General features: G+C 40.7%; 2 protein-coding genes across 2 annotated transcripts; one reads left to right on the top strand and one right to left on the bottom strand.

Moving 5' to 3' along the window:
• Window positions 1-2,829: 2,829 nt before the first annotated feature.
• Window positions 2,830-26,008, bottom strand: usp31 (ubiquitin specific peptidase 31). Its single transcript, XM_071920682.2, has 16 exons — window positions 25,484-26,008; window positions 24,859-24,993; window positions 23,287-23,381; window positions 23,100-23,192; window positions 18,248-18,383; window positions 13,124-13,271; window positions 12,830-13,010; window positions 11,694-11,805; window positions 11,079-11,173; window positions 10,301-10,378; window positions 9,015-9,144; window positions 8,383-8,502; window positions 7,490-7,715; window positions 7,171-7,329; window positions 6,659-6,811; window positions 2,830-4,328 (listed from the first exon to the last, which is right to left on the bottom strand). The coding sequence occupies exons 1-16, from the start codon at window positions 26,006-26,008 to the stop codon at window positions 2,830-2,832; spliced, it is 3,885 nt and encodes a 1,294-aa protein (XP_071776783.2).
• Window positions 26,009-45,764: 19,756 nt separating this feature from the next.
• On the top strand, window positions 45,765-71,483 carry baiap3 (BAI1 associated protein 3). The gene is made up of 33 exons (XM_071920683.2): window positions 45,765-45,898; window positions 52,548-52,635; window positions 53,790-53,873; window positions 54,069-54,176; window positions 55,006-55,065; window positions 56,334-56,400; window positions 56,736-56,949; window positions 57,192-57,236; window positions 57,823-57,900; window positions 59,217-59,322; window positions 59,488-59,595; window positions 59,694-59,786; window positions 60,773-60,876; window positions 60,977-61,094; window positions 61,261-61,385; window positions 62,914-63,004; window positions 63,130-63,186; window positions 63,311-63,408; window positions 63,525-63,576; window positions 63,830-63,981; window positions 66,115-66,238; window positions 66,507-66,647; window positions 66,851-66,946; window positions 67,239-67,454; window positions 68,380-68,448; window positions 68,543-68,622; window positions 68,856-68,964; window positions 69,546-69,617; window positions 69,741-69,824; window positions 70,201-70,321; window positions 70,415-70,538; window positions 70,982-71,187; window positions 71,380-71,483. The coding sequence occupies exons 1-33, from the start codon at window positions 45,765-45,767 to the stop codon at window positions 71,481-71,483; spliced, it is 3,528 nt and encodes a 1,175-aa protein (XP_071776784.1).
• The last annotated feature ends 606 nt before the right edge of the window (window positions 71,484-72,089 follow it).

Genomic DNA, 72,089 nt, shown 5'->3' with positions numbered 1-72,089 from the left:
GCCTTTATCATTCAACTACAAAACAAAAAAATGTCATGCAGTGTCTGACGGTTGTAAAAATTCAGTCTACAAATCATCCATTTTGGAATAATAACCATTCAAAGACTAACAGTACAACTGTACTACTATGATCGATTTAATGGCTCATTATTAGTATTCTGTTTTGGCCTGATAAAGAAAAAATGGCAAACTATTGTCTTCTCCAATGAGGTACCGCAGGTTATGATGCTACCAATAGGTTTCTAGTTCACTGAAGTGTGGTCACAGTTCTCAGCATTTAAAAATATGATAATTTAAGAATTATCAGTGCCAGAGGAGCATTGGCTATTTAACAGCACCAGGTGTAGTAATGGGGCAATTTCTTAGAATTCCCCTGGAAACATTGAGATGAATGTACCCTTTTACCATTTCAAGTCTAAGGCCCATGACACTACTTTCAGATATGTCTTGAAATCATGTACAGATAACACATTAAAAACTAGATCATTACATACATTGTTAAGTTATTGTATATCACTGTTCTGGGAAAAAAATCTACTATATATATACAAAGTGCTAACAATAAAACATTCCTACTCAGTGATGCATACAGTAGTAGACTAATATGTTGCCAAAGGCAATGATTTGTTTCCATGACAATATTGAAAGGCGCTTAAGATAATTTACATCTTGCTCATGGAAAGGAAAATACAGGTATATACTATATACTTTCTCTGTCTATATCTATACAGATACATCTACATCTATATATATATATATATTTAAAGGGTTTCATTCCAAAACACTACATATCCATTTTGAAAAAAAAAAAAAAAAAAAAAATTCTTGTTAATCAGCCTTTAATAAAATACATTTGATTCTATCCTAAAACTACTAGGATTTTGTAAACCAAGGTTTTAATATCACTGACAATTTGAACAGTATTCCATACTGTAGGTGCCACTGTCAAAATTATATTATATCTTGTTTTTAAAGTACGGGTATGATTAATAGATTTTAGTTAGCTTGAACTCTTAGGCCATCAACTGTTTTCTTAAAACATTTTACGCTTAAGTTTAGTCAGGGTTATAGTACAATAATTAAATTAACGTCTCTCAATTTCTGTATACTTGTACCCAATTCTAACTCTTTCTCATCCTCATGTTTTGGTCCAGGCCAAACCGCTTTCTCTGTATTTCACAGCCATTCCATTATCTCCATTGTGTGTCCACTTGGATCAGGAATGGGTTAAATTCAATCAATTCTGATTCCGCTCATCTTTTCAATTCCTTATTGATTCTAGATACCAGTGGGTATCATGATTATTTGTAAGACATGGAATTTCTCTAGGAAAAACAAAACAAAAAAAAAACTTTTATAATCGGTATATTGCAGGTAATATTTAGGCCAACGACGAGTAGACCTGCTCTCTTCTCGGTAATCTGTTAAAGAAACAGCTATTGACCATGAAGACACATATTTGTGATACTTATGTAGTTAAAGGTGACTAGGTTGATAGGCGAGTGCGCCTTTATAAAGCCTAGAGAAAGAAGTGGGCATACACCGTACAGCTGTGTATACTCTACTGAATACACTTCTGTGCCATGTCTTTTACTCCTTAGCTTTTGGCAAAAACGCACTCACTTATACAGCCCCTATTAACCAGTGCATGAGCTGTATAAAAACTAATGTTCCAAAAATAGACTGTGGGGTCTATTGATCAATGATCAATTCAATAAAGGTAATTAATCACTGAAAATTATTGCAAATGTTCAGACACACTTATTTCGGAATGAAACTCTTTTGTGCATGTGTGTATATATCCTTTATATCCACACAACACACACACGCACACACACACCCACACACACTCACTATCTACTGAGCCCCAGTATTTGTACAGTGACTTTTTTTGATGTTTTGGTTCTATACTCATATCACCGCAGACTTTGAAATGCTGATAGAATAGCAGTGAGGTTTAAGCACCAACAGCCAGCTTTCATTTTAGTGTAAAGTAAAAATGTTGTCTATACCAGTTAAAATTGTCACTCAAGAAGACATAGTATGGATTGTTAATATGTACAAGCTGAAAAAATGTCTTACCCCATAAAACTTTTGCAATGTCCATTTTTAGACATTGTTTTTGCTGCTGCATTGTTTAAGTTCTTTTTCCAGCATAATGCTTCGCAAGCAGACTACACACACTCAACATTATTTTGCAGCTTTGGCAAAGGTATAACGATCCCCCTGTTTGAAAGACAGGTAACTCGATTGCTAGATTCCAAGGAGGAATCCTGTCAGTTTCCCTGCTTTTTCAGAGCAAAGAGTGAGTATCATAAAGGCCTGCACCCTCAGTACACCCCTGCAGTCACAGAGGTTTTGTTGTACACCAGTACGCATGTAGCATGTTCATGTGTTTTCATGCGCGTGCCAGAAATCATCTAATGCTTAACTTTTTTACACTGTTCTCCCTTTGCTCATTAACACCAAAATCATACCTAGTGTTCAAAAGGGTCATTGGACACCATCTTGGAAAATTTTGACAAGACACTAAAAATGAGTATTTGAGTGTATACCAGCCAAAATGTTACGCACCCTAAAGTATGGGGATGATGTATGAAAATAGAGAACCATTTTCTTTTTACCTTTCATCCAATGTGGGTGAAAATACTCAAATTAAGTTGACCGCCTATATTCAAACCTCAAAGCCATTATATGAATCTAATGCCAGTGTACAAGGCCACCTCATCAAAAAATATGTCCCTTTTCAAATACGTTTGGTGCTCACCGCAACTTAGGCACAAAGAAAATAGCTGCATTACCTAAAATAATGGAACTACTATGGATATATCATTGAGGCCTCTGTGTTGTACGTGCAGGAGATTGCATGCTGGATGACAGCTTTCTGGAAGATGCCACCCTTTCAAGAGGCTTTTTCCCATTTGTGGGAGACTTAAGACTTACTTCAGAAGTGGAAGACTTGGACTTGCCTACATTTAGCAGAGTGCGACTAAGAGAGCTGGGGGGCTTGGAAGACACCTTTGTCTCAGAGTTTGTCTCACCTCCAAGAGCCTCTATGGATGCTGGCGAAGAGATAATGTTTCGAGTCTCTCCATTATCACCAGCATTGTCCTTTGCTTGTCCGTATTGCTTGCCTGTCCTCTCTGAGGCCTTCTTAGCCAGCATGGTGCTCTTTCCCAAATCAGCCGACCGGCGGCTTTCCCTTTGTCGCAGGGCACTCTTGAAGAAGGACAATCCCTTGTCCTCAGATTTGCTGCTACGCCGCAGGTCTTTAGAGGACACGCTCGGTGAGCGCAGGCTAGTGACAGAAGAACTGCTGCTGGAGCTCTTCACAGATCTCCTTTCAGGCCGGCTGCTTTCTCCACTCTTAGACAGGGAAGAGCGGGCTACCAAGCTGCCACGGGGATTGTCACCCAGGGGGCTCGTGTGCATAGAATCCCTACTGTAGCTCCTCTCTACCAGTCTCTTTCGGCTGCTTGTGCAGTTTTTCTCAGTGACAGTGGAATTCTTCTTTGCAGTGGGGGAGGGAGAAGCTGAGGACTGAGGTGTGGAGTGAATGCATTGCTTATGCTGTGGAGTTGCTTCTAGAGCCTGAGATGGCTCCTTCTTTTTAGAGGGAGTCCCACTGGGTGTAGAGCTGCTTTTCTTGGCATTAGCACTCTTTTCCTTAGTATTGCTTACCTTTGAGCCTTTCACTGGTGTACTGGAAGACATTTGAGAAATGGAGGTCTTGAGGGTTGAGGATGAGCACAGACGTTTTTTGGAGGTTCTCTCTTGTTCTGGTTTGCTGGAGGTCTTTGTGGAGCCTGTGCTTTCTGCCTTTGAGGCAAATCCTCCAATACTGCTCTTGCGTTTCTGTTCTTTGGAGGGAGTAGCTTGGGAGGGTAGTATGTTTTGGTCTAGAGCCGTTATCTGGTTGTTGTTTTCAGTTGGGTCATTTTTGGCGCTCTTCTTGTCCACTGGAGTGGGAGCCTTGCAGTAGACCATGTCCAGGAACCTTTTATTGTTGTCCTGGTCACTGAAGTTGCTCTCCATCATGGCCAGGGGAGTCCTGCTGCCAAAGTAGCGTTCATGTCTACTGTAGCTGCCAAAACAGGATGTGGAAACTTTGTCATCACAGGCCTCTCCTATCCTCTCTAGGGGAGGTGAGCATCGGGAGTCAAGGGAGAAACGCGAGGGGGAGTTGGATCTCATGTGAAGCTTGGCAGAGAGAGACCAAGAAGGCTTTATCCCAGTGTCGCTCAAGGCCAAAGGGCTAGCAATGGATGACCTGGAGGACAAGCTCTGACGCTGAATGCTCCTCACAAAAGGCCGGGCAGAGAATCCTCCTTGGAACAAGAAAAGATTTTTGGAAAAGTTTTAAATGAAAGCACTGAAGATAGGCTAAGCCCAAATCATGTCTCTGGATTAGATCTCTAGCACACAAGTGAGAAGACTCAAACAAGGCCAGACTGTTTGGCTGTCAACTTCGCTAGTATGAGTAAACCTTTGAGGACTAAAATTGCAAAGCAATATAGAGCCCAGCATATTGTGACATGAAAGCTAGCCATTTCTGTGACATCTACAAAACGCAACTAAACTTTGTCAAAGGAAAATATAAAAAATTGTTAGGTCACAAACATGGGGGGAAAAAAGCAAAACAGTAAAGCTAGGCATGTTAATTTTAGGTTATTTGGGCATGGTCATTTGGCTCCAGCCTAAAAATCATATTTTGGGAGTCCAAGGTTGTTCCTTTTTTCATCAGAAAATAAATCTTGAAGACAAAACTAACAATAAACTAATCCTAACTCTAGGGAGTAGGCTTGGGCCAATATTTGATATTACCAAATTTTGGATATTGCCCAAGCCTATAGGGAGACTACTATTTTAATATGTTCCTAAAAATAAACATGCTACTCAAACAATTACAAAGGGCAACCAAGTCATTCAAACAGGGATATGCCTTTCCAATTTATGCTTCTGAATTTCTTTCCTGTTATCTTAAATTAACGAAGCATGTGCACCTAGTTAAAAAATAAAATAAAATAAAATAAAATAAAAAAATAAAGTTACCATAGAGACTGCATGATGGCTCAGTCATAAATATTCCAATCATGCAATTATCCACGAATTATCACTTTGGGATCTACTTTTACTCAAACATAAATGTCAAGTGACAGAAAAAGTGTCTTATGAATAATTTACAAAGTTCATTGCCGCCAGAGAAAAATGGACTTGGAGACCACTGGCACAACAACACGGTCTGCGTCTGCGTACTAAACATGCTTTAGATTAGGGATTATTATTATAAACATATAGTTGCATTAAATGAATTAGTTGCAGCTTTGACTACATCAGTGTAGCACTATCAATGGTATACAGCTTTCTCAAGAGTTTCTGCTGTTCAAATGTGTGGCCAGCACAGAAATTCAGTAGGTGTAACAAACCATCTAAACTTTTAGCTTACATAAAAGCCTGCTGCTCATCATTTTGGCTGTTTTATTTGTCAGTGTTATATTATTGAGTAGTGCTAACTTTATGGCTCCCATTGACAGAAAAATAGTTGAAATGTACATCTAGCAAGTTCAACTTGTACTATTATCTTTATCTTATTATCTTTTAAAGCTGAGGGTAAATGGGCAATTCCAGAAGCCATTTCATTTTACTTAATACCTTGAGGACAAAGTAATACGTCTTGATGCAGCTCTAGAGGTTTATTTGAATTAGTCTAATGATGACACAATGAAGTGCTTAGGCCGCCTTTGTTTTGGCACTCAGGTAAACAATAGAGCATTGAAAAACAGGGTATAAATTAGATGGTCAGACTAAACAAACATATCTGTTATAAACCGGACTGTCATTCCATCATTTTGAGGTAGTATCCACATTCAAATATGTGGCAACTAGAGTTAAATACTGCCTTGCCTAGCCTACATTCCTTGGCGTTACTATGACCATGCATTCTGGAGGGATACGCAGAGCCTACATTTACATAAACCTCAAACAGTAGCCCAAGCCAGCCTCTTTTTTTCAATTTGGAATTACATGGCATGGATACCTTTCCATTCCAACAGAAATATTTTCACTGGAAGGCGTATTAAGCTCTCCGTACAAGGTTTCATGTTGCACATTTTAAGCTGCTGAACCAAAGTGAAACGCAAAATACGTCTCTAGGAAGCAGTTTCTTTTCGCTATTTAGTGCAAAATGTACCACAAAAGCTTTTTCAGTCTGTATGTGATGATTTGCCATGCGTATAACTTATTACATTGGTTTTGCTCCCAAACAATTATTATAACTTGAAATGAAAAAGTCAGTGCTCCACTGTAACTGGGGGGACGGACAGTATGAACAAGAATTGTTTCAGCATGGTTTAGATGTCAGAAAAAATGTCCAGAATCAAAAGCTGACTCTGAAATCTGTGCTTTTCCTAGCACTGACCTTTGACTTGAAATACAAAATACATGAGTCAGTAACATTGCTTTAGTATTGCAGTAGCTTGCTGTGTGTGTATTGAATATATGTACATGTGGCTGCACTACAAAAACTGCAATTTGACACCTGTAAAAAAAGTAGAGCATTGCTGGAATTTGTCCACTGTAGAGCAGTTTCAAGAGAAGAGGAAAGAGGCTAAATAAAGCTTACAAGGTAGAAGACAGCAGATATGAAAATGTCTCTCACCATCGTCTTCGCTACGTTCTGGTGTGAACTCCACTGACTCAGCCAGTGAAGCCAGAGAGGTGCGTCTTGAAGAGGCTCCAGAGGCCAAGCTAGCAGGCCTACTACCAGGCAACCTGTTGATCCAGTGGTCACACAGAGATGAACTGGTGGAACCTGTGTCAATCAGAGACAATAGATCTTAAAGTCTCCTTGAAACTTTTCAGGTTAATATTATGTATATTAGCTGATTCTGTTCCTCAAACACAACACAGATAGATCCCCAGAAGGTTCTGGGTGCACTATGCATACGCTCCTAAGTGCTGGGCAATAGCAGGAAATGTACCAGAAGATACACAGATGGCCCACCACATGTCTAAGACCAACTTCCTTTGAATTCTTTCCAATGATCAGCAAACAATTTCCTAAGGGTCTCTTTTACCTACTTTTACTACTTGAGTGTGGTAGGTCCTCTATGCAAAATACAACAGGTGTTAGGTTGACTCCAAATCATACTCTAGGAAAACAATACTGACCAGCGACAGAGCTGTTGGCTGACCAGGAGGGAATAGTGGTCCTCCGCTGGTAGAACAGAATATAGGCCGTCTGTTGACACACATCTTCATCAGCCATTGGCTGAACCTCGCTGTCATCGAAGCAGTACCACTGTCCATCAATGGAGTTCTTACAGTAAGCTATGGGTGCAAAGCAAAGGGGAGAAAGGATGGGGGGAAAAGATTGGAATTCGATAATGAACATTTACACTATAAAATCTTTTTTCTAATATCTTTATATCCTGATAATTTTCAAATACAACATTCATGCTGCCCCAATCATTGTTGTGAGTAGCATTACCTGTGTAGTGGCCTCCATGCATGTTCCCATGGTGGTTGCACACAGCATACAGGTCATACAGGTAGTCATCAGGGTTGCGTCCCAAGCCGTAGGGTCGTCTCCATGGTGACCAATGGGAAGGTAAACTCCAGCTGCTCTGGCTTCTCTTGACCACGTGTGGTGCCATGTCCATGCCCATCAGCGGGAACTTCACCATGTTCTGCATCTTCACCCTCCGGTCTCCCTCCTAAATGGGCAGGACACAGATGTGAGGAGGCGGTCAAGGGATCCTGCGGCTGGCTGGGAGGTGTGGCTAAATAGGCCGAAAATTCTACTCCATGTCATGCACTTGCGAAAGAATGTGAATACTACTTGAAGTTCCCACACCACTACTTCCCTCCACAGCTCAGGCACACTCACAAGGAAACTTCCAGGCCAAGAAATTTTATACTAGGTTATAATTCTTACAAACGTAACTAGATATGGCACGCTTGTCTTGATATTGGCTTGGCATGATATTAAAATCTTAACCAGGTGGTTAACACATTCTTAAAGAAATTATAGAATTTTTCCAAAATATTCTGAATATATATAATTTTCCAGGTCTCCACAACTTTATAATTCCCAGACCCATGTAGGTTTTCCATGACCAAGGAAACCCTGATCGGGATAACAAATACTTTCTAATTTTGCCAGTATACCATTTACTGAACTCAGAACCCATGCCAACATTAGGTCCAAATTACAAAGTGTAAACACATCAAAAATTTGGGGAAATACTTAAATAACCAAGCTGAAGAAAACAAATAAAAACAACAAACTGGTGCAAAACAAGCAATAATAACTTTGAATCAATAAAAAGTAGGTTTGGGTTCACACTTCAGTTTGAACAATGCTGAGTTTAGGTGCAGTACCTGTCTGAACCTTTTGAGATGCAGTATGAGCACATCCGGCAGCGTCCACAGGCTGAGCTTGATGCGGCCCTGCTGCAGCTGCTTGCAGTGGGGACAGCGCCAGGCATCGTCTGGGGCCAGCTGGAACACACACAGCCCAGGCAGCAGCCATCAAGGACAAGCTCCCACCGCATTGCTTATAAAATGGGCCTCACACAGGAGGAGGCCCCAGCTTCTCCTCTCGACATCTTACACTGCCCCCCACTTCTTTGACCAGAGCCTCTTTAAAAAACTATTCTTCGACCGAGCACAACCAGACAAGCTAACCACAATGTATATGTGGGCCTTTGCTCAGAAGTTATATTTTATTCCAAACATAGCATTAGGAGTAGAATATGCAGTAAAACCACAGCGAGTGAAAGGCTATTTGATATTCAGCAAAAAAATAATAAACAAACCAGCGGGGAGGAGACAAAAGTTATACCATTTCTGAACTTCAAAATGAACTGATCACTGAATTGTGCTAAGGCAAATATAAAATGTATATTCTAATGTTCAACTTGTGACACTGCAGTAACCGTGTGTGTGTGTGTGTGTGTATGTGTATATATATGTGTGTGTGTGTGTGTGTGCATATGTAATCAAGATGTTACCTGCTCCTCCTTGGTGTAGAGCTGAAAGCACTGAGCGAGGGTGCAAGCCTGGGGCTGATGATGTTGTTCTCTGTGCAGATACACACTCTCAGCATCAGGGATGTACTCTTCCTCAGTGTGTCCAAACAGACTGTGGAAAAGTGGAGCATAGTCTGTCATTCATTCAACAACACACTTCTCTGAGGATCATACGATCAGTGACCTCAGGTCTACCTTGACATTTTGGTCATATTGTAATCTATGTCAAAAATATTGCTGAGAGAAAAAGCATTATGGATTTTTTCACTATGAGTGAAGAAAGTAATCCAATTTGCTCCTATTTGAAATATTATCTTGTATGAATATAATAGGCTTATGAGGATTATAATGAGCAATTGATTATTAAATAAACACAAGGGATGTAAAAAAAATTATCCAGGGACTCAGTTACCCAAAATTGAAAACTCGGATAATGCAACTGAATATCAATAACTAATTTACATAGAAGCATCATTCCCAAACTGTACTAAACAAGTGACGTTACACCTCCTGAATGCACAAGGGCGATATTAAACAAGGGAATTCGCCCAGTAAAGCTTGGCTGTCTACATCAACTAGTAGGAATTATTTCACACAGGTCAACAACACTGTAAAGTGCCAATTATGCAGTATTTTTGCATATGCATCGATGTAAAATGCAGTTTAACATGGTTTTAAAGAAGTCAAACGGTACAGCTCTCTTGCCTCAATTTAACATTTGCACTATTAAGTGCTTCATTAAATCATTAAAGAGTAACTTAACCCCAAACCCAAATCTGTGTAAAGCCTGACATTGGCTTTACAGATGGCTACTGAAATTCCCATCTGCTATTGGCTGATCTTTGGTGCCGAATGATGTCACCACTTGTTGTACTCTATAGAAGGTGACATCACCTGGCACCAAAGATCAAAGTTGCGCAGCTACTCGAGAAGCATCCAACTGTTCGATAATCTTAATGATCGATAAGAGGTATCGTTAGTGCGGTGGCTTACTGATTCTGAATTAGGCAATTTGGAACCTTGACTACATTGGAACCGGTTCTCGATACACCCTACGCCCTACTATCCTCAAAACTATTTTACCAGTACTGTTCCACCCCTACTAAGGATTACAGCAAATGAACATCAAAGAGCTTGCTTCCCTGCATTATGAACAGGACAAACATAGCTAAAATGAAACATAAACAAAACTCAGAATAAACAAGAGCCATGCAAGTCATCACAAGCAGAGCACAAAACTCCAGCAAGTGTTATTCTTTTGCACTCACTAATCCTTGGTCTCTTTGTCCCACTCCACCACAATCTTGACATGCGGTGGTCCCCCTTGTCCACAGGACTTGTATGCTCTGCAGTGGAAAGATTAAGTTTAGAGACCACATTAAGCCAGTTACACAAATACATTTTTAACTGAGATATACCATTTAGTTGTCACTGTAGGCTTCTGTAAAAAGCTATCAAACAAGGTATCAAACAATACTGCGCAAATAACTAAGTTGTGTGTTATAGGATCCTTATGTGTAACAGCTCCTTCTTTTTAAAAATTAATTTTAAAGTGAAAAGACGTATTGGCTATAACAGCCTTCATCAGGGTTAGAGAATGCATAGCAGACAATAAAAATATTCCATGACATCCAAGATGCCGTGACAGCCACCTCAGGACCAATGCCAGTAATGACAAATAAAAAAAAACATCTATTGCATTTCATTTTGAATCATGCGCCTTGATGGTGCTGCGGGGTTGTGACATGTTTTATTATCAAGAACTAGGTTATAAGCCAAACTTGCTGAACAGGCATTTTGAGGTAACAAGCAGTCAACATCATGTTAAGGCATGTCATCTAACCAGGCCTAAGAGAGGCATCTACCTAACAGGGCACGGGTGTAGAGAGAGGATTAAGGACATGTGTGACCAGTTTGCAAAGGGAGGACAAGTACTGACAAATGAACATAAATATCAATGACATAGAATAGCAGAGTGCTAGTGGACTGAAATAAAATAGCATTCAATAGTAGTAGAAATCATAGAAAACAGAGATGAAGACCGACCTTTCCACAGTTGGGTGACACAGTGGTTGCTCATCTTGAGGAAGGAGGTAGGTGATGCCAACAACGCCAACCACCCGGAGACTGAAAGGTCCCACCTACAGGCAGACACACCATAACATTAACTCAACACTCAGTGCTTCCATGAGAAAGCAGCCATTTTCCTATGATGGTGTAATGAAAAACACGACAACAGCAAAGCACATGACATGCATTCACAGCTCAATTGCATCTAAAACATTATATATGGTATCACATGGTATAGACAGATTTTTCCTGCATTGTAAAATCTTGGGCGGGCCACCTAAACATAATTCAGGAAGGAAAATTGTGAAAATTAATTAAAATCGTCTTAAAGTGTGCGCAAGAATGTAATGTGATGCGATTAAGTCTTCCACTGACGGAGGGCGCATGTTATTCTATCAGCGGTGACAGAAGAGGAAGCTGGTTGGAGCGACAGATGGCTGGTGGAGTGAGACAAAGTTTCGTGGATAACAAGAAGTGTACAATTTGTGACTTCTGTCAATCTTCCCCCAGCTATACAAAAAAAATGAATAAAAAAATATTCCTCCACCCTACATTCCATCTATGATAAGGTCTAATTGTGCTTCTTCCTACTTGAATGTAGACTCCAGGCCTCAAAAGATGACGCATCTTCTCCAGGATCTCCTTCTGTAGAGCATCCCAGGTCACAGTGCGCTCCATGTACAGAACAAATGGCAGGCCAAACCTAAAACAACATAATGTCTGTTAGCTAATATCAATTTCTGCAGCAGGGTTTGAGCTAAGCCGCATCATTAGTCCATTAAAGGATAAGTTCCCATCAATGTGACACGATACCCAGTTTCTTAATTCCATATTTTAAGGGGTTAGTTTGTCGATTTTGGACTCAAGTTCTTACTGGCTAACAGGCGGACAAGTTTTGCAAGAAGCAAAAAGTGCATCAGTTCAGTGCTTCAGTATATTCAGTTTCAACAGGAACATCTCTCAATCTTGTTTCTCACTATATTTTGGATTATTTTTTACAATATGTATTTATATATTTGATTGTACAATAGAAAATGGCGGGAAGATGGGAGGAAGATGGGGGAGATGCCATGTGACAGGTCTTCACAACAATAATGGTGAAAACATAAATCCCTTTAACTAGCAGGAGAAACCCTGATAAAACAACAGTTTGGATTAATTTGTAATAAAATTAGTCTTCTAGTCATTCTGACACTCCAGCATTGTTAAAGAGGATAAAAAATTCTACTTCATAACAGTCCAGGATATTTGAGCAATTTGGAGCTGGTTCTAAAATAGAAGTGGGTAATGGGACCCATCCTTAGATGTGATGCATAGATAGAGAAATTGTAATTGGATTTCTGGAGCCAGGATTCATTAGCAACTGAGAGTGAGACATCTATGGGTAAACCGAAGTGGAATTATTTCAGTTAGCCTAATTGCTTGAGCAAGTCAATGATAGAATTGAATCATGCAATCAGTTTGTCACATACAGCCTTCTACAGTGTTAATACAGGGTAATACAGTGGGAAAGCATACCAGAAAATGCTATTAAGTAAATATCATGGGCAGGTTTACAACAGGCCTTGACTATTTAGAGTTGATTAATTTGAAATTGTATTCATAAAAGAAGCAAAAATCAGCTTCTTAAAACACTATCACCTTTTTATTAATCCCTGAAATTTGAAAATAACCCCCAGAAAAAAGGTGGAGACCATCAGAGGACAGAGAAAGCTGAGATGCCGTACCTCCTCCCTTGGTGGCCGGTACAGGCTCTATTGCAGACCAAAAGGATCATCTTGTCGGCTCCCAAGTTCTTATTGGGAGACGCAGTTACAGGAGTCATGGCCCCCTGCATGAAAGATGGAGTCCTGCTGATTTCGGTCCCATACTTCAAGTTGTTCTGATTCAGGTTTGCCAGTAGACTTCCTGAGGGCGAGAAGTAACAGACAGGTCTTGATACTTCTACTTGTACTAATGCAAGTGTCAGTGAAGCACACTTTTCTCATAAATATACAGTATAAGTATGATGTATGAGATACCTCTTTTGGTGCGTATGTTCTCCAATCTAAAAGTCTCCGGCGTCTCAAAGGCAAAAATGGAATCGCTCTCTTGAATGATGTCAAGATCGTCATCATCATCACAAAAGGAACGATGAAAACCATCGTAGTACATTTCAGTCAAAACAAACTGAAAAAGAAACAAAGGTGTGAAGAGTTAATTTAAAAACTTGTATCACTAAGATGGAGTAATTCCAGTGACTTTAAGCATTTATATTTTTTTTCTAAGAACTATTCTACTACTAACTAAGAGCAACACAGTCATCTTCATTCCTTAACCTGTCTTAGTCTTCATTTACATCTCCAATTGCATTTTTATTTTTTATCATTACATTGCTAAATGTAATCCAGTGATGACTTGATGAGCATTAGAGACACATTTGACATTATCATTTTGTAGTTCCAGCAAGCGTTATTAAATCAGCATACTGGAGAACAGGAATTTCTAGGAATTCACATGCTAAAATGACATGCATCTAATATGGGTTGTAGTTGTGATACAGAAGCTTATAAGCCTCCATAACCTAGAAAGCTATGCACTTGGCAAGTCCAACCATGCTGGATGGATCAAAAGGTAGGGGGCAGACAAAATCTGACAACCAGTGGTTCTCCATGCTGGTGGTTGGGTATGTGCCTAACAACCCCCCTGCATAAAAATATTTGTTACAGAAACAACAGGCCAAAGAGCTGCTTGTCTGCTCACTTAATGCCTATGAGCTGTGGGACTGTCATTTCAATTAAAGGGTCCATGAGCATTTTCTGCGTCAATGCTGATCTCTAACATTCAGCGATGTGAATAACAACAAATCAAAATAGACACAGCTTGGCCCCTCCTCAACACATTCACGCTGTGAACGTCCCACCTCCCCTCTCTCTCCCCTCTGTTTCCATGCCCAGCAAGCAAGACAAGCAAATTCAAATAGAAAGGTAGCAGAAACCCAGTCCAAGCAGCACTGTAAACAAGCTAACGATGGCAAGTGCTGAGGCCATATCACATGTGTTTGTTGCTTCCGAGCGAAGATTTTTTGGCTTACTGGCTCCACTTTGTGACTGCAGAGCTGCACGTTTGCTCACATGTGACATTTTGGAACACCTTCAGTAATTATCAGTTTGCTGCGATCGCTGCATAGTTCACGGAGGACTGTGAGTGTAAAACAAATCTTTTGGGAGGGCGGGCATTAAGGGTACCAACAACAAAAACACAGCCTCGGCCCGCTCCTGTGTTTTTGAATGCACAAATCTCCTGGCGTGTGACCCATTGCAGTTCAGTGACAATGGCTGCATTGCCTGTATTCACAGTAATAGCGGTTTCAAACAACCCCCCTTGATTATTATGGAGAGGTTGCTCAAATACTTCAGTGAGCAGGCATTCGTTAATGAGCTGGCCTCTGTAGACAGGCACAGAAATGTCCTAATTTCCGCTGTTGAGAATATGTGCTCCTATTTTAAAACTACATTGGTCTTTATCCTGAACAGAGTTCCCAGTTTAGCACATTGCTACCTGTGCTGGACAATGTGCATCTGACTAGCAACCCTCTACAGACACAAGGAACAAATACACTCACACATTTATAAAGCTAAAGTGGACAATTATATAACTTTCTGGCCCTAAAGTGTTTTAGTAAACTGTTACAACCATGAAAACAGGGTGGGAAGGTATTTAGTCAACCAACCACAGTTCTACCAACCGCTCATTTTTTATTACCAGCCATATTGAGAAATTTGGGTAAATTGTAGAAAAATACATATATCGTGATACTAAAATTGGTCATTCAAATTTACATTTTTAGGGCCAAGGAAGCAGTTTACAAAAGAAATATGCAATATTTAATCTGACGACTATTGAGAAATGACTACAAACCACTACATTATTCAATTTGTGAGCACAGTTGGAGCAGGTGTTAAAACCTTTGAACTGCAGGCAGGATAGGGGCTTCTTTAGCAGTTGACTGTACATCTTAGAAGTACTTGAAAGAACATTTGATGAATAGATTCAGTCTTGACAGAGCCAGCAGTAATGGACTACTAATGTGGCTCAGAAGCAAGGAACAATCGTCATCTTTATTATTTGTCAGGAAAAAATATGAAGTTGTGTTAAATTGGGCTTTTTTCAGCTTTAAGCACTGGCAAAGTACAAATAGATTTTTCCACTGGAGACACCATCAAAAGATCGGCATCCAAAGTGGCTGGTAGAGTTAAGAGGCTTACCAGCCATTGCCAATTTTTATTCTCATCTGGCAAGTGGAAATTTCACCTCCTGTATGGCTAACAAAAACTCATCCTCTCAGCTTCCTACTGCACCTAACTTTGACAACACTGGCATCTCAAACAAGATATGTCATCTGGGCATGCATTTAAAGACACTTTGCCTGCAACCACTCCTGATGTCACCAGGTCAGTGCCTTCCGAGTTCTAAGACTGCTCCCTTTGCAAAATATCCAGATGTCGAAGTTCTTAAGGAGCTGCTGAAACTGGACCCTTGTAAATCAGCTAAGATGGATGATCTGAAGTACTTCTCTTTCAAGTAGGTGGTCCATATTTTCAGCACCTATCACTAGCCTGTGCAACCTCTTTCTGTGGACTGGTCAGGCCTACATAATGTAAATTTAGTGCAGTTATTATTTTCTCTAAAAGCAAGAACCCAACTGCTACATGTCGATCTCCATCTCTAAAGGTGAGGGATTTGAGCAGTTGGTGAAGTTTATGGAGTACAGCACTCCAGGCATGAAAATGGAAAAGCAGGAAGGCTACAATTGGGTTTGCAGATAATGAAAAAGCCGCTAACTCCAACTACGCCTGTTTCAGCATATTTCTATATTTAGCCTAATGGCTAAATATCAGAATAATTAGTCAGACATCCCAAATTTCCCTGTCAGGACATCAAGAAACCATTGCACAGTGAGCATCTCTGGCTACATACCAAAAATGACTACTTTGCTGAATATAATCTTTATCTCTAATCCTCAAAAACTGCAACTGTTCTTTAACCATAGGCAATAATAGCAGTATTATGAAGCCAAATAGAGCTGCGACTATAAAATATTTTGATAATCGACAAATCTGTAGATTGGATAATTGAATAAAAAACATACAATCACTTTCAGCATTACATGCAAGTGTTTTATTCACAAAACAACAGTGTGGTATTCCTCATCTTGAACAATGCTTTCTTTCAAACAATTATGAAAAAAAAATGCAAACAAATGCTTTAAATCATATGTGCAGAAATATAAAGTGCATACTGTATATCATCTGGTCTTTTTACACTGTTCTCAAAAACAAAAAGCTGTATAAGTCTTCAGTTTGAGAGGAGCTGAACTGTTAAAAACACATGAAACATAAAACACAAACTAAGTGTTAACAGACTTTGCTACATCAAATGGCAAAAAAAACAGCAGTCCAATACTGGACTATGGAAAATGACTCTACAGCAACATTGCATTGCAAGGCAAAAAAAATGTTTGCATGTCCACATGCTCGGGGCTTAGGCTGGATCTTGTCTTGGAAGCTATGTTGCCTGTTGAACAGAAAAGGAGCTCAGATGGTGTTGGTGCAATGGACAGAGAAGAAGGACTTCACTAGCCTGGCCATGGTGGAGTATCTACACTCGTTAGCCTTCCACCTAGGGATGTAAGGGATTTTCTTCCTTGGCGAGGGGTTTCTTTCCAAAGTATGAAGACTTCCTCAAAACTAGGCCATGGAGATCCTCTGCTTCCCCCTCTCAATTATTTTCTCTTCTACCGCTTTCAGAGCCAAGTAAAAAAAACAGGAGGAGTTCTTCATCTTGTGCTTCGATCTTGTAGCTTGTACTCAGGCATGCTCATTTCTTGTGTTTCTCGCTTTTTTTTTTTTTGCCTTTCCAATAGCTTTCTTTCCTAAGGCTTTTATGCTGCTTGGGTTCTTCAGTGTAGACTTAATGACCAGGTGCAAAGGGTAGCCAGTGCAGCAGACACAGGATCACCCATGTTTCTCAACTATTTTTTCTGCCACAATATTGTCACTGTTTTCATGAACAATGGTGATAATCTGGCCGGGAGGATTTTCAAGCCTGGCTGCTACCTCTTCCAACCACTTCAATGTTGGATGCTGTATGTTTGTCTTCCAGTGGCATGGTGGTACGGGGGACTGACTTCATGTAAGTCATTTCATGTATTGGCATGCCACATCAAAGTAGGTTTCAGTAACTACATTTGTCCACGTCAGTGATGAGAGCAATTTTGCTGTTGGTGGCTTTTATGGCATTCTTCACCCCCTGGACTATCTCCTGGTACCTATTCTCCATTAATTCGGTGAAATTTGTCCTTGAAGGAAGAGTGTAACCAGAAGATGTGAATTCCGCAATTCAACCATGCAGCTGAGACAAATGATTTCTCACTTCAAAATGCAACTCATGCCATGAAGCCAAACTGGAGCTGGCTGAAAAGCAGACTATGACCCACATGTTTGTTTTTGACTACGATTTTGTACTAACTTACCGTGCTAAGACCTCTTCCTCCTCCATCATGGTTCCAACATGCTTTTTCTTCAAGTGCCCATGCATCACTGTCGTGCTCCCGTGACATGCGAATTCAGCTTTGCACATTTTGAAGCAATCTCTCTTCTCTCAAGACTTCAATGTAAAGTGCTCCCATACTTTTGAAGACTGAGGTCGTACACGATACACGACTTTCATTGCTTTCCACCGATGTAGCCGCAGCCTCTGCCATCTTTCAACTGTGTTTACTGTACGCGTTCCAGGCCAACTTGTTGCAAGCAGTGCAACAGCCAATGGTTGTGCATGACAACATTTGGTACATGCCACATAACATATCAATGATAACATTTGTTGCCAACAGTTGTTTATTATCCATTTTATCCCTTAGTTGTTTCACCCCAAAGGCCAAATGTGTTAAAAAAAAAATGTGTTACTCTCCAGCTACTTATGGAGTTCACTGCATAACAAACAGAAGTTTATGGCAAAAGATATAGGGTGCTACTGTTCACAGATGCAATGCAATGAAGTGATAGCACTAAGATTTAGGTCCTACCTGGCTGTAGGAACACTGAGCTAACATTGTGTGTCTGTAACCTAATCTTACTTAGCTAATAAGAGGACAGAAACTGCACCTGGTCCATTGGGATCTTGGTCTCGCGTGACACAGCATCTCTGAGTCGGTAGACGGTGCTGTTGAGGGGCACTGCTACTCCAATCCTCATACAGTGTGAGTACTTCCCCTGGTAGACCACTGTCACGTACAGGGGCCTGGGAGAAACAGTTGACACAAATAAAAATTCAAGTTTATTGATTTTGGACCTATGCAATACTTGAACCCACAGAGAATATTGGCTCCCGAGTCGAAACGCCAAGCTCCCATTGCTAGGCCTCTTGCTGCTAACAAGTAGTCCAAGTGGGGTATGTCAAAATATCTAAAAAAATAAGTCATTTGCAGGCTCCACAGAGGAGTTGGGAGTAAACAGGAACTGAGTTATTTTGACATATCCCGTTGGGACTGCTTGTTAGCAGCAAGAGGCTAGCAACAGGAGCTCGCCGTTTAAACCAACAGCTGACTCAGGAGCCAGTATTGTCTCGGGCCCAAGTATTACAGATATGCAAGAGACAAATTATATACAGGTCCAAAATTGACAAACTTATCTTTTAACATAGCACTGATACAGTTCCAAATTTATTTGGTTTAGCAGGGTTTCCCCTGGCCCTGAAAAGGTGGTAGCAAAGGCAGCAGCCTAACTCTATCAAAGACTCTATGAGCCTGGTTGCTGCATCACTTTGAGTTTAGTTTGGTTGGTAACGCACAGGACTGCCACACCAGAGATCACAGGTTCTAGGCCAATGTCCACCAGAAGTGTTGTTGATCCAGCATTTAGACATGCTGGTGTCAGAACCGACAGTGAGCCTTGTTATCCAGTTGGATCGATGAAAGGATGCGCCTACCCAGTATTTGTTTGCGGTGCTTAACCAAAGTCATATAGTTCCAACTTCAAATACCCAAAGGTAAATAGGTAGCACACACACAGATCTTCAGGACAAAGTTCACTAATCTCAATTTCACCAATTTATTTTGGCCATGTCAACAAACATGCTAACGTTTCGGCCTAGTGGCCTTCATCAGAGCGTGCTCTGATGAAACTGAGATTAGTGAACTTTGTCCTGAAGATCTGTGTGTGTGCTACCCATGTACTTTTGGGTATTCCATGTTATCCAGTGTTGCTGTGTCCACCGGGTGCAGTGCAGCAGCCGGACAGGAGCTGCGTAGCATTTTCTGCCATTCCATTAAGGTCACTATGAACTCACTATAGAGTACCATAGACACGCTGTCTTGGTTCGATTGCTCTATTATAGCCTACTTTGTTTTGTCAGCTCCATGCCTATAAATTAATATGTAACTTAAAGTAACCCGTGTATTGTGCCAGAAGTTTCCTGATTGAAGCCATAGACAATGAAAAAATGTTGGAATCTACATTCCATTCTACATTCCTATGGCTCAGCCATAACTGAGGTAAACAACAAAAACACTTAAGAAAAACACCTTAAACAAACTAAAGTCTGGCTGTCGCTGCTCTGCTGCATCCCTCTTTAAACGCAGCTAGTGGACATTACATCCACGACCCCGACGTGAGGTTACTGCCACGTAGCCAGAATGCACACACACCGGAGCCGGTGCACATTGGCCAAAGCACCAAACTAGTCCCAGCATATCATAAATTACGTGCTTGTTTAACTTTAATTATAGTGTAATTTTTAGGACATCTGGAGGAATATTTGCTGTAAAGCACTTGCACACCATTATCCATAATGATGCAAAGTCTATGATGTACTGGTATTACCTTCCTTTTTACAGTTTTTTGCAGAGTTGGACATTTTTTTTTCCTGGCATGCAGAAACCTCTTAATCGGAGTTAAATGAGGGTTTATAAAAATGTGTCTCCAACATGAACTAAAAGACACTAGAGAGTTAGTCAATTTTATGACTTCAGGCAAGCTGTTCCAGAGTCTAGGGCCCCTAATGATAAAGGCCTAATCACCATTTGTCATTTATCTAGACAAAGGTCATAGTCAACAGAGCTTTGCCTATTGACTTAAGGCTACACCTCTGTTAATGAGGAATTTAAAGCTGAGTAATATATACAGCTGGTGGGGGCAAACCTTTAAAAGATATCAATATTACAATCAATACTTAACTCAAGCCAGTGTGTAGAGTCTGACATGGGAGATGTAGGATCTCTCTTTTTGGCTCTAGTTAAAAGGTTCTGAACAACCACGCTAGCACTTTATAGGTGCTCAGATGGACGGGTGGGGTGAGGGGGTATGCATATTTTGGATGCGTCAAACTATGTTGACTTTAAAAACCACCTGTTAACACCAAAGAGCTGTGATAGCAGAGTGTAACCAAGAGAATTGCTGATCAAATTATTTTATTCATGTCTCTGCAGTTAGAAAATCACCAAGCTACTTCCTGGTATGTCAATGTTTTGTGCACCAACCCAGAACTGGCTCATGCTTGTGACTTCTACCATACTGCCTGGTGTGCGAGCGCACACTGTATTTCCTTATAGGGCTATGAAGGCTCTGCACGGCCTAAAGAGAGCATACCGCAATTCCCCTAAGTAGTACGCACTGCAAAAAGCATTATGCACTAACGAATTAACAAACGAACCAATGAACACACAAAGCCCGGATCTTACAGCGGTGCTTCCAAGCACCTATTAAAAGCATTATGTTTTTGGAGATGAAGAGGAATTAGAGCCTGGGAAGAAGTATTATTATTATGTCATTTATCAGGCTTGCTGAAGGACTAATGACACTGTAAATGCACATCTCCTAATTTACCCTCATCATTTAAATATTTAATTATGGAAGGAGAATAAGAAAAAAAAAATCTGCACTGAGCAACGAGCTCTCATATGACAGTTAAAATTGAGAACCAAGACCTGATTTCACTGAGGAACCGATTCCAATTTTTCCACAACTGACAAGATCGAAACACGTTTGTGTTATTGAATCCCAGTTTATTCCCCTGCTCTTTTTTGAACACAAAATGTGCAGCAGTTAGTTCACTATCAATTTCGCCTGAGATCTACAGGCAAGGACTTTCTGGGTGTTCCTTGGTCCCAGCTGGTGACCAGAGGTGACCGGCCATTTGCTGTCAGGGCTCCCAGGCTCTGGAACGCCCTGCCTGAGGAAATCAGACTAGCCAAATCAGTGTCTTGTTTTAAATCACATCTTAAGTTATTATTGTTTTAAAAGGCCTTGTTATAATTTGTTGTTTTCTTTTTTCTTGGTGTCTCATTTTAAATGTAGCCTTCGTTTTTATTGTCTCTGTTTTCTTGTAATATTGATGTTACTTTTCTGTACCTCGTGCTTTATTTTTTCTTTCCACGGTGAAACGCTTTGTAACTTTGTTGTGTAAAACGCTATATAAAGTTTATTATTACTATTATTAAATTGTTTTCCTCTCCATTCTTCCTGTGTCTGCGTGTGTGAGCGACAGCAAGGTGTAGTGATTGTCACAGAAGCAGAGTCTGTTCAGTTCAGTTCTCCACAATATGGAAGTAATTTCCTTAGAGCTCTTTTTCTCTTTGTCGCTGTGTGGCTATGAGCTTCAGCTACGAGGCAGGTGCTCCTGTTCTGCGGAGAACTGAACATACTCTGCGCCCCCCAAGCCTCATCACATCACATCACTACCTCGCAGTCACTTACACACAAAGTGTACAGTTGTGTGATGCGTGTACAGTTTCGGAGTGAAGAGTATTGTGAGTAACATACTAAAACAGTATGGTATGAACAGTGAATAATATCTTTTATTCATTCTAATTTGGGCTTGGTAGCAAAATGTCAATGCAATAAAGGTCTGTAATGGTAATATATGGGAGCCATTATTGAATCGGGTCATTAAGAAGGAATCGTTAAGGAATTGACATTGATAAAATGTTAAAAATTCCCAACCCTACTGATGTAAAGCATAGCCTTAAAATAGCATCGCTGTGCCATTCCATGATAGACCCACATGCCTGTCAGCAGACGGTGGAATACTCAGGAATCCTCTTATGCTTCTGTCAGTGATTACTTTGCAAATAGTGATAATAATGTTATTATTCCCTGGATTTGGAAGTAAAACTATTGTAGCTATAACCTGTTGACAAAAGCTTAAGTCCCTCATGCTCAACAAAGCTAACTGGTAGCATGTCAATCAGTCAGATTTGCAGCATGTTCAGTTATTTGGTTTGATCGAGCCATTTGCTTTCTTTGGCTTGTAGCTTCCCAACATGCACTTTCCTCCACACACACACCAACGTGTCTTGAATTTAACGGGGTTTCACATAGCACTCGTTGAACGGCAACTTGGCTTGGCAGAAACTGCAAGCAATGTAATTTCCAGAATTTTTGTGAATCATCTTCCAAACTTTACCACTGTTACTTAGCCGAGACAACATTCTTCCCTGTAGTCAAAACCACGAGTGTCAAGGCTGGTTGTAGTAGGTCTACAACCCAGGCAAAGGATGACTTCATTCCTCCCAGTAAGTATGTTAAATATATACTTCAGTTCAGTGAATATGAATAAATATACTAAAACATAACATGAATTACACACTAGTTTTCAATCAACAATCTCTGAACGCACTGGCTGGAGCCGTGGTTGGACCTCACCTTTTCTGTATGTCCTAGCAAAGAAAGTGAAAACATGTTTGCCATTTTATTTTTAGAGTAAACACATTTATATTCACTGAGTCAGAAGATAAACCCCAAATTAAAGGCTTGCTAAACCCTTTAAAAGGCCAAAGGATAGGATTTGGTTTCCACTGAACATTCTTCACCATTTACTTTGTTTATGCCTCTCAGATAATTAAATCAACCAAGTAAACCAGTAACAATCAGTCACAATATGAACATGTAAAAACCTGTCAAGTGAGCATGGTTCACTTGTCAGGCCCCATGCTGGAGCGTAGCTAATGTGAGAACTCACCGTGTGTGTGGTAAAGGGATAGGTAAGGAGATGCAGAGGAAGGGATCAAACGTATTGCTCTGCTTTTGGCAATGTGGACAGGTGAGTGAGGACCTGTTGGAGAGAAAATGAAATCTCACACTGGTGGTAGAGACATAATGTGGCCATAGTGACAGAACATTATACTTCTCAAGGACGTAATGCCTACCTGTACTGAGCTTGAAACAGTTCTTGTACAAATGACCCAGCGGAGAGGGGAGGGGAAGGGCCCTCCAGGCTTTGATCATCTTCTTCAATAGGTGGCTGAAAGGACAAACAACAAATATTAGGTTATAAAGGCAAAGATGATATGAGCCTATCATGATGACGAGAGATTCATAAGCTACTGTGAAAGCCATATAGCCTTCTTATACACAGCTGTTATTGACTAGCTCACAAGATTTCTGCAAAAAGATGCAATTTTATCCATAAAAGAAAGCAAAGCTCTCTTTGTAACAAAGACGTTATAAATCTGGCATTTGACCCGTGATGCAAAGACGTGCCAGAACATGTCAGAGTCTAACAACTGTGAAATAAAACAATGCCAAATGAATGAAGACATTTATATTTATAGTGTCTTGGTCTGCAGTACAACGAAAGAGCATCTTCCAGTCAGTTGATGTTTTATTACAGGTGTCCCAATAGCACTCTCTTGTTTTTTCTATGCACAATGTTATGTTTTGAATGACTGGTCAGGGCAACTTTCCAACCAGTGTGGAGTCCCTTCCCAAACAAGACTGACTTTAACTCATTGGCTTTTGCCAAGAAACTAAAGACATTTAAAGACTATCTCACATCCTAAAATATTTTTTCTCTGTATTTAACCAAAGTAATCCCAGACAACCAAAGCAGACTTGACCTGCTCTATATGACATGAATGGAAAAACAAATTCCACCTCTCTTACAACTTTACCAAATGACACTAACTCATGGTAGGTCACTGCAATAGCGTGGTTAGTAAGACAACAAGGTGTCTAAACAGCAAGTCTTCACACACCAAGGTGCACATGCAAGGGTGCAAGGGTAATACTAGACTAAGCAACAAGTAGCCACAGCAAAACATACAATAATGCCAATACACTATATAACAATACACGCCAAACCATATCTTAATAAGCAGATCATAGATTATCTGAGTTTATGCAGGACAAGTCCTCTGTCTAATACTGCAACTCCATCACTAAACGAGAGCATGCATACTTACAGTGTGCAACTCGATCAACAACTCACCGGAAGACCATTCTATCTCTATTAAGTCAATCAACCTGACGAACTTGGCCGATATTCCAGCCGTCAACTAGCTTGTCGGCCAAGTAAAGTTGACCTAAAATGAACTTTTGGCAGTCATTGACCATCAACAGCCAATCAGATTTCTGTACCTTCCTCTTTTTCCTACCGAAGTAATGACAATTTCCTAAATAAACATTCCGCCTCACAGCAAAAAAAATGGATGATGAGAAGTTGATCACTGGGATCCAAGCATTCATGATGGCAAAAACTAGGAAAATAAGGCACATATTGAAAATAACCAAAATTATCCTTTAAGGCTGCTAATACACTAGTCCAGTTTTGTGTACCCTATATTTCAGGGACTTGAAAATGCTTCGGGAACATATAGCCAGTACCTTTGAATAGCAATCTCTCTAGAATTACATGGAAGCCCATTTTAATCTTTTAGGGCCTGAACCAGTCAATGGAAAATACACTGCACTAACTCAACCATAAACTTTTCTGAGTTCACCTTTATGGAGGGCCTGCAGTTGGGGTTGATTGTGTTGAGGTCCTCATGTACTCTGTCCAGCAGCCACAGCAGAAACTCTTGGGCATCATGCTGAGCATTCCCTCTGTACTGCAAGGCGCTTTTTGAGACAGCATTCTGTAACAAAAAGCATGGGCCAATCAGGTTATACTGCTTACAATGTGAAAATGTCAGTACTGTTTATGCGTAAATGAGCCTAAATTTGCAGGTCATTGAAGTTGAATTTGCAGTAAATCATAACCATTATTGGTGTGGCAATATTATCAGTCAATACTGGCCTTTTAACCAAGCTTTCAATGGTATTTTTACCAGTAAGATCAACACAAACAATGAGATTTTAGCACAATCACTTATGACTTCTCACATGATAATTCAAAAGACCAATCCTAAACAACATCCCAGATTATATGCTACATATGTTTCAGAATTCTAGTCGAGCATTTGGTTGAGAATGTGTTTACAATAATGTTATATATTAGGTAACACGAATGCAAGAAAACAAATCATTATTGACAGATGTATTAGATGTAGATCATTTCTGTGTCAGTCAAGCCCTAATTTTCATTTAATACATGATCTTGACTTGCATTATTCCTGCCATACTTACTTTGAAGTCCCTGCTATGCTGAGGAGTGTACTCAAAAGTCCATAAGGCCCGCACAAGTCCCGATAGTTGTTCTGTCACTTCTCCTCTGGTTGGGGGACCTTTCTTCTGCAGATGTACACCATTTGTCTTTGGTTTGTCCTCATCCAGTTCCTCGTCTTTGTACTGTTCCAAAACAAGATACTCAGCAAAGAGTTCAGTGTTGCTTAGGCACTGCAGAACTGCATTCATGAAGCAGGTATTCCCATGGTTTTTGAGACCGGACACTCCAGGAATTTTCTCTCCAGATAGGAGGCTCCCAATGTCACCATCATCCACAGGCAAATCTTTACTTCCAGTCTTAAATGTGGTAAATCCCCCATCATCTTTGTCATCCTCTGTTTGTACTTCAGATCCAAAGTGGGACAGCGTTGACAAGGTCCTTAAGACTCTGCTCATAAAACTGCCCACAGAGCGCACAGAGCCCCGCCTGAAGAGCTTCTTGCTGAAGCTCGACTTCTTGTCCTTGGTTGCTGCTTTACTAGACATTATTTTCCTTCAGACGGTATGAAGCACTCAATTTCAGAAAGATGTTCTGTGCGTAATGAGAGCCATTTCAATGGCTTAGTGTTAGTATCTGGTGGTCCATCTCAGAACATGTAACGACAGCGAAAACGTCAACTGGTAAACGTTAAAGCTTTTGCTGCTGGCAGAACCAGGTGTACAGCAGGCAAGCTAGTGTTAGCTAACCTTAGCTAACAACATTCCTATCAAGGTGGCTCTTCGCAAAACATGTAGCAAGTGTTTATTTTCACAACTTGTCAACAAGCATAACTTAGACTGTAACCTTGCCAATCATACTGTCTAACGCCAGCTACCTAATAAACTAAGAAACTTAACATTAACCAGGTTAGTTGTTTATGCATACAGCTTGTTATCTTGCTCCAAAGTTACCTTGTTGTTGATTAGTACGTTGTGCCGCCCCGCGGCAATGAATTAACATTGGCTACGCTGAGAGCGAAGGCACGAATGTGGCTATGCTAGCTAACGTTAGCTACGGTGTTAGCTAATGTAGCTAACGCTACAATAACAACACGAGCCAGAGAGAGGGCGAAAGTCTTTTTCGGCGGTGGGGTCCCACTCAGACAGAAAATGGAAATCCGCCATGACATGCATAGCCTTGAATAAGTAAAGTGGAGGGTTAATCGGAGATTTGGTTAACCTTACATTTCTCACATCTTTAGAGACAGATTCCGGCTAGGCTACCAAGTAGCAGATTCGTTCAGATTTCCTGTCTGGGTATTTCAAAATAAAAGTAATCATGAGCGAAGTACTGTGTGTACAGGCTAACGTTACTGCAAATGTCCAAGTACAAGAGAGGTCAAAATGTGCATAGAATGCGTGTTCACTGAAAAAACAGCGTATTCCTTCTAAATGGCATTAATAGCCACAATGGCCAGAGTAAAACATCTCTGACCCACGCTTTTTTCAGTGTTGTTCATTTGCATTTTGACACCACTCACACAGTGCAATCACACAATGTGATATTTTGAGGGTTTTATAACAACTAAATTAATGTATTTTATTTTATTTTATTTTATTGTTAAAGGACGGTAATAAGTAACTTGGTTTTATTTGAACACAATTACTTTCTAGTACTTATTGCGTTCACATTTAGCGCTTTTACATTGAAGGCCAGAAGTGTAATTGCTGCAACCTTCGGCCAGCTTGACTCCATGGCATGAATACAATCCAGAGGGAATTCACTTTTATTTTATGGACTTCAACAATACAGTGTTTCAGTAGTAATGTATGTAATGCTTCAATTAAGTGTGTTTTTGTTGTTGTGGTTGTTGTTGTTTTGTGTTTGTTTGTTTTTTTATTTTTTGTTTGTTTGTTTGTTTGTTTGGGGGTGGGGTGGGGGGGGGGGGGTGGGGGGGATCGGTCTCTGTTCGTTCATCTGTCACCTATGTCGTACATCAGTGTTTGGATTTAGATGAAACTTGGGGAAATTATGCATCCTGAGAATTAAACTGACTTAATGAATGAATTATACTGATTATGTTGATTGTGAATTTTTGGGTGGGTAACCTTGTCTGTGCTGGCGATGGTCCAATTTAAAACTTGTCATTAACTATTACTAAAATGCTAATACTTTATTCAGTATACTCACACAGTAGCTGATTCTCTACATCAAATAGCACTGAAAACAGAAAGAGTGACACATTTCTATGCAAAATGTATATTAATTAATTTGGCTTGTATAAATTTGCCTCATAAGTACAGTTGAGATAACTCTGAATTGTTCCCCTTTGTTGTGGGGATTAAATATATTTAGCCTCATTGTGCACTGGAGTTATTCGTTTTATAATATTTTAAACACTTATTATTCATGTTAGTATTAGGAACAGGTAGTAGGCCCATCAGAAGAGTAACCATATGTGGGAGATACATATTGTCTTCAGTTACAATCTAGCTGTCATACTTGCATACCATTTGTGACTGACAGAAAATGTATATTTACAATTTACTGTTTCAAATCCTTCATCTAATGTCAAATTGCATATGTAGAAAAATGGAATATCCAGGATAGTTGTGAATAAAAGGCTGGGTCACTTTTCCCATTTTCATTGTTCATGACCAATAATTGTTCAAAATTTCAAGCTGACAATGAAATGATCATATTTCACATAAAAACATTTTCAAAGATTCTCAAGGTCTTACTTACATCCTAAGTAAAACTTGCATTCCATGTGAAAAAATAGTGACAGTAACTTATCCCCATAGTTCAATGGCCCAAAGCACCTCCCTAAAATACAAGGACATGGTGTTACCCTAAATGGATGGAAACCCTAGGTATAATGTATCCCACAGAGATATATTTTTGTCTGGGACATTTCTAGACATCACAGCGAGTCCAGAGAGAGCACATGTTCTATGCCAGAGTGGAATAACATTGAAAAATGAGGCAGTGAGAGTCAACCTGAAAATCTCTTGTGGCCACTGATTTCATCCCACAAACGTGCCTGAATTCAAATAAGAGCAAACACATTAGCTTTCACCATTTCTATGATATTCATGCTGATTACAGGGCAATAAAACACCTGAAATTAAGAATAAACCTATTTTATGTACAGGCACGTAATACTACTCAATTTTTAAGGCGTTAAAAATAAAATTAAAATGTGAATTATTTCATTATATAAAAAAAATGGGCAAGCAGTCACAAAGACAATGCTATGCTAGTGGGTGTCGAATGTGCAAAAAATACAAATTCATATAGCACAGGCATGTGTATACACAAACACTCACATACACACTTCTACACACTTCAGCATCAGGACACCTACATGCTCACATACACAGGCATGCAAACACACACATTAACCAATTAAGTGCATACAATGTGCAAGTATGTGCAGTAGAGCCCTAATTACACAATATACATATGTATGTATACATAAACAAATTCTGGCATGCATGCCCACCTGCATGGGACAAAGTTTGAACACAATCACACAGTATCTTAAGGTGCATTGATAGATCTCCTGCGAGCTGATAACTGTGAACCATTGCACACATGTTGTCATATAGAAACAGATCATTAGGAGCTACATCTGGGGGTTTTCATCACTGTAGGTAGGAGCTATCTGCTGCAGGTACAGACTGGTGCTATTGACCAAAGCAATTATGCACTTACCACTAGGTGGCTATTATGCCTTCCAGGCCCTGCAACTTTTCTGTCAGCTTCTGTAGCTTCTTATGGTAGGTTTGAGAATGCCATTGTGCAGCTCCTCACAGATTCTCTGAACCCAATTTACATGACCAAAAAGCTTGGAAACAGGTTGACCTCTCCCTTGTGCTGTACCTGCAAATTCAATTGGTTGAGATATCCAGCTAAGTCAGTGAGAAAATGTTTATCACTGAAATCCATTGAGTCCCTCAATGTTTCACAGTATATGGCTGTGTCCTTGCTGAGGTTGGATATATCGGGCTTAATCCTTTGTTGAGGATGTAACGTTACCATATAGTAGGCTTTGCTGAGGGCATGTTAGCAGAAACGCACGCTGTAGTAGTGAGCTATTATTGATGATTTTATTTTATTTTTCAATGTTATTTTCATTTACCAAGACACTCACAGCTGGCAAGCATGTAGCCTAACTAAGCCAGTTTGAACTTGTTATCTGTAAACCAACTGTTGCCTTCTTATCCTTTACATTGATTTTAGACCGTAGTTGTCTGTAATATGCAATACCCTTTGCCCGCAATGTTGAACCTCCACACCTCCATTGAAATGCGTAGCTCTTTGGCACTGATTGTCCAACAATTTTAGAGGTGGATGAAGACTGGAGTTCAACCATCACAATCAAACAAGGAAAGAGTCAGTTTCTTTTAGACCAAAGCATTCTCTGATATTCACTCCATTTGTGCAAAATAAGACACTATTTGAGTGATCATGCAGTAATACTTGGGATTTATCTGAGCTGTATTCCCATATTTGTTGCACTATACACTGATTTGCTGCAGAGGGCAGCATGTCTTTAGATTGGTTAACATGAATTCAATATACAGTTGTTTTTTTTCCATACATCTTGTCATGAATCTAACGCTCCTGAATCAACTAAACATCCAGGATCCTGCACAAGCACAGGCATACACAGTACATGCATACAGTTTATTTCTGCTTGCTTCTGTCTACATTGCCCTGCAATTTTAGTATACTGGAAACATATAAGACAAGTAAAACAAGTTGTGGCTGCGTAATGTAAGAGTCTTAGTTGAGCTATTTATACTAACAGAAAAACTTGTTCTAAAATTAGAGGTTACAACTTAATTTTAATGTGCATACAAATACTGCAATACACATTTGCAGCTTCTTCTTTCAGTTGAAGGATTTTGATTGGATTTTGGCCCATACCTCTATCATCCATCATGCAGGGATGAGTTTTTGTTCTGTAACTGGAAGTATACACATTTTAAGAGTTTTATGAGTATGTAAAATTGTGTCAATGAAAATTGTTTTTAAAAAGATGGCAAATTAAAGGGAATCACTCGTAGCTTCAATGCAAGCACATGGTAGCACTTTATTGAATAGATTAAAAAACAACATTTCAGAATGTAATGTTTTCATTAGAGTAACAAGATTAGAATAGAACCGGGACATATTTATAGACAAGGCACTCCTCCATTTGCAAATAGAAGTGTCTTCAATCACATTTGCATAATTTTCAATATTCTATTCTTGTCCTCATAGAGTGAAGGCAACAAACAATCTACTTTACAGCATGCAAATTACAATAAAAGAAATATAGAACAGCAATACGAGTGCTGTGCAAAACTGTGCTTATACACTTGAGAGAAGTAGCATCTCCAAAAGTGGCAGCAACAAGAAAGGTAATGTTCAGTATGACTCAGCGAACTAATATCTGTCTGTGTAACCTTTGGTTGTGTTTTACTTCAAACTGAACTCACATTCTCAAGTTTCATGTCCCTACACCAGGCAGTGGTTAGTGTTCGGATAGATCAAATGTGAAAGTTCTTAGCAAACTGCATTTTTTTTGCAGGGTTACTTGGAATCTATGACATTATTTAATGATTTGATTCTTTAGAAATAAATTATTGGTAAATAAAGTAAGCACGAACCCTAACCCTAAATAAAAAAAATAAAAATAAAAATAACAAATAAATAAATAAACACATTTCCTATTTGTCATTTGCAATATGTCAACTTTAATTGCTCCATCATAGCTATTACTTTGATTTGTTTGACTTTTGTATTTGCCATTTAAAATGCTAAAAAACCCCAAGCAGTTTTTTTCTCTTGATCCTGACTAACTAAGCTGAGGGCTTGTTATTTTAAAAATGCTGTGCCACAGACACTTCAAGCAGTTGAAGCCAGCTGGGGAAGTTCTCTAATGATGTGTCCATGGAAACGAAGCAAAGGGTCACACTGTGTCTTATTGCTGAACACAGGGAAGCCTTCTGTTCCTTTTTGTTGAGATTTTGAATCAATGTCAAAACAAAACATATTGAAAATAGATTGAAGTCTATTCTTTTGGTTTTTCGTCATTAGGGCATTGCTTCTCGACCGCTGATGACGTAACTGCAACGCTACAGACTTCAGCAGGGAATGGATGGACGTCAGTGTCAACCATGTTTCTATTATTATTCACCCATTCACAGCTCTGTGGAGCCTCTACTGTACCAACCTTATTATTATAGACTAGTTCAATGATTATTATTGATTGAAAAACTATTTAGAACGTGATTAATTAAATTCACATTTAAATAATATTTGATGCTGAATTTATAAATTGATTTGTAAAATGATTTTTAAAAAAGCACGTGTGTAGCAAGTAGATCTCTGTCTGTGCATGGAAAGGGATGCATGCTGATATTTTAGAAATATTTTTCAGAGGTGCAAATGTTCAAATTACCCATAAAACTTTAAATTGTATATTCACTGTAAAGCGCAATCGTGTAAAATAAGTACTCATTATTCATGAAATTGAATTGCATTCAGTCCATTTTGTGACATGGCCTGGTTGGGGTACGGGGGGCGTGCTGAGCTGTGGCGACCCCATAGAGCCTGGGCTAGGCCCCTTATGAACCTCTTATGCCCACAGTAAAAATAATACAAAGTCCAACCCACAGAGAGGTAAAGGAGCCCTCAGTGTCCAGCTGCTGGTCTGGATTCTCCCTCTCTCTGCAGAGTCAGTAGAGCACAATGTCAAGGATGGTCACTGATAGCTTGCGAGCTATTAAGCTGCTACCAGTAAACCGAACAAGGTTTCTCAAAACTTCTTAGCAGTAATATCAATTTAGGCCACTGTAAGTAGGGGGAGATGATCTTATTGATGGTTCTTTAGAGAAATTGGTCTTTGCTGAGTATGCTAGTAGTCTAGCTAGGTAACTCGGGAGCTAATTGATGGTGGTAAGCTAAAATTGACCCCCGGCTAACGGCTAATGCTAGCTCTAACTGTCCACTGGATTTACTCCACTGCTGCTGCATGGGTTGAAGGAAGATTGTGATGATGACACACAGTCATTTTACAGATTAATTTATAAATTCATTATCAAATATAATTTAAATGTGAATTTAATTAATCACATTCTAAATTGTTTTTCAATCAATAATAATCATTGAACTAATCTATAATATTAAGGTTGGCACAGTAGAGCCTCCATACAGCTTAGAAGGACCAGGCACTCTTATGATCAGTTCTATGCAGCAACCCATTAAAATTCCCTCCCTTGTATGCGTTGCTGAGGTTTTTAAAATAAGAAACAACAGACAAAGCAAATGAGGCTCTTAACATTGGTAATTGTCCAATCACAATCCAACTTAGGATCAAGTATTAATTAGCAATGGCTTTGGTTGATAAAAACAGAAGTAGCCTATGATGAATATTGTAGACTGGACTACAGCTATTATTCTCTTGAATGTTTCGTATTAATTAATTAATGTTCTGTATTAATGTACAGCTGAAGTGTTGTGCTGCTGTTCTGCACTTCGCAGGAATGCATAGTAATATCAAAATGGATTGAAAATGTTGCATTATTTCCACTCATCAGATTGTTATTTTGTGTTACCTGACCGTAATCAACAAATCTCAGTCATACTAATTGATTCAAATTGTTCTCACGGGGTATATTGAACGCTTCAGTGTTGCTTTTTATGTAGATTAGTGTAAGTGAACAGTGATAAGGAACATTCCCTAATCATAGGAGGCTGATAAGCTTTGGCTTTGTTGATGGTGATGAATGGTTCCATTTGTGAAGTGTCAGTGCTACACCATGAAATGGTGCCTGACTGCAGCTTTTGTTGTAATGGCTATGTGTGGAATAATTTCTACGCTTAGAGAGGCACCTCTCCCCTGCAAGCATGTAATTAATGTTCCTGTGCCTATTTAAAGCGTTTGTGCACATGCCCTTCCGTTCATATGTCCTGATGTGCAAACAGATGAGTGAGAAAATGCGGTGATGTGTCATATCTAACAGGGGGTTCATAGTGCTTTATCTCCTCAGCTCAACCTGCTCATTTGCACTGCGTGGCAAATGAAAAGAGAGTTGTAATGATCTTCACTCCATGATTCATTATTCTCATTTCATGTAGAAAAAAAAATAATGTGTTACTAAGGTTTATTAAATTTTCATTATTTAAATTTTGCACTGCATATTCAAATGCAACTTCCCTCTGTATTCCCCACATAGTGCTGTTTTTTGCCCCCGGATGCAATTTAGCCCAAACTAAATAAGGGAATGAATACTTTTACAAAAACAGACAGTTTGATTTTAATTTTATTCTTCCCATTCTTTTTATGATGCACTCTTTAGAATCGTTTAATCCTCTATTAATTCAGTAAGGATAATAATGTTTCAAATGATGTGTAGGCTATCTATACTGATGTGATTATAAATATTTGATTACATTTTGAGCCATTTGTATCCCATTTCCAGGCTGGTGACAATGACATGCTTGGTACCAACATAATTTTTGGAATCTGTGCTTTCATTTGGTTCTATGTGTGTTCTATTAAAGTTAATGCTGACGCAATGGAGTGAAAGAGGCTCTTTGGCACTTGAGGCAAAAAGGACAACGACCCCCAATTCCCTCTTTTTTTAATGAAAACCCACAGCTAAAGCTATTAGGATTGCTCAAATCCAGTGACATTCTACAGTACTTCTATCAACTAGTCAAAAGAGTGAAGTTGTACATATACATGTTTTAACATCTGTTATCAAAAATAGGTTCCACACACACACACACACACACACACACACACACACATAACCTGTTGATGAAAACAAACCTTGCTCCTGCTGAGATCACACTGTCTTGATAGATCATAGTGTATCCACACTCGCTGATGTGCGGACAGTAGGGGAAGGGAGGGCATTTTTCCACACTCTTGTTTTCAGGCTTTTCACACATTGTTTTCTAGGAGAATGCTCCTGAGGTGCCGGAGGTAACTGAATACCCCCGTGTGCTGCCACTGGCCAACACTTCAGCCTTGTTCAATCCAATCCAATTGTTGAGCCTTGTCAGGATTTACCCTGGAATCTTTTACTTTAGACACTGATACACTTGGGGAACGAGAATGGGAATACAAAATGCATTCTGGTTCAATCTAAAATACAAAGACCAATACACAAATAATTAATAATCAAACTGATCCACATCACAAAATAAGTGCAAAATAGCCTACCCATCAAACTATCAACAATTGATTATTCTTCTTTAACCTCATAATATCCCTTTATTTTCAGCTACATATTAGTGCCGTAGCCTTTCATGACATGTCATTGTGACCATAGAGGACACCGACCCATGTATGAGTCAAACATCTGAATTGGAGATTGTTACGTCACTTCCTGTATTGGTAAATGTTATCAATCTTTATTTAGAGACAAATATTCAGCCGCAACCATGCCATCAGGCCTATTGTCCTCTTCTGCAATATAAACCTTTTATCGTAGCCTACACCATGCTACATCACACTTTTCTTTAACACATTTCCATAATCCACGGCTCATTAAAACTCATATTTCTGAAGCTAATTATTTGATTGGAAAGGCAGTCCTCTTTTTTCTCATCACATCAGGTCACATCACATCACATCATATCATCATCATTGCTCCTATCACCTTTAAAAGACGACCTAAAGGAAGAGACACGTTGACAGCAAGTCTCATTTTCAGTTACACACTCTGCATAGGGACAGACTCTTAACAAAAATAGTATTTCTTATTCAACTGATGTAAATAGGCAACCGATTGTGAAAGATGAAGGTGAGGCATGGTTCCAATTTGACGTTTTATTTATTGCTATTTATTTGTTCTATTGCAAGCACAAATGTTTCATGGCAATGTTCTTCCTTCTGTAATGGCAAATGCACTTGGCCTATTTGTGTATAGTTAGCCTATACAATTAATTTTTTTATTAAACCTGAAGCAATTAGGGTTTGTCTCCTATGTATAGCCTGAAGGGTTACATCCATTTTGCCCCCCTTCCAGCCCACTAATACATTTAGAGCGTTTTAGAGAGCTGTTTTGATATAATGACATGTTAAAACACTAGGTGAGCTAACTAGGTAGAACAAAGTATCCTCCTGACTGACAGGTGAACTGGCTCTCTCCGTCACTGAGTCGATTTTTCTCTCCCTCAGCAACAGCCTGAGGCAAGTCAAATGATGCCTTCAGGTGCTCCCCGTAAACTCCCACTTATGAGCTTATTGAAGTGCCTCTGGTCGGAAGTAATAACAAAATGTGCCCTGAAACCCAGCGATTCAAAGAGTAGGAACATCCCACTCATGTAGAAGTAGTGTTACATTATTGCTGGTGTAAAAATCTACTTGAGTGAAAGAAAAAAGTAGCTCATTTAAAACACAGTCAAAGTTACTTTTTTTTACAAAAGAGATTGTTACATTATGCTCTTTCCCAGCAATGCTAAAAGGACGAGATAACAGAATGTGAACAAGAAAAAAATAAAGTGCACTAATAAAGTGAAGTCAGATTAGTCTTCTCTTCTCTGCTTCTCTTTGCTTCACTTCCTCTCTTCTCTCCTGACTGACCATTCACTCCAATGGCACCATAATTGGCCATTCTGTAATTGCCCAGTCTCTGATGCGATGCTTATGGAAATCATACAAAATTGTACTTGTACTGTGAAAGGGTGCAATTTAAAATTTAGCAAAGTATAATACATTGCCAAATCAACAGTAAAAATAAAATCACTAACTGCACAAATACCCAAAGAAGTAGCCTACAAGTAGCCTGCACGAAAACACAGTTACAGAACAACAGCAGGCTAATTGTAATGTTACTTCCACCCTTGCCTAGTGGTAACAAAAATGCAGTAGGCTACAAAAGTTTTCCTGTGTGATGTGGTTTTTATTTCAGAAATTAGGCGACGACATGATGACCTGTTGCTGCAGAATGAAGAGGAGAAAATGCGCATCAGGCATGCAATTGATCTATCTATGCTAACAGATCAACTTACTTTGAGTATTTGATTGTTGTATCTTTGTATTTTCACTCTTTGTTTAACATTTATGTGTAGGGCTACACTAGTGGAATGTGAAACTATATAATAAAACGCATCACCTTTGCCATCAGTTGTTCACACAGCTCCCATGCTCTCCGCCCCCTAAACGTCACAAGTCGCTTATCAGAGAAAATCCACACTTTTCCACTTGTATTTACCACTTTGTTGGGCGCTTGATGTGCGGTCAGCTCGTGGTAGCGATATTTCCGACAGCACTGGAGGGCAGCCAAAGTGCTGCGGCACTTCCTATAGCCATATTTGGGTGAGCCTCGGTGAAGCGTGAGCCCAGCAAAGCATCTCGGAGGGAAAAAATGATCTTTTGTCTGTCGTCTGTCACAAGAAAAAGATCTAAGCGTTTTTTGTTTTTGTTTTTTTGTGCAGAAGTTCATTGTGCAAAAATTGCAGGAGGCAACAGAATCCTGTTGCACTGATCCCTGCACTGATTCAAAGGAACTCTGAGACACGCAGCAACATAAACAATTCCACATTGGAAAACTGTCAGGAGACACAGGTAAGAAACATTTTTCATCATTTGACAGCATGTAAAATTATCTGTTGGGTTTATGATAAATTCGGCAAAGATTATGCCACAACTAGACCAGTCTGTACTGTAATTATTTAAGATGTGCGTTAATTGGCACCTGTTGATATATGACAATATTGAAGATAATATGAATTGAGTCTATTTGTTGGCTGATAAAGTTCTCTTGATACCCAGATTATATCAATGTGTTAATCGATATATGATATTGTACTAATGCACAGGAGGATTTATTACTTGTTTATAAATGGCAGGCTCAGGAAAGGAATAATGTAGACCGATCCCACTTTTTATGTGCTGTCTGAGTCTGTGAGGATAGATAACCTGTGCTATAGCGTGTCTGTCATTATGGACAAAACTTTCCTTTCTGTTTATCATATAGATCATAAAGATCACATTGGAAAGCTGATTTGGGGGTTAAATTGTGCAAAGTTGGCTGTGCAAAAGGAGATTGAAGCAGGGACAGGCGCAGATTGTGAAACTCCATTTTAATAATACGTACTGTAGGTTTACTGTACTGGACTGTGGGCTATGACAGTTGGGTAAGGTTGTAAGGTAATGAGGTGTTGACCATACCTCTGTAATTTGATATTTGTTTAACCATACTGGGGGCTTTCTTAACCCTGTCCAATTGTGTAGCATATTACTGTGCACACAACACACACACACACACACACACACACACACACACAAAAGAGCAGCATCAAAACGCAGCACCATCACACTAAGCTAAAGCATGAAGTTGGAGAAATGTTATTACTTGACTTGTGCTCTTTGCTTGTAATTCAGTGGGAAAGTTTCTCTAACATAATAAGTTCTATAAGGATAAAGATTATATATGCAATGCGATGGGTCTAGACCTTGGATCTAGATGATTGATGTGGATTGTGATTCATTTACACCTTTTATAATGTTGCAGTCGGCTGCTAGTGTTTATTGAGCTTCATAGTATGTAAAAATCATTATTGACCTTTGGAGATGTTTATGGTGTGTGCCGAGAGACTCGAATGTCTCAGCTAGAATGTATTTTCCCTAAGTGACGGCAATTTCAAGCATATTCAAACGAAGGAACCGATTTCCTTATTCAACAATGTAGTATAGAAAAGAAGAATTGGCTCGGCTTGCCATGTGTAGTAGAAAACCATAGTGGTTGTCACAATGGTGGCTATTGTTTCTATGGTAAAATACAACTGTGGAAATGTTCCTGGCCAGGTTGGTTTGTAGTTTAAATTGCTGTGGCTCTGTGTGACTTTTCTCCTCTGCACTCTAAAGCTGTACGGTGCTTTGGGTCGCCTGCCCCTTGAGTCACTGAGTTATTACCATAAAACTTGTCCATAAAAATAAAGCTGAAGCCAGCTTACCTCATACTTTCATCTCAAAGAGCAATCATAAAAGGTTATGGTAGAGCAAATGCTGTACAAATATAGTTATTATTTGCTATTATATTCTGAAGTATGCCATTTTTTTAAAACTTGGCACTTCTGAGCAGTTGTATGACTTCAGAGCATCACACTGTTTTGTAGATGCAGATTGATGTTTTTGCGTAAACCACGGAGGTGGCGTCGTTTCCTCAGCACAAAGACTCTATCGCTGCTATTTTTGACATCAGTCTTTCTGTTGGAGCTACTGTTTTCCAGGGTGACAAAGGATGTGTAGTGTGTAGTGTAACAACCAAGGATTTGTGTCTTTGTTTAAGTTTTATATTCTGTGTGTGGATGTCAGTGATTTCTGCTGCCTGGCTGCACTATAGACATCCTTCAGCTCACAGCGCCTGCACCATCAATTCTTCTTGGGATTTTCTCTGGCAATCAATTTCCGAGCCAAAGTGCCTGTCATGTGTCTTGACGACATGGTGCTCTGAGAGCATTTGGGAATAGACTGGTTGTCCTCCGTTCCCTTTCGCCGGAGCCTGCTTGATTATAGATTATGTGTTATCTACAGGTGCACATAGATCACGGTGATGTCTCCACTTTCTACACCCGGTCCTCTAGAAAGCTTATTAGGGGTTTGACGTGGAATCGGCAGTTTGATCCATTTAGTCAAACGTGTCCCTAAGCCCTGGTCGCACGATAACATTGATAGCTAATCCATTTCCCCAGTGATTGTCTGTGGATGAGGCTCTTGATTCTGTCTCTAAGGTTTTTCATGGCCCCCGTAAATCTATCAGCACCCACTATGGATTCATTAAGACGATAGTCAAGCTTTTTAACATTAGCACTACAGTTTGATCTACAGGCAGTCATGATTCTGTGGGGCGCTTTGAATGTTGTATCCCCTCAGGCTGATGTGGTTGAATTAAGTTCTGAGTAAAATGAAGGTCAAAATGTGCACATTTGTTCTTTAATTACATATAATGTCAATGTCACTGTAGAATTGTAGAAGTAGAATTAAGAGGGCGCTTAATATTCCTTATTATGGAGACTCACGAGAAATGCAATGAATTAAGTGCATTCTCCTAATTATATTGTTTGTAAGACAAAGAAATGTGGCAAATCATAGTCACCCCCCCCCCCCCTTCTCTTTCACACTCCCTCACTCTCTCACACCATCGCAACACACTCTAAACCTTGAAGCTTTCACGCTCAACCAGACAAGACAATTGGAGCATTGCTCAACAACTAATGACTTGGAAAGGTGCATCATTGAAAACTTCACAAAGACTAATCTTGAGGCGTGTGGTTGAAGTTTCCAGTGACTGATTGTTTCAGGAGACATTGTAAGCCTTGTTGGCTCAGTGATATGCTGCAGGATCTCTGGCTCTCTTTTTTGTTAGATGTATACATTAGGAACAATGAAATGGCAAAGAAATGAGAACAAGGAAAGATGAGAAAGATGTGTGAGCTCATGGGTGACATTGATGGAGATAATATCATCCATCATTGTGGACTGGCATCATTTGATAGAGACCAGAGGGTTAAACAGTAATAGTGATAATGACAGTAGCAGATTGAGATCCTACAAAGCGGAGGAAGTGTTTTCTATGCATCTGGATCACAAATCCTCTTTTTATCTCGGTCTCAATCACAGTTGTGTTAGGGAATGAAGATATAATCAAGATTGAGACCTCTTGTAATTCTCATGCTTGACATTACCAGCCGTGGCACACCAGGACTCTTTTAACCCCAGGATATAGGTGATGAGACCAGCAGGTTCAGGACCTATAGATATATATATACACTATATAAGCATCTTAAGCAATGTTATGCTGCCTTAAGGTGGCCGCAAAAGAATTACTTTATAACATCAAGGGTCTTCTTTATGCAGCCTCTGAAGAATTCTATTTACCTGGATTTACCAGCTCCTTTTCCTCTGCTGTTACCATAGAGACACTCCATCCCTAACAGCAAGGCGCCTTTGGCTGCCGGGCTCATTGGCTCTCACAGGAGAGAGAGACACTGGTGAGCAAGTCTTTCCCTGACACGACTCCGGCATGCATGGAGAGAGAAAGGCATTTACTTGGCTTTGACACTGTTTCCTTGGCAGCCGGCACCCCGCGAACGGTCGCACGTCGACCCGTTTTTGTCACTCCGGGTTGACGACTGAGACAGAGTGAAATCCAGTGGGGAGAGATCCACTCGTGTAATTGAAATGAGCTCACCTGGGAGACAGCTGCTCTGTGATGCCAGCGAACTGTCAGCAGTCTGTGCTTCCCACCCTACAGGTATTGGATATGATGTGATGCGTAAGCAGGTGTTTTTCAGGTAACGCCATATTTTGAAGTTGGAAAACGTTGCTTCTTCGTCAGAGCAAACGATAATGTCTTTAAGAAGAATACCTTCTCTCTCTATTTCAATGCCCCATTAGGAAAAAAAGATGTCAGCAATGTCCCACCTTAAAGGACAAATCCACCCTAAAACACTGTTAAACTAGAAGTTATTTGGTAAAGCGCAAATCTCCAGCAACGCTGATCACTTCTGCACCTTGCAAAGCTGCAGCCTCCATAACGGTTCATGTTCATTTATCGTTTGTCTTCCAAGTTTGATTTTCTGACAAAATAGTACGTGAATTCACTGTTGTTTAGCAGACGACGTTCCCACCAGCATATGAGCACAGCATAACAGTTATGGCTAAAAAACAAAAATCATTTAACAGCGGAAATCCCAGATCACCACCAAAATCTAATTGACTGATTCTTAGGCCAAGGCAGCTCCCTGTCCACCAAATTTCAGCCAAATCTGTTTGTAACTTTTTCAGATATCTTGCTAACCGACAGACAAACAGACAGGTGAAAACATAACCGCCTTCGAACTTTGTGGCTGAAAGGAAGAAATGTAGGAAATCACCACCTGAAGTAGAAGCAGAGGAGGCAGGTGGAGGGAAGGTGGTTACAACAAAAAGGTAATTACAACACTTCACAAATAACTCCTGGAATGCACCGAACGTCGCAGACTGATGAGACCTAACACAGTAAGAGTATCCGTGGGTGGATTTTTCCTTTAATGGACCATGTGGATAACAGATGTCAGCCTTCTGGATTAATATCACGCCGTCCTTTGGCTCAGTCTGAGATGCAACTTGCACCCAGAATTTCTGGCTCAGTCAGCTTATTCTGAGCTGGAGAGCTGGTTATGGGCTGCACTGTGGAATTGGCTGGGAGGACTGAATGATAGCAGTTGTGGAGGCCAATATGCTTCACGCTGGCGGTCTATTTGGTCCAGGCACTGTAATCCAAAACAGGCGACTTTAGAGTGCCATCAAAAAATTTTTTTAAAAAATATCCACCTTGATTGTCAGATGGAAGCTCAAAAGTGAGTGCAAAGTGAGAAAAAGGAGTGAAAGGCCCAGATCAAAAAAAAAAAGGAGTGAAGGGCCCAGATCATTTCCTCCTGCTCCTCTTCCCCCATCATCATCATCTGTACAATATCTGATTTACTAATGTGTATATAATGTGTGTATAATGTATGTAATGTGTAATAACTCATGTATATAATGTAACCTGTTACACCAACAACTCCATATTTATTCCAGCATCTTTGCACTCTGCACCATCGCACTATTGTCCTATATATGCATATTTGTACATAGTAGTTAAATGTTTAGGTTTACCTCTGTTCATCTTGTTGTCCTTGTTTTTAGCTGTATGTTTATTCTGTGTAAGTACATTGAGAGCAACGAAAAACCGGAGTCAAATTCCTTGTATGTGTACATACTTGGCCAATAAAGCTGATTCTGATTCTGATTCTGAAAAGCACTTTCCACCGGCGCACTGAGTTTAATCTCACTGCGCTCTGGTTCCTGTCTTTAATAACGGCGCCTATTGTGTCTTCTGCTGCTTGAAAAAATCAGAAAAAGCCCCCAGCCCCACAGTTCATCGCTTCTTTTTCAAACAGAGATGTAACAAAAGATAGACATTGGCTGTCAACTGTTGAAAAGGTTGTCTGACTCTCTGTGTCTGTCTGACTGACTGTCTTCTAAAACAACTTCTCCATCAATCAAACCCTTTCTCTTGTGTCCTTGTCATTCCTGATTTTTTTTTGTTTTTTTTTTGTACTTTAGAGTTCTCTCTCTTTCTCCTGCCTTTGCCTTCACTGGTGCATGTCAGGCGGGCACACTGACTGATGGAGGCTCACAAAAGACTCTCACTCATCCAGGTGGAGCCATTTTAAAGAACTTCACATGACAGTTAAAATGGAGTAAATTGGAAGAATAGGGCTAAAAAAAAAAAAACAATTGAATGCTTGTAAGGACACTCTTTGATTTGACATTAAGCTTTGCTCTCCTCCTCAGTTGCTAGGCAGATGTGTGAGCGCTCCTGAATGTAACGCATCGAGAAGTGGGCTTAACTACTGACATTTCTTCCGTTAATGACCTTGCTATCAGATCACTTTTGTGTTTTCTTCGCTGTCATGGCTTGTAATGAACAGTGAAGTGTAGACCGCTCTGTAGCAAAACACTATCTTGCTGCTGCAGTGGTTTTGAAATCTTGTGTTCTGCTTTAAAAATATGGCAGCTAATAATCGTCTTCTGTTTCTGTGAGGATTTCGTGACCGACTTCGATATTAAACTGCAGGTATTTATAGATGCCGGAGCTTCTCCTAAGATTAAAAGGATTAACTCCAAATAAATGGTAGATATACTGCAGATGCATACAATTCCACACATGACTTTCCACAAGAAAAGGCTATAAAGGGACATTGCATTTTAAAACAGCATTTAGCTGATTAAGTTGATCTTCAGCCATATGGAATATATTCTCATTAAAACCCTCATTCTCACAGAATTTGGATTTTATCGATGGGTGATGTACAGAAATTATGCTGCAATCCATCTCATCCAGATTATCTTTTGAAACTTCAATGGGAAATGCGAAAACAGTTTAAATTTCCACTTCCCTACCCACAGTGTCATTCACTGCCATTTACCCTCAGCATTGGCTATAGCAAATAGGCTGAAGTGAGCTGAGATGAGAGCATTTGTTGTTGCTGTTGCAAAGCCACTGTAAGGTTTGCTTAATGCCTAGCCTACTTGTTTTTCTTCCTTATTCAGGGAAAGGTCTGCCATGTGCAGTTTCATTAAATATCTCTGGACAGAATTGTTGATTTTATTCTTTGACTCTGCTCTGGGCAACAATGACACTGCATGATATTGTTATGAAGCCCTGCAATGCAATTTTAGCTTTAAAGACACCATGAAACAAAATGAGAGCTCAATACATAACGAGTGGTGCTGATAGAGAATAGAGAATAAATATTGGTGTTGTATATTCCTTAGCAACACAAAAATCCAACCCAAACACTCTTTTCTGTGCAACTGTGCTTCTGCTAAACCCAATTAACTTCTCAACAAAATGCGAAGAAGCTAACATGTTAAAATTGTTAATATAGTTAAGATTACATCCAATATTAGACTATTAAATATGAAATAAAGCCATGCCACTTCTTTTTGAATTAGTTTTTCATGTAACATTACAGGTTCTAGCTATTGCAAATGATTTGTTTAGCAGATAGTTTTTGGTTGTGGGCCTATCAGTGGCAACAATTAAAATGTTCATAATGTGGGAGTCAAACATTTTACTTCTTGGAAAGTCTAAAGGTCTTTTATTAGACTTTATTGATGCTTCCCCCATGCAGGCCACTCAGTGTAATAAGTACTCTTGCTGGATCTCAGCGTCTAGACAAAACATTCACCCACACATTAATTGTTAAAAAATCATGTCGGTAGTTTCCAAGATATAATGTGTGACTAACAAACACATGAACAGAGACCAGAGATCATAGGCTGTTGCTCCTATGTTAAATTTAGTGACCATTGCTCTCCAACATTTGACATGTGGAGTATGTGACTACATGACTCTATTTTAGGTGCAGTTTAATTTATTCCCACGGCCCTTGGGCAGCATCAACACCTACTGTTGATGTGCCTGTGAGCAAGGCACGTCACCGACTGACACCGGAGCCGCTCACTGTCCAGCTGTTCAGAAGGCTGCGGCGGCTCTGTGAATATGTTTAACTAACAGTATGAATTCGAAGCACGAATGTCTTGAAAAATAACATTTGCGTTCAGCCAACCTTCCCTGGGAAATAAAAATTTCAATATAAACAACACAGGTTCTATTTTCACAGTTATGTACCGCTGTGCATCATCAATCATGTCAATGTGTCCTGATAACACAGAAGAACTAAATGTTCTAGGTAATTGAACTGCTGCTAGAGGCATGGCTGGTTTGCAGTTTCCTTTAGTTAAATGTTTGTCATTTGTTCTGAAGCCCTAAAAGAAGAAATGATACGATTAACTAGGGACCCTGAATCCAGGTGTAATTATAGGTGTTATATGATGCCAATTTTGCAAGTACATGAATTGTTATTAAATCTGCTTTTTATTATCTCAAGAACGCTTAGAGTGCAGCCAATTTCTTAAAGTCTAATAGCAAACATCTAATGCGTTTCTTTATTACTAGTAGACTAAACTACTGTAATGCTCTGTAGAGTTTTCGACTGTCCAAAATGTTGCAGCCTCCAAGCTCACATTACCCCTTTTTTCTACAATCTCTTCATTAGGTTGCCCTTCAGTTTAAGACCCGATTTTAAAATTCTTTATTAGCTTTTAAAACACCTGTCTGAACTGTTTTAGCAATATGTTCTCAGCAGAGCCGTCCAATTCTCTTATAGTTTTCTCCAGGAATCAGACTAAGACATTCAGGGCGCAAAGCTGAAAACATACCATTTAATGACAGCTTTTACTAAGAGCGCTACTTTTTCCTGTTTTATCTCCAGGATATGAATGCACCTGACAGTTTCTCTAACATTGCTATCGCTCTATTGCGTGACTCTCAACTCTGTGGAGCATATTTTGTATAAAGTGCGGTAACTAAATGAAGGTTGACTGACTCTGAACTGACCAAACTAAAAAGTGGAGGATAAATTGCGCAGCCCACGGCATCAGCCAGGCCCGGACAGAAATAGAACACACCTTCTGCTGAGGAAGAGTATAATTATGTTAAGAGAGCTAGGGGGTGATTATGCAGCTGATTGGACCAAAAGAATATCTCACACCAACTGTACCGCTGGAACCGTCTGGTTTTATAAACATGACCCTACAGCTGAATATGTTTTTGAAACTGAAAAATGAGATGTATCATTGTCTTTACAGAGGTCTTTCAAACTGTAGTGACTTGCTGCCGGTCATGGGCTGCAGCAACGACACCGGTGTGACAGCGCTGTTGCCAGGCCTTTATGTGTGTTTGTGTATCTGTGTGTCCGCACAGCAGGCGAGAAAACATGACGACGCTGCTGGACCTGAAGAGCAGTGTGCTGCGGCAGGTGCAGAGAAGCCAGTCGCTGAGGAGCAGGAGGGAGCCGCCGCCCGCCGCCAGCAGCCCTCTCACACACTGTCCTGACCCCTTACCTCACCGGTGAGACATAGTTGCGTACACACACACACACACACACACACACACACACACACATACACTCCGGACATACAGCTTCAAGATACCTGGAGGTGTTTTAAAACAGTGGTTCTCAACGTGGGGTCCGGGGACCGCCTGGGGTACTTGAGGTGGTTCCAGGGGGTCCCCAGCAAATTGATGAATTGCTAAACTTCAACATTATTTCATTTACACAAGTTAACACAATTAGAGAATGTAGAAGAATGACTATTTTGGTCATAGTTTCACTGTTATCTCTCTACCTACAATACAGATAGTCGTGGAAGTCTGGACAAAATCATATCTAACAATAACAATATTCTCAAATCTCATCAAATGGAGGTCTGTGGCCCTAATGTGGACTAAATTAGGGGTCCTTGATATGAAAGAGGTTGAGAATCACTGTTTAAAAAGATGTGGCATTTGTGGAGTGTTGTGGAAACTCTGTTTCATTAATTTTACCGCTGTCTCACGTTGGTCAATATTTCGCTGTACATCAGTGTTTGCTTTAGCCAGTTATTGCTGGGGTTTGCCTGTTGAAAATAGACTGTATATAGAAAATATATTAATCCTCCAGGACATACTGGCCAACAGAAGGTTGTAGCCTGAATAATGTATCCTATGATATGAGAAGTGTGCTGTAATGTAGACTAAAGTCAGTCTGGTTGTCCAATCAGCCAACTACTAGATCTGCAATGTATGAAGCATTACTGTCAGACACACAAACAAATCAATTTATGAAGCCTTACTTGAGTCACTGTGACCCTGTTTACACTTGGTTTTAAAATGCGTCTTGGGCGATCGGATCACAAGTGGACAGCCGAGACACATCGCCGTTTACACCTGTGTTTATCATGCGTCTCCAAGGTGTCCAGCTGACCACTTGTGTTCAGATGTCGTTACTGCCTACGTCACTTCCGCTAGAAGGTCAAAGGGCCTGCATGGATCTTTAAAAGGGTTCAAACATAAATGATTGTGCGCAATGGCGACTACTGCCATAAAGCCCTCGCTTGGGAGGGCGATAGATAATGTTTGTGTGATTGTTACCAGTCAGGACAAGTAATAGCTTCAGTAATGGGAACATGCCTTTTTTGGGGAGGGCGGGGGGAATTAAAGTGCAGTCAGTGTAGCTCAGAAAGATAATGGCTGCCTTTCGAATAGACAGCGGTACCGCATAAGCAATAATTCATGTCTGTTAGTCATTTGTTAAGCTGGCAGTCCCGCTGAAGCCAGAGACCATAATTTCTTGTCAGACACAATGTTTGAATGTGGCTGGCATTTACTCCAGAGTTGGGACTTGCTGTGAACAAGCTGCTTCTCCCCAAGGACGCATCAACCATACAAGCACATGCACAGTCAGGCTCTAAGGGATCGCAAATGTTATTAGTAGTGTATTAATTTACAACACATTGTTTTGTTGTCCACACGTCTCCATTAACTTATTAGCCTGCCATTTGGACAGCACATTACTCTTATCTGAGTGATGAAGACATCCTATCTTGCTGCAGCATAAAGCGAGACAGACTCAGTAATTATCAAACTTATCTCTGTCAGTTGTGAAAAACATGGTAGTAACACATGTAACGGCACAGGTGAAATCACAAGATTATCAGTCTTGTCTGGGAGCTTCATCTGATGTCAAAGGCAAAAGTAATGGTGTGAACCTGAGGTTTCTATAGCAACCTAAACACAGGCGGCTCCCAAAATGTGAAGTACTATTTGTAATGATGAGAATGTCTATTTTAAACGTGGAAGAAAACCTGCGATGCTGTTGAGCATTGATCAACTTGGTATCTGAAAGACTGATACTAGACCCAGTGCTGTTTTCATGTTTTGTGCATATTTTCATTTCATGCATATTTTTCATTTAGTTACTGTTTGCTCAGAATGTTTTATTGTTGTAATACGTGCTGTAATTCATATTTTTTTCATTTTACTGTTCACTGCGTTATGTTTAATGCCCCGCATTCGCTCTTATCTTCTCTGTACCATATTTTTCTTTGCCGTATTCTATTATCTGCTGTATCAAGAAGCCGATTTCCCCATGGAGATCATTAAAGTTTTATCTGATTTTATCCTATGTTTTAATTATTTAATTTATTGTTATGTAATTTTCATATTGAATCAGCTCGAGGAGGACCTTATTTGCGTTCTCTGAAACTGAAGTGTTAAAGAATCGTTTGAATGGTCAGCATGTCACTTTATTTTCCTCTCCCATGCTGCAGCCTTCCCACTGAGTCCTCAGCCTCGGACGCACTGAGGAGACGCTGGCCGCCCATCATTAGGGGCAGGCTGTTGATCTCCTTCGTTATCCATCCAGACCCACGATGACCTGGCTGCACTTTAATTAAGAATTTGCAAATGAGGCAGGGTGGATTCAGGGGGCTCCATCCACAGTGGCCGACCCCACCTGAGCTCTCAGAGCCCAGATTGACACACTGGAGATTCACCTGAGCGAATTATGCGTTCACCTCCATGCGAGGCGGTTATTAAGTCTTCGCAAAATGCACAAGATGCTGCCAAATCGTGGAAATGGGCACCTGACAGGGGGGGCATTATTAAGCAGTAGACCCCACAGTATTCCCACAGGAATACATATTTGAATTTCTGTTAATGGTTTGCTCTTTTCAAAGTGCCCGCACCACTGTGTTGTGAATTTTGAGCTCACCGCATGCAGCGCCATTAATGGATTTGACTGGATTGAGATTCTCGTTGTTCATTAATGAAAAATGATAAAAGCAATTAGAACGGTATGAAACGGCAAGCCCTCATACACATGCAAATACAGTCATTTCTAGACATACTGTATGTTCAAGCACTGAAAGAGAAATTCTAGCACTAATACTAATACTGGTATAACTTACAATCATGACCTAATATTGTCCAAAAATATCCAGGAACGATTTTCCTGTTGCCTAGGAAATACATGGTGGATTCCTGGAGTCCCTCAGTCAGTCTGGGAGGCAGTGAAGACGCTGTAGCTGTAGCATTATGCTAATGTGCTGCCTTGTTTGATGAAAAACAGATGGGGAACACAACTCAGGAGTTAATTGCTCACACGTTATCTTGTAGTCACCAGTGGTCTGTGGCAACTGGTTAAGAGCTTTACGTTAGAGTTGCCCACGCAAACCGACCGTTGACCTGCAGCACGAGGAAGAGAAAAAACGGTTGAAAAGGATCCATTTGAAGTGGGGAAGCAGGAGTATTTCAACCTGGGAATGATATATCATTAGTTATTTGAAGGAGAGAATCTGAAGGAGTGTTAAGATCATACTCTTCACACAGTCTTTTCACCTGTAACATCTGTTGCATAATCAAATGTGTAATTCAAATAAAGATAAGATAAGATAAGATAAGATAGCACTTTATTAATCCCCTTGGGGAAATTCAGGTGCCACAGCAGCAACTGGCAGAACAGTACCAGAAGTACAAGTACAAGTACAAGAAGATAATAAAAGAGAAGAGGTAATAGATAAAAAATCGAGGTAATGTACATAATATAAAAACTATAGAGACAGTGCAAAAATGCAAATAAATGCAAATAATAATAATAAATGCGTATCCGTATATATATATATACTGTATATATACACAATCAAAATACATAGTAGTGGTGATCCTTGTCATGAAGATCCCCAGTGCTAATATGAGCTGCAGGGCTACATTATGCAGTGTCAACCGTGTTAAATCAGGTTAGCAAATCCTTTTATTTTATTAGAATGCACACAAATGTCACACTGTGTTTCATGCGGCAGTCATCAATGACGTCTGTACTATTAATCACTCTGTATGCACCGACAAACTGTATTTATCTATTTAACCGCCCCAAGTTTGCAGTGCGGGGTCGTCGTTACCTTCGCACCGGCAATTAGCCATGTTTAAACACATTTCTTCACACGCACAAGAGGTTGAGAACGTTTGTGTTTTTATTTATGTCGCGCTACTAATTTCCACTCCAGACGGGAAAACATAATTGAAGCGTTTGAATGAATTCTGAAAATAAATTAGAATAAAAATAAAAGGCTGTATAAAAAGAACCTGTTTCCTAGCAACCTAAAATGAGATTGTTATTCTGGTTGTGGGGTGTGAGTGTGTGTGTGAGAGAGAGAGAGAGACAACGAGAGAGAGAGAGAGAGAGAGAGAGAGAGAGAGAGACTGGCTTGGATATTGGCATCATTTGTTTTGATATCAATACAGAATTAACTGTATTTGGATCATCAGTCTGTCTTGCTGCACATAAGCAGGTCTCTCTCAAAGCTGGAGACAAAAGAGCCAGACTCCCTTGACAAATCCTCAAGCTGTTCGACTGACAGACGATGGGAGACAGATTTCTGAGAATGCCCAGGATGACTGCAAGGGAATATGGACAGAATTTAGTGTTTCATAATTATTAGTACCACAATAAAACAAAGCTCATTTGTACTATAATGTAAACATCCTATAAGCCCACAAAAGCGGTCTCCAGTCCCTTGTCAGTGGAACAGGCTTTGTTTTCTTGATTCCAGACGTTGTTTGTGGTTTCAAGCTCTGGAAGAGAGCGACACAGATATTGACTGAGGAGTTAAAGGTAAGAAGAACAAATGTGAATTCAGTTTTAGAGGGGGATATTTACTTTACTGGGGTTGCAATTTCAACAACATCGACAAGCAAATACACCCAACGAGGTTAATAGTTAAGGATCGTTTTTGATACACAATGTTAACAAATGAAAAGATAAAATCGAATCTTTTATGGGAATACAGGGAATACCCAGAGAACACAGGGAGTACCTGCTTTCGTAAGCATACTTACTGCCAAAAACTTTATAATATAAAGACCTTGGATATGGTGCGGCCTAATTTTTACAAAAATCGCCTTTTTTTGTTACCATTGTAGAGTATACGTTGCAGTGAGTCTGGCAGCGATAAAGGAAGACACTTTAACTGTGAACCTGGACGTTATTTTAACTGAGTGCATCCGCCGCTCGAGCCGCACTGCGTTCGACGTCAGCGGGAACCTGACCGGCCCTCCCAGCATGGCTGCCATTAGTCTTCATCAATACCTCAGGGGTTTGCCATCCGCTCCCCCGCCGCGGGGAGAGTCAGTGGGCGCTGGGCCGGGCTGCCACACGCCTGCTGTGATGCGATGGCGCTAATAAAGGAGCGTGACGGGGCCTATGTGGACAGCTCGTCTGCATAATGTGACGGGGTTGGGCAAGAGGCAGGAAGGAGACAGAGGCTGTGAGGAGGGGTTGGGGGAGGTGGGGGGAGGTGGGGGGGGGGGGGGCGAGGCAGACGGTATCGCTGATCCTGATGGTTCTGCTGCGGCTCACACCAAAACAGTCTACCTTGGTGCTTTCTGCAAAGGCCAGGAGACAGGAGCGTGGTGAGAAAGTTGGGGGGGGGGGGGAGGTGTGGGGGATTCCCAAGGTGTTCAGCCAACTACTCCCTCCCTGAATGTGCCTCTATCACCATGACAACAGGGGCTGGGAAATCATCAAATGGCAGGAGTCCAGGGATTCACTCACACCCGGAGGAAATAGAAAATATCATTTGCATTTTCCACGGATCCCTGTTCATGATGGTAGATTAGCGTGGTTGATGCGGATATGTTTGATCACCCAGAGCCGTTGTTCATATCCATTTTGCGTGTTGAGGCCATGGGAAGAGAAGGAGGCAAAGGGAGGGTGGTCTTATCGATGCCTAACAAAGACCTGAACTGCAGGTCATGGACTAGACTAGGTTTGTCAAAAAGAGGCAGGAAGCTGATCGTCTTTATTGACAGACTCTCCCGCTTAGTGTCTGCAGACAGGCTGCAGTGTGATCCCATCAATGTCAGTCAATCCCACTGAGTGTATTCACACAGTATCAGGAATAGATCGAGTGAGACTGATGAGATCATGTATCTTTATCATAATATGTCACAAATTTCCCCTTGCTGTCTCGTATAAATTATGTCATATTTTCAGTTGAGACCTAATGTGTTATACCAGCATGCACAGGGATACATCCATTTTTTATATACTTTATTCATCATTCATACTTTATTCAAATTTTCTGTTGGCACAAGCATCTAGTGCAGGTATAGGGGATAAGCAGTGGTGGAAAGAGGACTACAATATCCTACTCAAGTGGAAGTACTGTTATTTTGCTGATATTTTACTTAAGTAGAAGCAAAAGTACTGGTGTAAAAATCGACTTAAAGGAATAAGTAGCTCATTCAAAATGTATGTAAAACTTACTGAGTTACTTTTTAGAAAAGAGAACGTTGTTGGGTGTGATCTTTTCCATGCGATTCTAAAAGGACGAGAGGACAGAGTTCAAGCAAAATGCAGTGAAGTACAATACATCAGCAAAAACATACTTAAGCAAAAGTAAAATTACTGACTTTAAAAAAATACTCCAAAAAGTACAAGTACACACAAAAGCTATTCAATTACAGCAACGTGAGTAAATGTAATTTCCACCATTGGGGTTAAGTATCTTGCTCAAGAATATTTCAGCAGGGGGGATCGAACCCGGACCCCTCCGGCTGGGGGACGACCTCACTAACTCCCATATGTACCCCCCATATGTATGTTATAAACTGTCAAAGATGAAGCTGTCATTTTGCTTAGAGTGGTACAGTTCGTCAATCTGTTTCCTCTGCCTGGCAGGGTTTCCGAGGAGAGCGTGGAGTTCTTTGAGCGTATGACTGGCATCCTGCAGAAACAGGACAACATGCTGCGGGCCGCCCAGGCTGAGGTAACCCCCCCCTCCCCGACCCCCCTTCCACCTTTCCTTCTGTCACACCCGAAGCACGTCTTACATACATGTAGCGAACAGGCCCGCCCGCGTTCCACCTCCTCCACGATGGCAGAGGGGCTATAAAACAGTCTTGTCATTCAACCCGCTACAGCGCCCAGTATGACGCGTGCAGACAGAAGGACAAGGTTGAGTAGGATGCTCAGAAGACTGGAAGCTCAGCTGTCACAAGCTGCTCTCGATGGCTATACTCAGCCCCCCCCGCTGCCCACGCAAATAGAGATGTTTTTCAGAGAGCACTCCACGAGTTCATCTCCAAATTGCTGTATATCAAAGGAGAAAAACTAGAAAAAAGAAAAAGAAAAAAATGTGTAGTTCGTCATTCAGAAACATATGAAGCAATCAGACTGAGCTTCATCTTTGGAAAGTCATCCAAGGCTTGAATCTCCTATTGTGCTTTAAAAGGCACTATATTTGAATTTTTCTAAGCATACACTACCAGTCAATGGTTTGGACACACATGACTGAATGTACTATGTTTTTCATTATCTTCAAGCCATTTTGATCTAAAGGCTTATGCTTAAATGCTTGAAATTAGTTTCTTAGACAAATATAAATAGTGAAGTTGATGCCTGTGTATGAATTTCTTTCCAAAGCCTTTGCCTTTCTATCAAGGCTACTTTAAAGAATCTAAAATATAAGATAGTTTTGATTTGTTTAACACTTTTTTGGTCACTGCATAATTCCATTTGCGCTATTTCATATCTTATTCTAAAATGTGAAAAATAGTGAAAATAGAGAAAAATGCATGTGTCCAGACTTTTGACTGGTAGTGTATATATGACTTTTTTTCCACTTGTGGTTATCTCACTTTGGACTGATGCTCTGCACTTGTCTTTTTTTTTTATGGTGCTCCATTGATAAAGCGGTTGCGAAGGCAGTCTAAAGAAAATCAATAATGCTTCCAAGTGATTGTGATTGAGAGCTAAGGGTTTTACCATCAATAACACCTCACTGTGACCTAAGCTCACCCTCTCTCTCCGGTTCTCAGTCAGCACAGCTTTGAGATGGGGAGGTTTTTTGCGTAGGCTAAACTCCCCCTCTCTCTCTCTCTCTCTCTCCCTCTCTCTCTCTCTCTCTCTCTCTCTCCGCAGAGCCAGAGAGGGGCCAGCACAGTGCCGCCACCCATTGAGCACGTCGACCAGGCCTTTATGCCAGACAGAATCAGCAGGAGAGAGGTTCGTCTGCTCAGCTTTTCTGTTTTTCACTGCATTTCAGGAGAGATTGAGTTTTAAATCACAATAACAGAATCCAGACTCGGTTATATCCCTGCTTTTCTGTATGTGCCTCGGAGCAGAAAGCAGGGAAGGAAAAACAACGCGACTGTTTTCTTTCTAATTATTGTTACTAAGTGAAAGTGTGATTTCATGTAGCTGGACCTGCTTTATGAGGAGGCTGTGTACACGGTGGTGAACCGGGTGGGAGTGCCTTCACCGGAATATGTGAAAAGTGAAGAAGACATGTTCACTTATCTTCTCAAGGTACACTTGTTTTCAGTTTTTGGCCTGTGCTCCTATTTGTCTTTTCTCCACTGACTCCTATTACTTTTCCTACAGCAACAACCTAATATACCCACAGGGATCAATAAAGTTTAATCTATCTATCTATCTATCTATCTATCTATCTATCTATCTATCTATCTATCTATCTATCTATCTGTCTATCTGTCTGTCTGTCTGTCTGTCTGTCTGTGTATCTATCTATCTATTGCATACTATATTATTTTCAAAGATTATGCATGGGCACACCACACACACAAACACACCCCCACACACACACAAGTCCAATCCTCCACTTCCCCACCAAGGGCAAATCAAATGATACAAGAGGAGTAAATTTGGAATTTTAATTGATCAAGGTGTCCAAGGACACATCAGAAAAAAATCCTTCTTTAATTCCACTTCCTAAGCCGCTCTAAGACTCTGCTCATAATATTGATGTTAGTCTCGCAGTGAGACGGCTGTGTGAATCTGAGCAGATGCTCCTGGCTCAAACCTGATTAAACATCAAAGCCCAAGCACACTGCGCATTGATATTCAGCTGTGATATCACACCCATTCAGATGCTGTTACTCTAAAGTTTCTCTTCAAGGTGGGTGGCATGTGTCCCCAGCCGTTAAGGTGCTGGCAGGGACTCATTGTTTTGTGTCTTGTGTGTGTGAGTGTGTGTGTGTGTGTGTGAAATTGTGTGAAGTTTATGAAGTTAGTTGTGATCCTGTCAGTTCATAGTTACAATTGTAACAATAAGACTGTTTCCAGCCTCCTGATAGGAGCTGTCGTGGCAAAAAAAACATTTTTTTGTCTCCCCAAGGTGTTTGATATGGGCGAGGAGGAGCATGACATCATTCTCCAAAAAGTCCAAGAATCCAAGGTGAGATGCTGTGTTCCTAACTCATGTTCCTACTTAAATATACGATCCTAACAATATCCTTCAGATATATTATCACTGTGGCACCGTACTGCAGTGGCAGCTGAGACAGAGCGTCAGATCCATGTATGTTGACAGTCCATATTCCTCTGTGTTTTCTATATTTACTTCACCCAGCTCCAGCTCCGGAGTTTTGTTGAAATATCTACCATTTGAAAAATGTAACAATTGACACACTTAAAGGTGCTATGTGTAGCATTTTGTGTTTCTCAAAATAAAGACCACATTTCCCATGAAACTTGTTGCTTCGTGTTGGAAAGATGATGTTGCTGCTTGGCCCCTCCCCCTCCCTGTTGTCTCTGTGTGCGATGTTTCGAAGAGCAAGAAGGATAAGGGTCGTTAACACAATGTAAAATACTGTAGAGGCAGGTAGAGGCTGCCAATCCTCTCATTTGTTTGTGGTAATTTGATTAAAATGTAGCACCTATAAGTCTTTGGTTGAAAACGTTGTAATACTATTACAGGCAGGATCTTGTATGTTTTAGAGATACTGAATGATAAACATAACAAAATCATTATTATATTCAGCATTTTGGAAATGAACTCTTCAGTTGTCAAAGATGGACAGCATCACTAAACCCTCCATGAGCAAAACTGTGAATTTTTAGTGCATTTAGTGCCTCAGTGATATTTCCTCATGCTCATGGTGTAAAGCGTGTACTAGGTGAAAGGTGAAAGACTCACAGTTGGAGTGCACCGAGGCCCTTGGAGAGATTTTCTCCGTGTCGCATTATGTAAGACCTCTAACACCTGAAAGCCCCTTTGTATGACTTCTTGTTTTTTACTTGACTGCCAGGGACCTTTCAAATGTCACTGTAAGAAATACTGGGCTCTTTTGCTAGACTCCATGAAAGGTTTTGACCAGAGTGAAAAAATATTGTGCCATTTAAATGTTCTCTCCAATGATTTTGCCTTTGGTTGCACAGTGAGCTTTTTCTACCCGGTGACACACAAAGCCTGTGTATTAAATACCTGATGAAGAGAGCACGAATTGATTTCTGGGTTTTTTTTTTTTTCTGTACATATACACACACACACACACACACACACACACACACACATTCTTACCTTACAGTGCATGCTGATATTTAGTTTATGGAGGTCTATTAGAATTGAGTTAAAGAAAATACTCTGTACTGTACTCAATAGTTAGCCTTGGAATGTCGTATTCAGAGTTTTCATTGAATAGACTGTGCACATTTTTTTTGCAGCGAGCCAGTTTCTCCCTGAGAGTTTCTGTTATGAAAGCAAAGAACCTGATGGCCAAGGATGCAAATGGTGAGACACTTATTCACTTACCTCTCCTAATGCAAAAGTTTGCTGCGCTTTCAAAGATTAAAGACAACATGTTCCTCATTTTTATTTCACAGAATTTTAGAACCCAGAATTTAAAAGCTTATAATGACACTTATTCAGTAACTTCTCCATTCATTTCACAACCCAATCAACTCCTTTCATGTCATATAGCGGGGTATCAGCTCGTCGTGTCACTGATTACGCTGGCCAGCACAAAGGACACTGACTGTAATGACAGCAACAGCATCATCAGTGTAATAAAAGCGTGTTTGCGTGCGCAGTAACCTTTTCTCTCTGTTACCCCCGCGGCCTGCCAGGGTACAGCGACCCCTACTGCATGCTGGGTATCCTGCTGGGCCAGAGCCCCAGGGAGTCAGAGGAGAAGAAGGAGAGAAAGTTCAGCTTCAGGAAGCGGAAGGAGAAGCTGGAGAAGCGCTCCAGCACCAAGGAGGTGTTGGCCGCCCGGTGTATCCAGGTCACCGAGGTTAAACCGGAGACGCTCAACCCAGTGTGGGATCAGCACTTTGCCTTGTAAGTAAATACTTCGCCCGTTTTTCAGCAGTGCTGGACATGAGCGGCGCTATGTGTGATGTGCTCAGTTCACAGTTTCATTTGTTTCACACTGACGCCCAACGCTGTTATAATTCTGTGACCGTTACAGCACATTGTCATCTGTGTTTGCTGTGGAACGGGCACTGAGGGATTGAGCTGTTTATTGTCAGTGTTTACTAATGAAGATGATTATTTATTTTCTGTTTCCTTGTGTTTCACAGTGATATAGATGATGTCCACAATGATCTCTTACATCTTGACATATGGTAAGACTAGTATACAGCAGCACCTCTATTCTGTTAAAACCCTGGGAATGAAAGCGATTTGGTAGACTGAAGTATTGTATCCATTATGTCTATCCTTTTAACACTTCAGGCTGGACATTATCATATTGTACTAAAGTGGAGTAAACTATGAAATCTCCTTTTGTTTTGGACTTGAAACAGAGTGGAAAATTCAGAGCCCTGTTGCATAATGGATTGGTTGGAAGAGCCATTATTCAGCTGTTTATGAATTACCCAATAAATTCAGAGTAAACATGCATGCATTTGTTTTGCATGCACCTCATTTTTGACTGTGGTAAAAGCTGAGAAAGCTAATACTTTTCTTGATAAGCAGCCAAACCTGTACCCGGTTTTGGATGAGCATTTTCTCCTGGCACCATTTTGAATTGGACTGGGTCTTTAGATCTCCTCAGTTATCAATTTGTGGCTTACAGCCACAGTTCTCAACAAAGCTCACATTATGGAGCCATAAAGACTCCACAGCGGATGATTGTACAAAGATAATGAAATGTGTTCTTACAGGAAATTAGAGAGTGTGATAAACTCTGATTTATCCTCGTCTCCTCAGGGATCATGATGATGACGTCTCTGTCGCCGAGGCCTGCAAAAAACTCAATGAAGTCAGCGGACTTCGAGGAATGGGCAGGTACAATAAACTGCTGCCGTGCAATCCTGCATCACTATTAGCTCTGGATGGGGAAGCTAGATGGTGGAACTGTCTTTGATTCTTATTATTCCTTTAGTAATATTATTCATTTTTGAAGAACTTAAGTGTGATCTGATTCACAAACAATGCAGCTTTACAATTTTGAGCACAACATTACTGTTTCCAAATAGGTGGTGGAGTAGATATATAAGTTGTTAATTTATTCATGCAGTTGGCATTTTAGCAATAAAGATGAGTCAGCCAACCTGTCTCTTCAGTCATTTATTTATTATTTAATATACAATTTCAGTTTAATGAAGGTAGCCTGATGCAGTAAATTAATGATTCATTCATCACTGAAATTTGTTGAAAAAAATCACCAACCTGCTTGTTGATTGGACGGGATCATTTGGTATTTATAATGTCCTTCCACCTAAAAGAAAGACTGACATCCAGTAAATTCCAGTAGCGATAAAGCCTGCAGGCTGTGTGAGACATAACCAAGGGATAAGAGCATTTCTCTCTAGAGGATAACCGCCTCTAGACAGAAATATGTAATTTTTAGCTGCAACCAGCAGCTAGTATAAGTCACTCTGTCGGTCAGTCGGTCCCAAAAATGTCTATCTTTTATATTTCTATCTGCTATAAAGACTCTATGAGCTGCAACACTTTGAGTCTTGCTCAGATAGTAAAGCATAGGTTTGCCACACCAGAGATCCCAGGTTGGCCAGTTGTCCTCCAACTCCTTGTTGATCCGGCATTTAGACCCCCACTCCCTCCTCTCGCTGTCCATCACTGCTCGTATAGAATTTAAAACTCTTCTCCTTCCTGGTTCCCCAATGGTGGAATGACCTCACCACTTCTGTCAAAACCTGCTCATCTTCCTTCATAGACTGAAAATCATCTTGTCAAGAAGTACCTCATGCTGCCCTCTTCTCGTTGAATGACTTCCCCTCTCTACTCACTCTACTTGCTCTTAAAAAAAAAAACTTTGATCACTCTCCTTAGCTCTTATTCTATTTCTAACACTCGCTCTTACATGATCATTCTATGGTCATGGGGATATTGTAAAGGCACTTAGGCTCTGACTCTTGCACTCCTTAAGTTTGTTTGCTTGAAATTTTTGTTCAGAAATTCAGAACTATTCTAATGATGCACTAATTGTAAGTCACTCAGGATAAGAGTGTCAGCTAAAAGCCTTAAATGCAAATGTAGAAATTAAAAAACGTTAGATGGGCATGTAAAGTATTTGTAGCTCTTGCAAATAAACAAGAAGATAACATTCTTTTACCTTGTGCATTGCTTTATTTCATCAGGTATTTCAAGCAGATCGCTAAATCAGTGCGTTCCAATGGATCTTCGTCATCAGGATCTGAGGAGAATGCTGATGACTTCCTGGGGTGTATCAACATCCCTTTGAATGTGAGTCTGCAAAATTAAATTGTTCAAAACAAACACTAGTCAAAGGTGTCTAGCTCTAACGGGAGAAATCAAACACAGACTGCCTGAAATGTTTGGATACGTGATGAAGGATTTCCCTGAAAGCCAGGGCCACTACTCTGGGTTGTTACACTCTCCTTCTTGCAGGAAATCCCTGTGATTGGCTATGACACCTGGTTTAAACTGGAGCCTCGGTCAAGTGCGTCTAAAGTTCAGGGAGAATGCCATCTGATCTTGAAGCTCTTCACTAACCAGGTGTGTATGACAGTGTTTCAGATATGTATCTATATGTATTCCTCTTCTTGCATGTGTGGGATGTGAAGAATTGCTACTGATCCTAATTTTTCCCCCAGAGAGACACGGCCTTGTCTAAGAGAGACTCAAACGTCTCCATCCACAAGAAATTGCTGAGTCAGATTCTGGAATACGAGCATGAGCATGTTAAGGTGAGTTTTCTCCAGAAATTGATTGTATTCTAAATGATCTTGGTAGTCTGTCCTCCATCACAAAGCCAGAAAACATAGGAGTGACCTTTGACAGTGACCTGAAATACAGCCTGAAATACAGAAACATTTCAAAAATCAAGTTGTTTTCATCCTATATCTATATAAGGGCATCCACACATCCATCTTACCTTCCTTAGATTGCTGCAACTCTCTATTCCTGTCTCATTCAAATATCACTCTGTCTCCAGCTCCTTGTAAAATCAGGACCTAAATATCTTTCTGATATCAGTTCAAAACAGTTTCCAAAGCTGTTTTAGTAAGAATTTTTACCAAGCAATAATACCATGAAAAGTCTGTGTTCCCATGGGTTAGCGTTGAACTCGGCCACCTCCTGCACCTCGCCATCTGTCAAATTCTTGCTGGGTTGTTTTAAGATTTTACTGATCGAGTTTAAAGCACAGCGAGGTCTGTAAGCTATATTGTGGACCTCTTAGCTCCCTCAGAGCCAGAGTGCTACCTCAGATTTTGCTAGATGTCCCAGATCTTCTGACTCTTCCGCTTTCTGCATTCTGCTTTTTCTCCCTAGACTGTGTCACTTAAATTAGGCTACTAAATTCAGTATCATCTTTTCAATCACTTCCTAAAATGCACTTTTACAGTCTTGCTTTTATGTAGCATTTTTGATCACTTTTTAATGATTTGTTGTTTCTTATGCTTTTTATCTTTCAAGCACTTTTTCATTTTGGTTCTTTTTTGTGTTATCATTGACATTGTTTTTGAATTCTTATCTCCTTTTTTTATACAATTTTGTTAGTCCTTGTTTTTATGCCTTTTTGCAAAACACATTTCAAACTGCTTTTGGAGAAGTGCTAGACAAAGAAAGTTTATGTTCTTCTTATTCTTATTAAAGTATGGAAGAAATTGAATGGTTCCTAACTGTTCTAACATTTATTAGTAAGCACTTGTAACCTTCCATTTTATTCTAGAGAGAGCCTTATAACTGGAATGGGCAGGTTAGTCCCCCAGCATGGACTGTGCTGACTCATCATGCGGTACAAACGGATCTGTCACCTCTCCAACAGGCAATTATGTGAGTATTAGCAGAGAAAAAACTGATCAGATCAACACGTTCATCAAAGCTTCGTTATCAGATGAGAGAGGTGCATGTTTGATTTTGTTTTCCAACACAGTCGCTGGCAGTGCTACAGCAGCCACCACCGGACCCAGAGGGTGTGCTACTCCCTGCTGCTGCGCCTCCTGAGGACCATCGATGCAGACTGGGACCCTCCCGCTGTGAGAGGAGACCTGGTAGGTTCTCCGCCAGCGGCCTCCCTATACGAAAAATCCTTCCATCATCTGGAAACAGCCACCTCATTAGCTCTTCACTGACATCCATCAAGGTTTTTGGTTCAACCAAAAATGTCTCACAGCCAGTGTACTTGAAGCTATAACTGCAGGCCCTTCCTGTGTCCAGGAGAGGCAGCTGTCAGACAGCTTCAGGCTGTACACAGAGCACTGCCTGTGCCTGATGAAGAACATGCGGCAGGTGTTCCCCTGCACCAGCGCTGCTGCCATTACACGCTACGAGCTCATGCTAAGGTAATTCACACTACCTTGCGCCATCACATCACGCACTTGCCAGCGCTGCCATACCACAAACACGCTCAACCTTTCACCCCAACAGAACCACAGAGAGACTACAATCAGTCAGTCGCACTCTGTAGGAGGCAGTGTTGGGCTCGTTACTCAAAAAAGAAATATATTACTCATTGCTCATTACTCATGTCAAAAGTAATATTATTCAACATTGACCACGCATTTTGATTGGATGAAAGGCATCCATGAGAGCTTATAAGCCCAGCGTTTGAACTTGTACCGTATAACTCAAATGATATCACTGCCTTGTTTAAATTGGAAAATAATGAAGCAAGCATGTTTATTGCTCACCAACAGGGAACTCATTTTTGTGATTAAAATTAAAATGATTAAATGTAAACCCAAAGCTTGTATCTTTATTTAATGTTTGATACTATTGTATTGTAAATGTCATAAATGTTGTATAAAAGCCATAACATACACAAGATTGTGCTATATCATGGTTGGAGGGCACCAGTGTGCTGTGGTCGCAGGAACAAGGCTGCAAGCACACTCTCTCCAATGTTATTACTCACCTGGAAGCAGTCATTTGTTACGCTACTATGATATTACGTTCCACCCCTAAAATTGGCGACTGCATCCTCTCATACCTTAAAAAATTGGAATAACTCAATTACCACTCCTGTGAATGCTCAGGCTAACCAAATACTGTTGATAAAATCAAAGCAGTGGGAATACTTCTACCCAGAGAAGTGCTACTGTTAACTGAGAGGGTGATAATTGATTATGAGAAAAAGAATCAGGGGACGGTGCATGGTGGGGTAAGCATAGTTTTGGTGATACATCTGTACTCTGATATTTAGAGGGGCTGCTAACAAAGGTAATGACTTATTTTTTTATTGAGTTTTGTAATATTAGTACTGACATTGAAATTGAAATTTGTTACACTAGTGGGAAAAGTAAACAATTACTGTTAACACATTGCTGAGTAACTACCAACCAACATGGGTAGGAAGTCAAGACAGGGAAAAGGACCAAAATAGGGGGGCAGATCCACCTAAATGTTATCCATTTTGCCAATAGAAGCAGCTATGATTCATGAAGGCCATGTTGCTGTGTCCTCTCTGCGGGCAGCCGGCCCCCAGGGAAACACACTGGAGAAACTAATTTGGAAGAGTCGATTTTTTGTATGAACTTTTCCAATAAGACTTCAAACTCTGCACCTCAAGAGTGATCTCATATCACTCAGGACACAGGCACACACACGCGCACACACACACACACACGCACACACACACACACACACACACACACAGACACACACACACACTCACTCAACAGTCAAAGTCACGTAATTCGTCTTCTCCTGCCAGGATAATGCAGGACACAGAAGGGGTAAGATTGTAGCTACTAAGGTGAATTGTAAGAACATAATGTTACTGTATGATGTGAAACCAGCATTTAGGCGAGCTTAAAGTGTAGCCTTTCAGAAATAATCATTTTAATTGGCTTTCCTCTCTGTGTGTGCTAGGGGGATTGGCTACATGCAAAACATGCGGGCATTTAAGACTGTGTGTCCCCTTCGAAATGAACTGCATTTGGACATCACCACTGCTATCAAGGTAAAACTGAATGTGTAATAATAAAATAACAAGGTGAAGGGCGATTTCTGACATCAACACACAAAATTTAATTTCACTTAATTGAACCATTTGTTTTACCTTTAATCATGTAATCGCTTCAACAGAAAGGAACAGCAGAGTGGTATGAGAGCGTAATTGCACGATATAAACCAGAGGAAGGGGTAAGTTTATAGTGAAAGAAATGATTCCAAATGATAGAAATCACAGAGTTTCCTTTTCAGCTTTCTCTCGATGACTTTCGGCTGAGAATTTTTATTTAGGATGTTGTGTGTGTTGATGATAAAGGCTCTGGAGGAGCAGCTGAAGAGGCTGGTACAGGTGGTGGATGCTGTGTGTGCAGACATACAAAGAGCCCAGAACATCTACAACAAACTCTTCTACAGGTGAACATCTCTGCTTCGGTTAAAGCCGGCATCAAACAAAAAACACTGATTTGAATTATAGAGTTTATTAATGGACAGATCCCATTTCAACCTTTTGTGCGTTTGTACCCTCACAGCGCGGTGAAGGTAGATTTCTTCAGCATCTCATACAGGCAGTTGGAGAAACTGGTACGTCATTAATAATTAACAATGTTGAAAAAAAATGAAATGCCGTTAAAAAGAGTCATTTAAAGTAATTTGTATGTCCACCGCAATGTGAAACGCCATTAAAAACAGTGTTGTATAAAGTCAATTTTATGCCCACCACAATATGAAATACCTTTTATTTAGCGAGTGACTCACTGACCTCACTGCAGTTGCTGACTTTTATACTTTACCAGCACTGATACTCTGAACTCTGTCAAATCTTTTCATCCTCCAGGTAGCTGATGATATAAATGTAGCCATGGAGCGGGTGTGTGGGACTCTGGAGCAGGAGAGTTCCAGACTGACTCAAACCATGGGAGAGACGATCTTTGAGCTCTTCATGTCCTTGAAAATCCTCAAAGGCTTTCGAGAGTTTCTTCCTCTCAAGTTAGTTAACAATTTGACTCTGTAATGACTACTCATATTCCAGTGAGAGAGGCTTTGATTGTTTGGTATTTGCTTTAAGATATGAAACAATAATAATAATATTTTAAGCGCCTTTCATGGTACCCAAGGACACTGTACAGTCATGCACAAAATTAGAAACATTAACAAAGAAGACAAACAAAACAAAACAGCAGTAAAGCAGTGATCAAAGCATAAAGCTCAGAGTTTAAGAAGACAGTGAGTTTGAAAAGAAATGTTTTTAGATGAGACTTGGTTGAAGTAATGGAGGTGGTGGCATGGAGGTCCTTGGGCAGAGTGTTCCACAGCTTGGGGCCGGCAGCACTAAAGGCCACATCACCCATGGAGCGGAGCTTAGCGGGGGGGGGGGGGACTGAGAGGTGAAGAGTGTGGGAGGAGAGAAGTGTGCAAGAGGGTGTAGGGATGGAGGAGGTCAATGGGATGGAGAGGGGCAAGACCATGGGGGGATGGAAGGCAGGAAGGTCTTGTATTTGATGCGATATTGGACTGAGACTGGGATATTGGACTGGGAGTGTAAGTGCTGGAGGGTGGGGGTGATGTGTTCCCAGGGTCTGGTTCTGGTGAGCACTCGTTGGACATACTGCGACCTGTTAAGTCACTGTGCTGCAAGGAGAACAGTAGTAGTACAGTAGTCCAGCCTGGATGTAACAAAGGCATATATGACGGATATGGACAAAGTCTGGAGATGTTTTTGAGGTGGACAAAAGCCGTTTTGGTGTTTTGGAGAGGGTCGAATCGAGAATTACGAGATTCTTTACCTGAGCAGTGGGCGACGTGATATAGCCAAGGATGGATAGTGGGATGTGGGAAACTTGAGGGTGGCTGGAGAGGCAATGAGGATAGCCTCAGTTTTATCTCTGAGGTAATTCTCAGTCATCCAGGTATTGATGTCCATGAGACAATTAGTGAGAGCAGGGGGGAGGTAGAGTGTGAGTGTAGATCTGTGTGTCGTCAGCGTAACAGTGGAAATGTAAGCCATGTTGACGGATCATATGGCCCAGAGGGAGCATGTAAATGATGAAGAGCGGTGGGCCCAGAACAGAACCCTGAGGGACACCTTGGGACAGGTGGGGCGGGGCGAAGCTGAATGACTTGAGCCCGATGAGTGTCAATGCGGTGTAGCTATGACAGACTGTGTCAAATGCAGCAGCGAGGGCAAGGAGCATGACTAACAGGTCATTAATGACTCTGACAAGTGCAGTTTCTGTGCTATGCTTAGGCTGAAACCCAGAGTAAAACATCTCAAACAGGTCATTTGAAGCCATGTGGTCTTGGCGCTGGCTGGCTACAGTACACTCCAGCAACTTGCCAAGGAAAGGGAGGTTTGAAATAGGCCTGTAATTTTTGTAATTCTCTGGGTCTGTTTTCAGACTGGGGGAATATAGCCAGAGAGGAGGGATGAGGAGAGAATATTAGTGAGGAGAGAATTTAGAGAGTGCATGCATGCCTTGACCAGGGTAGTGAGTATAGGGTCAAGGAGACAGGCAGAGGCTCTGGATCTACAAACGAGCTCAGTGACATACTCTTCCTCAACAGGAGAGAAAGTAGAGAAGGACCTAGCAGTCAGAATAGGATAATTGGCATGCAGAGAACTCTCTCGCTGCTGTAGATGGAGGTAAATGGATTCAATTTTCCTCTGAAAGAATTCAAGGAAATCATTACAGAGGCTATGGGAGGGAGTGAGAGGAAAATGATCAGCGGGTTGTAGCTTATTGATGGTGGACAACAGAGCTCTATTGTTGCCCAGGCCATTAGTGATTATGTTGGCGTAATAGGTTGTTTTTGCCTGATTGAGAGCTTCCTTATAGCTCATATCATTCTCCCTGTAAGCTAGAGCATGAACTGTTACACCGGTTTTCCTACTGAGTCGCTCCAAACACCACCCAGCAGGTTTCATGGATCGAAAGCTCAGGTGTGAATCAAGGAGCAGGATGAGACAAAGAGTGCGCATCTTGACAGGAACAACGTTTTTTATTTAGTGCAGCAGTGAGGATATTGTTATAGTGTGAGACTGAGTCGATGTCAGCGATAAGATGAGGATTCAACCTTTTCTTCAGTTTTGAATGTGTTACAATGTGTTTTCTTCTCTGACAGGGATGCTAAAATGTTGGCCTTGACTGGCTTTCATAACTGGTTTAAGTCCTCTATCCATAAGTGGCTGCAGATTGTCCATGACAGATCATGTGACAGGATCCGTAGAGCAGTGGACATGGACAAGGTAGGAGAGGCTTCTGCTCTTCTGAGAATGGGGAATGGAAATAAGAAGTAATATACTAACTAATATACAGGGAAACATATTTTGAAATACTATCATATCAATTATATACAGTTCTTTTTTGTTGAAACTGAGCTAGAGTATGTGTGTAGGTTTATTGCTGTAGATGATTTTATCAGGGCTTTGTAATGAAGAATTACATTTTTTTGTATGTATGTATGTATGTATGTATGTGTGTGTGTGTGTGTGTGTGTGTGTGTTATCTGAACAGCTGGAGCCTGTGCAGCAGGCCAAACACAGCTCCTCAGCAGTGGAAGTGACAGCATGCTTCAGCCAGGTACGCGAGATCTGGTTTCAGCTTGCCTGGCCAGACTCTGCAGGGGCCTTCATCTTTGTCACCCGCTTGACAGACGTGAGTGCCACTTCCAATGCTGCCGCACTCATCTACACGCATGCTACACACACATGAACACAACACCAGGCACACACGCACAAAAAAGGCTAAATGAGAAGCTCTACCGATGGCAAGAAAGAATCAGAAGCATTAGAGCAGAAGTCAAAAAGGAAAATGAGGGTTTCACTCTAATGATGGGATTGTGATTTTATGCGCCATAGAATTTCTGCAGTGAGGCTGTGTGTTACTCGGAGATGATAACACGCAAGATTGAGAGGAACCAGCTGGGACGAGACCACAAGAGCTTCACAGTGCAGGTAACGCCTGTGGCAAGGCAGGAACGGGGGGGCCACGACATGACGTGGGAAGTAAATGTCAGCAAGTGTTCTCTCCCTGGCAACACAAAGACCTCAGTGGGAGATCGGCACACTAATATGTTTGCGCTAGTTAATGCAATTGCCTCTTTTCATCGTCAATCATTTACACGCACACCCCCGTCCCTCCACTTTTCTGTAGCCCTGCTTCTTTTCCTTCTTTGTTTCTTCACCCTTGTTTCTCCGCCTCGTCCCTCTATTTCTCCTACTCTGCTCCTCCTCGCTTTTCCGCTAGCTGTGCATCGCCCTGAACAACACAGAGCACGTGCGGATTTTCCTGGGCCACCTGCCCCGTGACCTGGACTGGCAAGGTGTGGAGCAGGCCATGGAGGAGTCGTGTGGGGCAGAGGGGAAGGAGCAGGTCTACAAGGCCCTCAATGGGCAGCTGTACAACATGGACCTGGACCTGCAAAGAGAAGCCAAGCGCCTCATCACCCAGCTCACTGATAAGGTGCCACACACACAACATGAATACCTGCAGTTCAGTTCATAACTTGAAGCATGACATTTTCACTGATGGCTGGTGGAACAAAAAGTCTTTCTTACTGCAACTGCACATATATACAGATATGTCATCATGCATTATGTTAAGTCATATACTTTGTGTATATACTCATATACTGGATTCAAGAATACTCTGTAGACTTTGCATCCGAGCTCCAATTTTCCACTTCTATGCACATTTGACATTTATTGTAGAATAGTCTCTCTCACTCCTGTCTCCACCAGGTGATTAAAGATATCAACTCGATATCTCAAATGTAGAATGAGAACAGGAAAGCAGTCGTTCATGAATGCTTGGCAGTAATGGTAATTGCTGCTACTGTGGAGTGCAGTAGACACTTTGTGTGCTCGAGTTCCTTTTTCAGGGGCAATATAGTATAGATCAATGTCGATCATACGTTGCACCATTCACTGTATTCAGACCTATTGCAAAATCATATATTCTGTATATACTCTACCAGTCAAAAGTTTGGACACACCTGATTGTATGTACTATGTTTTTCATTATCTTCAAGCCATTTTGATCTAAAGGCTTATGCTTGAATGCTTGAAATTAGTTTCTTAGACAACTATAAAAAGTGAAGTTGATGCCTATGTATGAATTTCTTTCCAAAGACTTTGCCTTTCCATCAAGGCAAAGGGCGGCTACTTTAAAGAATCTAAAATATAACATAGTTTTGTTTTAACACTTTTTTGGTCACTGCATGATTCCATTTGTGTTATTTCACAGTTTTGATGTCTTTACTATTATTCTAAAATGTGGAAAATAGTAAAAATAAAGAAACCTTTGCCTGGTAGTGTATGTATGGGCACGCACAAACATGCATGTGCATCCTGTACATGTATGTGTATGAGAGAGTATTTCTGTGCAGATGCAGCCTGAGCTGCGGAGGTACATACAGCACATCAGCCTGTCCCCAGACTCCATCAACAATGACGACGTAAGGCCCAGCAGCTTTTCTAACCTTCATTCTTGTATCAGTGGCATTTGTCACTGCACCTACTCTGTTAATTCATTGCCTATCATTGTTCCAGGCTGTCTCCCCTCTTATGAAATACTTACACGACACCATGGTCATCCTCACCGAAACCCTCGTGAAGGAGAATCTGGCAAGGTAATTACTCTCGCCTCCTCTCTCCTTACTACAAATATGAGTGCTAGCCTTGCAGTAATAATAGCCCTCTGACATTTTTTGCACTAAAACGGATCATTATCTAGCTATTGTCAGCTGTGAAAACATACATGAGGCGGGAGGACGGTACATCAATGGGGTAATTGTAAGTACTGATCACTTAGCCATGATAAATACAAATGTGTGGGTGTGCCATTGTGTCTGCTGTCTCCTAGAGTTCTGCAAAGCATGTGGGAGCTGCTCCTGCGGATGATCCTGGACGCCGTGGCGGAAAACAGGGGCGTCCAGGTGGAGTTCTACAACCGCTTTCAGTACACAGTGGAGGTCAGCGCTTTCCTTCTTCATCCTCTGGCTGATTTCATTTCACAATACCCTTTTCCAGCAGTTCGGCTTAGTTTGCCTGTGCCCAGGGCTATACGGTAAAGGTAGACATCCTCAGAAGACATGTGTCAACGCTGTGCAAAACACCGCCAAGATTATCATCACTACCATTACCATCATCATTATTAAGCGCTGTATGCATGCTGTTGTGCAATCATTAGCATATATTAGATATTTATAAAGTCAGTAGGTTGCAGTTCAGTGCTGAGGGGAGATCCCTCATGAATGACAATGTGAGAGTTGCTGTCTTCTAATGCCAGTTTAACTAGCTGGCAAGGGACGTGGCAGAGTTGCATGAAAAATATGATGCCATGCTACATGAGTGGGCTGAGCGCGTCGTTTGGCAGACAGACATCCTGTTTGCCTACCAGAGGTTTCATGCTGTTTGTGTGAACGTCACATGTCTCTCTACTACGCTGAGACTTATGTTCCATGAAGATGATAGGGACCACTGTGATACTGTTAGCTTCTAGCCCACCAGTCAGAAATGAAACCTGTCTTACTCGAATGTTCCCTATGATTAGACCCTGTTGCAGTTCTTCCATGCCAAAGGAGAGGGTTTGGTCCTGGAGGACATGAAGAGCGGAGACTACAAGGTTAGAACTCTCAGTCTGTCAGCCAGGCCTTATGATAGTTGAGTTTTTTTTGTTTTTTTTTAAGTTCATGTTGTTCATGTCACTCATCATTCTACCTTTCTGACCCTCCCCATGCTGCTTTAGCTCCTGGATGAGGAGCTCAAGCTGAATAAATGCTCCTCCTTTGAGCTGATTGAACAGTACTTTCTGGAGAAGATTTCCCAGCAGGTGCGTTGCGACGGACTGGGCTGACCCGTCTCATTTAAACCCTAAAGTGGAGAGAGTAGTATTGATCAGAAAAACACAGCACTACTGTCTTTTCTGTTACCTCTGATTGAGAATGTCACTTTAACCTTAATGATTAATTCTCCTTAACACTTGACATCAGTGTAGACACTGGAAATAGATTTATGGTGGGCTGATATGTACTGAATATGTTTTTATCAGCTGTCCTGCTATAACTAATACACTCAGACTGATCCTGTTTCCGGTGGAGGAAAGAAATCACTTTGCACGAGTTATGCTTTCACATCGTATTTTATTTCACTGTTCCTACTCTTCTCGCTGCTGATGATAAACAATGACAAATTATTCAATGTTCCAGAGAACGCTGAAACACACCCGTTTTGGTCGGATTAGTGTGAAGTGCTACTACGACGCTCCAGAGCAGAGGCTGACAGTGGAGATTCTGCATGCGGCAGATATCATCGCGCTGGATGCCAACGGTAAACTGCGTAACAGTCAGAATGAAGTGCAGGTCCTTGTTTTGCAGCTGTCCAGCTGAGTTCTCACTCTGTCCTCTCTCCGGTCCCACCCAGGTCTGAGTGACCCGTTTGTCATAGTGGAGCTCTGTCCTCACCACCTCTTTCCCATGGCCAAGAGTCAGCGCACCCAAGTCAAACTTAAGACACTGCACCCAGTATTTGACGAACTCTTTTACTTGTGAGTAGGCCTGTGCCGATTTGAAATGATCATCGTACGATTATCTTGGTCAAAATTATATTGATATGCGATATTATCCCAATAATTATTAATAAGATGAAAACCTTAAAAACAGTACTGTAATATGCTTCAGTTACTTAAAAACAAATTTATCATGTCAATCACAAGACATGTTAAAAACACATTTTAATGTTAGACTGTAGAACATATGTAAAATATATGACTTTTTGCGTTTTGGTGTTACTCAGCCTCTCAACAGTTATCATGGGGTCATGGTAATAAAAATTAGGGTCGGTGTCATAAAGGTTACTGTTTTTACCGTGATATATAGTAATACCGGTTATTGTCCCATCCCTAATTGTGAGTAATAATTCTCTCTCTTCCCCTTCCTGTTAATGTCTGCATGGCCTATGCCTGATTCCTTTCGTTGCTGTGCCTTGCAGCCATGTCAGTCCTGAACAGTACAGACACAGGTTTGCCTGTTTGACCTTCACTGTGATGGACTATGACTGGCTCTCCACCAACGACTTTGCCGGTGAAGCGGTCGCTCCTCTCAGCGACTTCTGCTGGCCAGGGAGACCAAACGCTTCAGCGGCCGGCAAGAGCGTCCAGCCGGTCATTCTCCACCTGTCTCGCAGCAAACCCAGCGGTACGTAGAGCTCCAGGCTGCATCAAACCACATTTTTACACTAACACAGTATTGGCCTCTGGGGGGACCAGAGGGTATAAGTCTGGGAAGGGTTTCCAATTACTTGTGTAATACAACATGGAAAGCCATTCAATCCAGAAATAATTGTGTCAGGTGTAGGAGCCACTCTCATCTGTTTGCTCTCCCCTCCAGAGAAGCCAATCATGAGGATGCTGGATGCACGCGTTGGAGACAGGGAGGCTCAGGAGTTTGTCCGCAGGCTGAAGGAGATTGAGAAGTCAATGGAAGAGGAGTAAAAGCTGTCAGCGCTGCCTGCTGTATTGGTGTTTTCTGACCACGTCTTGCGACATGTGCTTTTGTACTTGTTGTACTATGTTTACAATATTTGAAGTTTTTTCCAATCCCGTTGTTTGTGCAGTAATTATGCCAAAACGAGAAAAAAAAAAAAAAAAAGGAAAACAGTGAGACTTATTACTGTAACATCCTGTCACTGTGCAACCCTCTGCTGTCTCAGTTTAACTATATTTGAGAATCTTAATGAATAGTTGATCCTAAATGTTACTACTATATATTTTTTGTAAAGAGGTTATTGTTATCTTTGTTGTATGATCTTTGATATGATAGATTTAACATTTAAGAACTATTTTGTGGAAGTAGCTTACATATCAAATGGTATTCAGTCGAAGTCTAAATCTATACCTCAAATATGCTCATTAGTTGCCGGGAAAATTAATGAGGGTCCAGACCTTTCACATTCTGGACGCACATTGTGGACATAATTTACATGGAGGTCCATTTGGAATCTGAATGCATGAACCCACATTAATTTTCCTGATTTTACAGTGGCTTACCAACAAAATCAAACAGTTATGAATAAAACACCTATTTCTTGAAGGAGAGAA

This window comes from Centroberyx gerrardi, chromosome 7 (assembly GCF_048128805.1).
Source record: "Centroberyx gerrardi isolate f3 chromosome 7, fCenGer3.hap1.cur.20231027, whole genome shotgun sequence".
Lineage (NCBI taxonomy): Eukaryota > Metazoa > Chordata > Actinopteri > Beryciformes > Berycidae > Centroberyx > Centroberyx gerrardi.
This window is presented reverse-complemented; position numbering and strand designations above follow the sequence as displayed.

Bases quoted from the DNA above. Each gene is read 5' to 3' on its own strand.
- usp31 (XM_071920682.2), bottom strand. From the start codon at position 26,008: ATGTCTAGTAAAGCAGCAACCAAGGACAAGAAGTCGAGCTTCAGCAAG. The intron at 23,382-24,858 runs GTGAACTCAGAA...TTGTCCTTTCAG, and splicing joins ACTGCAGGCCCTCCATAAAG to CCACCTATTGAAGAAGATGA. The intron at 8,503-9,014 runs GTAACATCTTGA...TGTGTGTTCCAG, and splicing joins TCTACACCAAGGAGGAGCAG to CTGGCCCCAGACGATGCCTG.
- baiap3 (XM_071920683.2), top strand. From the start codon at position 45,765: ATGACGACGCTGCTGGACCTGAAGAGCAGTGTGCTGCGGCAGGTGCAG. The intron at 63,982-66,114 runs GTTAGTTAACAA...CTTCTCTGACAG, and splicing joins CGAGAGTTTCTTCCTCTCAA to GGATGCTAAAATGTTGGCCT. The intron at 68,965-69,545 runs GTCAGCGCTTTC...CCCTATGATTAG, and splicing joins GCTTTCAGTACACAGTGGAG to ACCCTGTTGCAGTTCTTCCA.